Here is a 72089-nt window from a genome sequence, read left to right on the forward strand (position 1 = left end):
CTGCTCAGAAGAAACAAGAGGGATGGGTAATATAAAAGTCTAAATCAATATTCTAATTTTGGGCATGTACTAAAATCAGCTACCAACCCCATATCAACTCAGTTTCAACAATTGCCCAGTTCATAAAAAGCCTTCTAATTTAGTTTACTTGGGATAATTTTACTTATTTTGCTTTACTGTTGTAAAATATATTGCCGTCGTACTCTTTGTGTAAAAAGCAGAATAAGTTTACCAAATGTTTTCTTAAATTAAACACTTATTAATCTTCCAGATATCACCTTTTGCTGGAACTCAAAAGTTATGAATGGCCCTTGCCACATCAGTGCTTTCTAACTAAACTTCTCTCTACCCTGAATGCAAGAAACTCAATAGTTAGGCAGGAATATCATTGCCCCTATTCAGCCTAAAAAAGTTACAAAAGATGGTCTTCAACCCTCTACAACCCTTGGGATTAAGGATTCTCCTATAAAAGAGAGGGAGGGAAATGTCAGAGGTGTTTGAACCAGAGTAACTCCATCTTGAGTAAGGGCTTGGTAAAATAAGGCTGAGACCTGCAGGAGCGCATTCCCAGTAGGTTAAAAATTCTAAGTCACAGGATGAGATAAGAGGTTGGCACAAGATCCAGGTCATAAACACATTGCTGATAAAACAGGTTGTAGTAAAGAAGATGGCCAAAATCCACCAAAACAAAGATGGTGATGAGTGTGACCTCTGGTCATCCTTACTGTTACACTCCCACCAGCGCCATGACAGTTCACGAATGCCATGCCAAGATAAGAAAGTTACCATATATGGTCTAAAAAGGAGAGGCATGAATAATCCACCCCTTGTTTAGCATATCATCAAGAAATGGTTATTTGTTATCCTTGATTATAGGGCAACCAGCAGCCCTTGGGGCTGCCCAGTCTATGGAATAGCCATTCTTTTATTCCTTCACATTCCTAATAAACTTGCTTTCACTTTACTCTATGGATTTGCCTCAAATTCTTTCTTGTGTGAGATCCAAGAACTCTCTTGTGGGCTCTGGATTGGGACCCCTTTCTGGTAACACCTGGAAGCTTAGAAACATGTTCCAGGGAAATGGGAAAACAGTATGCAATGCTATGGCTCCATCATGAAGACCTGGCTTCATGGCTCTGTTTTTGGAGGGGCAGGACTCAGAGAGATGGGCCACCCCCCTTTCTCCTCCTTCATAAGCAAAGTGATTTCAGGGTGGTCCCATTTGCAGGTAAGAGGTGGAGTCAGGTAGGTGAAATGCTGATGTCTAGAATGTGGATTATTCACAGGACCTGTGGCCTCCTGACCTGTAGCCTCGACTGCCTGGCTGAGAGGAGCTGACCCTGCTGAGTGACCCTGACAGTGAGTGGCGGTTCTGAGCACTTCTTTCTCCTTGTTAGCCCCCACACAATGGTTTCTTCCTCCTGCCATTCATGGTTTTTCTTTATTGGAGGTGTGGTGTCTCAGTGTCCTGGGGCATTGCTTAGGCTCAAGGTCAAGGTCAGCCTCTTCCTCCAGCCCTGAGGTTGGGCTCAGAAGGGCCACGCACCTTCCCTTTCTGAGTGCACAGAGCTTTCCAGTGGTGTCTTCTAGGATCTGAAGTTTCAACACTAAACCAGTGACGAAGCTGATTTCCAAATGGCTTTAATGACAGACAATCTGCATACCAATCAACTCGTCTGAGCACATGCAGGCTCAGAACAATGTGGAAAAATATGCAAAAAGGTCTGAGATGTGATGACAATTGCTTCCAGTATACTGACCTTCAGTAAATGAAACAAACGAAGTACAGTTCTCTTTGGATAAGACATTAATGATCATTAAGAATGGGTATGGCTGCATCGTGCAAGTGCTTTGTTAATAATATTCTTTTCATTTTGTGTCTGTCCCATAATTATAATGGAAGTATTGTGCAAATCAGCCAATAAACATGTGCAGTAAAATATTTGGGTTTTATATCATCAGTGTGGTTTTTAAAGTGCATTGTCAAGTGGAGTGGCTTTGCCATATCCTTCCTCTGTCACCTCTGACTTCAGCCTCACAGTTTTAAGATGCCGCATGCCGTATAATCATGATGTTAAATATGAATTACAAATTTCTCTTCAAAGAATTAATATGAGAGTGTGTTCAGTTATTTGCCTTCTACTTTTAAACTTAACTTCCTTGTAAAGCAACCTTTTCTGATTACCTACTCCACCATGACTCATTTTCCACCCTGACTCATTCTGATTACTTACTCTACCCTGACTCATTCTCCACCCTGACTCATTCTCCACCTTGACTCATTTCATAACCATTTTTACCACCAAATCACTCACCCTGTCACTCTCTTTAAATTACTCAATCGGAATTAGTTAACCTATGCGGTCTAACCCTAGCCAATGGAGGAGTGACAAAGCAGTAGGGACCACGTGCCTAAGGAATAAGAACCCCTTTCCCTCCCTTGTCCAGATGTGTACTCACCATTACTCCATCTGTAAGGGTGCACCCTTGCCTTGCTGAGAATTAAAAAGAAAATTTTGTATTCAAGTGCCATTTCTTTTGCGGCACCAAAACTTTACTTATAACAATTTGGGGGCTTGTCCGGGATTACATTCCCCTCCGAGGGTGGTCTCTGGTTCTCTCTTGTGAGGACGTATACCCCGCCCCACTGTGGTGGCCTCAGGGGTGAGAAATCAAGACCCACCCAGTGAGAACAATAACCCGAGCTCTCAGCAACATGGAAAGAAACTGGCCAGCAACCTAGCTTAAAGGATCCTCCATAACAGCCATGCAAGTCTGTGCATGGACCAAGGAAAAGATACCAAGGGAGCCGGTAAAGTATTTCCTTGGTGGTCGGGACCAAGGTAAGAAAGCCATGAGGGGGTGGTGAAGTACTCCTTGGTTGGGGTGGCTTAGAGGTTAAAAAGAGAAGAGACATCCCCATTGTGGGAGGGGATTGAACCTCACAGAAACCTCCAGTAGTAGAAAAGGCAAGTAATTTCTGGTGGGGGAAATTGAACCTCACCCCAAAAGGCAAGAAATTTCCAGTGGGGAAAGTTGAGCCTCCCCCCAAAAGGCGAGAAATTTCCAGTAAGGGAAATTGAACCTTGAACTTTACCCCAAAACCATCAGGATGCTTGAGGGAAATACCCCAAGCAAGACAGGGAGCAAGAGAGATAAAGATGGTAATAAAGATATCCCCCCAGATAGCCCCCTAGGTCTCATGCTAAAATACTGGAAGCATAATGAAAGGACTAAACATAGGAAAAAGCAACAAATGATAAAATGCTGTTTTATCTGGACTCAGGGACTCATCCTCAAACCCTCAATCTTCTGGCCAAAGTTTGGTTTGAATGAAGATGTAACGTGTCAGCTTCTAATCTGATATGTTAATGATAAAAGTTCAGTGTCTCAAGAAAAACTAGGCTATGCCCTTTGTTGGAGGCAAGGACCTGCCCTCCTTTTTCCCTTAAAAACAAATAGGGAAGAACCCAATCTAGCACATCAAAATGAAAAGTCAGAGGAGCCAGCTCTCATGCCTAAAGACTCCAGTGCATGGGATCCCCTAGACTATCTTCCTCCATTCAGTGTCCTCAGTCTTTTCCCTCAGACAGCCATTGCTGCCTCAGATCCCTTTCCAAATTTCCCCTCTACTCATGCTATCCCTCCTCCTTATAACCCTGAATCTTGGGAATTACTGTCCCACCAGCCTGTTCCCTTCCAAATCTAAATTCCCCTCTCTAAAAGGACTCCAGTGTGAGGTAGAACAATGTAAAAAAGATATTCAGAATTTCCCATTTCCCTCTGTACCTAAGAGATCAACCCTGACCCTCTTCCCTTTGAAAGAGATACCATAAGCGGGGGGAGGGCCATTAGCTTTGTAAATACTCCCTTAACCAGTTCAGAAGTCCAGAATTTTTAAAAGGAGCTTAAACCACTACTAGATGACCCTTATGGCGTGGCAGACCAAACCAACCAATACTTAGGACCTCAGTTATACACTTAGGTCGAGTTAATGTCCATCTTGGGCATCCTCTTTTCAGGGGAAGAAAGGACTATGATTTGTAGGGTTGCTATGGTAGTTTAGGAATGTGAGCACCCTCCTGGTGAAAAAACTTTCCTACCGCGCGGACCAGAAATTCCCTGCCTGAGACCCCTGGTGGGACAATAACAATGCAGGTCACCGGGAAAATATGCAGCATCTAAGGGAGATGATAATAAAAGGAATTTGGGAATCAGTACCCCGAACCCAAAATCTTTCTAAAGCATTTGATATACAACAGAAAAAGAATGAAGGGCCTATGAGATTCCTAGACAGACTGAGGGAGCAAATGAGGCAATATGCAGGCCTCAATTTGGGTGATCCGTTTGGGCAAGGAATGTTGAAACTCCAATTTGTCACTAAAAGTTGGCCAGACATTTCAAAAAAGTTACAAAGGATAGACAATTGGGAAGACCGTCTGCTAAATGAGCTCCTCAGGGAAGCTCAGAAAGTATATGTGAAAAGGGATGAAGAAAAACAGAAACAAAAGACAAAACTTACGTTTTCCACCTTCCAACAGATGGCTCCAAACCCAGGTACTTCTAGACAGAGTTTCCAGGGAGCCAGAAACTATAAAGGGTCCGAATCCTCTTTTAAATGACCCCAGCCTCCATCTGGAGGATCAAGGTCCTCATCTGCCAGGCCCCCTAAAGAGTATGGGGGAGCAGGGTTAAAGAATCCCAGAACTAAGAGGAAGGAAGGACGAGATAGGTGCTATAGCTGTGGAAGAACTGGCCACTTCCAGGGAGGATGTCCTGAGCTAAGAAAGGAGAAAGAAGCCCTTCCACTCATGTCTTCTGAGGAAGATAGCGAGGTCAGGGGCTGTCTCTTTTATCTTGAGTCCCACCAGGAGCCCTTGATAAATTTGGAGGTGGGACCTAAATATGAGCTTCTCGCCTTTTTAGTGGATTCAGGGGCTGCTCACTCCTCTGTTTGTTTCCCCCCGTCTAATGTTGTCTCTTCCTCAGAGGAACTTTCAGTTTCCGGGGTAAAAGGGGAAGGATTTAGAGCAAAAATTTTAGAAAGCACAGAAGTTAGATACCAGGATCCCTCAGCTCATATTTAGTTCTTGTTAATCCCTGAAGCAGGAACTAATTTACTGGGCAGGGGTTTAATGTTAATGTTGGGCATAGGTCTACAAGTCAGCCCAAGAGGATTCCTCACTTCATGAAACCTACTCACCACTGCAGATGAAAAGTGTATTAATCCTAATGTCTGGTCCAAAGAAGGAAACTGAGGGATACTCCAAGTCTCTCTGATCCACATCATGCTAAAAACCCCGGGAGAAGTAACAAGAAGGAAGCAATATCCTATTCCCCTAGAAGGTAGGGTGGGGTTGAAGCCTATAATCAAAGACTTTATTAAGGACAGGCTTCTCAAGCCCTGTATGTCCCCATATAACACTCCAATACTGCCAGTCAAGAAAACAGATGGGTCATACCTGCTAGTACAGGACCTTAGAGCTATCAACCAAATAGTCCAGACTACCCACCCCATTGTCCCCAGTCCTTATACCATTCTTAGCAAGATTCCATATAATCATCAATGGTTTACTGTAATAGATTTGAAGGATGCTTTTTGGGTGTGTCCCCTGGCTGAAAATAGCCAAGATATATTTACTTTTGAATAGGAGGATCTCCACTCAGGGCGGAAACAACAATATTGATGGACTGTCTTGCCCCAAGGGTTCACAGACTGCCCTAAACTTTTTGGTCAAATTTTAGACCAAGTACTAGAAAAAAGTTGTCATCCCAGAACAAATATGCCTTCTTCAGTACGTGGATAACATTCTTATACCTGGTGAAGGTACAGAGAAGGTAACTGACTTCTCTACACATATTCTTAACCATCTGCAGTTTGAGGGGCTATGAGTCTCAAAAAGAAAGCTTCAGTATGTAGAACCCAAAGTTAAATATTTAGGCCACTTGATAAGTGTAGACAAGCAAAGAATAGGGCCTAAACGAATCGAGGGAATCGTGTCCCTACCCTTGCCTCAAACTAACAAGAACTCAGGAAATTTTTAGGATTAGTCGGATACTGCCACTTGTGAATTGACTCATATGCACTACACAGTAAACTGTTGTATCAAAAACTTGCCCAGGAGAAGCCTAACCGTCTCCTGTGGACTTCTGAGGAAGTTGATCAAGTCGAGGAGCTGAAGGAAAGGCTCATAACTGCCCCTGTTTTAGCCTTACCCTCCCTAGAAAAGCCATTCCACCTTTGTGTTAATGTGGACAGTAGGGTAGCTTTAGGAGTGCTGACTCAAGAACATGGAGGCTACTGGCAGCCTGTAGCCTTCCTATCAAAGGTCTTAGACCCAGTCACTTGTGGATGGCCTCAATGCATCCAGTCCATCGTGGCTACAGCAATACTAGTCCAGGAAAGCAGAAAGTTGATGTTTGGAGGCAAATTGACAGTAAGCATACCTCACCAAGCTAGAACTATCTTAAACCAGAGAGCAGGGAGATGGCTTACTGACTCAAGAATCTTAAAGTATGAGGCCATTCTGTTAGAAAAGGATGATTTAACATTGACCACTGATAATTCACTCAACCCAGCAGGTTTCCTAACAGGGAATCCAACTCTAGGGAGGGAACACACATGTTTAGATTTAATTGATTACCGTACAAAGGTTAGACCAGATCTAGGAGAAACCCCCTTCCTGATGGCATTTATTCATAGATGGTTCCTCCCGGGTGATTGAGGGAGAAAGACACAATGTGTATTCAGTGATTGATGGAGAAACTCTTGTGGAAATAGAATTGGAAGGCCGGGCGCGGTGGCTCACGCTTGTAATCCCAGCACTTTGGGAGGCTGAGATGGGTGGATCATGAGGTCAGGAGTTCGAGACCAGCCTGGCCAACACAGTGAAACCCCATCTCTACTAAAAAAATACAAAAATTAGTTGTGTGTGGTGGTGGGCGCCTGTAATCCCAGCTATTCAGGAGGCTGAGGCAGGAGAATCACTTGAACCTGGGAGGTGGAGGTTGCAGTGATCCGAGATTGTGCCACTGCACTCTAGCTTGGGTGACAGAGCTAAACTCGATCTCAAAAAAAAAAAAAAAAAAGAAATAGAATCAGGAAAATTGCCCAACAGTTGGTCTGCTCAAATGTGTGAGCTGTTTGCACTCAGTCAACCCTTAAAGTACTTGCAGAACCAGGAAGGAACCATCTATACAGATTCCAGGTATGCCTTTGGAGTGGCCTATACATTTGGGAAAATTTGGACTGAACGAGGTCTTATTAATAGTAAAGGTCAAGACCTCATTCACAAGGAGCTGATCACTCAAGTATTGAATAATCTTCAGTTGCCAGAAAAAATAGCTATTGTCCATGTTCCCGGACACCAGAAAAGCCTTTCTTTTGAAAGTCGAGGAAATAACCTAGCAGATCAGATAGCCAAGCAGGCTGCTGTGTCTTCCGAAATGCGTATTTTTCACTTAACTCCCTGCCTCTCTCCTCTTACCATAATCCCCATTTTCTCTTCCACTGAAAAAGAAAAACTAATAAAAATAGGCGCTAAAAAGAATTCAGAAGGAAAATGGGTACTGCCAGACCAGAGAGAAATGTTGAATAAACCCCTTATGAGGGAATTCTTACCCCAACTACATCAGAGGATCCATTGGGGGCCCCAGGCCATGTGTGATGCAGTTCTCAGAGTTTATGGTTGTATAGGGACTTTGTATGTCTAAGGGACAGAGATGGGGGAGAAATTAAAATGTGGACTGAGTGTTAGCTGCTGTAAGGATTTTTGTTAATTTTGTTAGTGTGATTATGTCATTGTGGATACATAAAAACAGTGCTTTGATCTGTTAGCAAGAAAACATTTTACATAAAGTGATTAGACACCTGGGACAGTGCTAAAATATTCCTGATAACAACAAAAGTGTGTGTGTGTAGAAAAAGCAAGATGGAAAAACGTGCACAATTATTGAAACTGAAGGATGAATATGTGGGTGTTCATGGTATTCTTCCTTGACTTCCTGCAAGTTAGAACATTTCCATAAATTAACAAAAAGTTAAAATATATAATGTATGCATGGAGTTCTGAAATTATAAAGGGCTTCAAAAACAGAAAAACTTCCTAAATTCCTCCATTGCCCAAGGAACAAATGTCTAATGGTAAAAAATTCAGGGAGATAGGGAAGGATGGTGTCTTAGTCTGTTTGTTCTGCTATAACAAAATACCCGAGACTGGGTAATTTAAAAATGACATAAATTTATGTCACATAGTTCTGGAGGTTGGGAAGTCCAAGATCAAGCCACTGGCTTGTTTGGTGTCTTGCAAAGGCTGCTCTAAGCTTCCACGATGGCGCCTTGTTGATGAGTCCTCTGGAGGGGAGGAACCCTGTGTCCTCACATGGTGAAAGGCAAGAGAGCCAAATGCTGCACAAAGCCTCTTTCATAAGGGCCTTAATCCCATTCATGAGGAAGCACCCTTTTGACCAATCACCTCTTAAAACTCTCACCTCTTAATACTATCACTATCAGTTTCAATACCTGAATTTTTGAGGGGACACATTCAAACCACAGCAGAGAAGGACTCAAGGGAGAAAAGACTATCATCTACCTGATTCAGACCCATGGTTTTCTGTTTGCCCAACCATCTACTTGGGACTGTATCTGAATTCATTCTTATTGGTCAGGTCTTCACTTCCTGCCAGCAGCACAGCAGGAGGACAAAGCAGAGGATCCTGTCTTCTTGGCTTACTGCCATGCTCCCTCCAGCTGAGGGAGAAGGACCTTATAGAAGTCTTCAGCTTCCCAGCCTTGGTCTCCAGGACAGTGTGGAATGTCAGGGCCTGTGACATTATGACCAGGAAGGGGGCTGCTGGCATCTTGCCTGGGGTGAGCAGAGTTTCCATCCAGTCTATGACTGGGAAGGAGGGAGGAGGTTGGTAGTGGTCTTAAGGTAACAGATGCCCTCTCTCCCATTGCTTTTTATGGTGACTTCCTCCATCCTGAGGACCCTGAGGACTGAAGGGGTAGATACTAATTAGAACTCTAAGTGCCAGTGGCTAAAAGCCAACAAAATCTGCTCCCATGGAAAGAGGCATAGTGGAAGGATGCTGGAGAGGTCATTGAGTTACAGAGCAAGTGCCAGAACCAACAGATCCAGAGGGTCTAATCACCTCTTAAAGGCCCCTTGAGGAACAGAGCCTTGAAGAACAGAGGCCTATGGCCCCATATCCCCTCCCACTCTGTCCCACCCTCAGAGTTCCACGGTGGTAAAGAACAGGAGACAGATGACCCAGGTTTCAGCATCCTTTCCCCCAAACCTTCTTTCCCAGCATCAGCCCCAATCTCTCCCTGGCAGTGAGACTTTCATCACAAGAGGAGAACATGGCTGCATTTCCATATTATCATCCTCCCAGCTCGATCTCCTAGACTTTCTAGAGCTTTCTCCATCAGCAAATGACAAAACCCCAAAGGAGTCACTTTGGTTGGCTCCCCTGGATCCTATCACACCCCTGGACTGACTCCTATGCCCAGGGCTCACAGTGGGGCACCTGGTTTGAACTGGGCCAGCAGTGGGGTCCCGGGTGAACAGCCCTCAAATCTTAGCTCCATGGTAGAGAGAGACAAAGAAGTGGTCCTGAACTTACAACAGTGCCTCCTGAGACCAGGTCAGGACGCTAAGGATGGCTTGACCATCAGGGATCTTTGACTCTATTTTTTAATTGCTGATATGGGGGTATGAAAAGACTTTCCCGCTTTAAACATTATTTCTCACCTCGAAATTCTTGTTTGATTCAATTTCAGTTAGCTAGGTTTTATGTCTTATTATTATGTTTTCATTTCCCTTAAAATGAGCTCATGGATATTATAATCTGTGACTTCATTGATGCTTGAGAGTTCAGGTCTATTGAGTTTATATTCTAACAACTAAATGATTGGGAATGATACACTTGACTCAGGCTGTGTTTTCCTCAGAATTTCTTAAACATAGTATTTTATTTTTTGGAGTGGTTTTAGGTTAACAGAAAAATTGATCAATATATTGTGTTTTGTTCATCTTTGGGCTTTTTGTAACATGTCAATTTTTCCATCCCATGCAGAGTTGAGAGGACTTTCCTCTGTCTTTTGTATTGTGTTTCCTCTGTGTTGTTGTTTTGGTTGGCCTTTTGCCTGGTATTCTTTTTCTTTGATTGCTATTGTTTTAATAAGTTTGTGCTATTCCGTGTATTTCTTTTCACCTTGCTTGTATTTGGGCAGGTCTCTCAGATGTTATTATGATAAACAGTGAATGACTATTTGATCCCCTTCCAATCTTCTTTAAGTCATATTTGTTTTCTCCTCACATTCCCATACCCTGTTCTAAGCAAGAGTTTGAGGACTGGGTTGTGTAGGCTGCCTCATTTTCTATGGCCTAAAGAAATGGAGTTGAGGAAAGAGGGTGGAACAAAGAAGGTTCTGTAATAATGTCACATATTTTTGAATTTCTAAGTTCGTAGAACAAATCTCTGCTCCCGAAAAATGTGATAAGAAAAAATAGAGGGTTTCAAACCACTGGGAAGAGATGAGATCATTAGACTCTTCATCTTTATGTAACCAGACTCTTCAGTTAAACATCATTTTCAAAGCACATTTGCACTTGTTTTTTCTTACAAAAATATCCGTAGATCCTTAATTTGGCACTATAAATGTGACCAATTGTTTTAAAAACAGAAGTGATGCTGGCTATTATAATGTAAACTGTTTTCTAAATGAAGAACTTAAAGGAATGTAATTAGAGAAGCATAAACAGTGGTTAATATGCTGCTTCTTGAAAAGACATATTACAACTTACAATCTTTCTTTATAAGTGTATGTTGTTACTGTTTAATCAGGCATGTGAATGTATTCAGCTGTTAAGCAATCCTATTAGCTGGGAAATTGCATTATTATTTGCTGGTCTGTTTATGTTATATTGTTGTTGGCACTCTAAGTTTCTCTTTTTTCTCCAAGCTTCTCTTACTCTGGTCTCTGTAATCTGTATAATTGTCTTTTTTTTTTTTTTTTTTTTTTGAGACGGAGTCTTGCTCTGTTGCCCGGGCTGGAGTGCAGTGGCTGGATCTCAGCTCACTGCAAGCTCCACCTCCCGGGTTTACACCATTCTCCTGCCTCAGCCTCCCGAGTAGCTGGGACTACAGGCACCCGCCACCACACCTGGCTATTTTTTTGTATTTTTTTAGTAGAGACGGGGTTTCACCGTGTTAGCCAGGATGGTCTCGATCTCCTGACCTCGTGATCCGCCTGTCTTGGCCTCCCAAAGTGCTAGGATTACAGGCTTGAGCCACCACGCCTGGCCTAATTGTCTTTTTTAAGTTTTATCTTTAGAAAATATTGAATACAGATACTGGGAGTGATTAACTGTGTCAGAATCTCAAAGTTCTAGTGCTTTTCAGATTAATCGTAGAGATATTATGCTGCTGTTTTAAAAGACAGAAGGACCTAGATCTATCATGGAGAGCCACAGTAGGGTTGTGGCCAATGGTCCTTCCTGCCCAGGAGAATCCACAAATGCTATCTAGGAAGACCTGCTATTGACCAGACCAAGGCCACTTCAGTGCATGACATCTTCTTGGACTCATCAACCTTGACCTCAGTGGTCAGAGATCTCTCTACTAGTAATTCTAAGTGTTGGCGACAAAAGTGAAGAGGGCAAAATTGGGAATGCTCTCCATTCTGGGGAAGCAACAGTGGAAGATTTGCCTGAGTAAGAAAATCTCCTAAAAGCTTTCTGTGTCCATCTAAACATTCATACATTCATACACTAAACATTCCTAGATTCATACATACTTCATTCCTTTGTTCATTCATTTATTTTCCTTGTCTTCTCATAGAATATGTTTTCTGAGATCAGGTTACCATGTTGCTGTTACAGGAAATCAGATTAATTTTAAATTTCTATATGCAATAAAATAAAAGCCTTTGACATCTCCCTTTTATTCTCAATAAGTTTAGAAGCTCAGTGATACGGTTTGGCTGTGTCCCCACCAAAATCTCATATTGAATTCCCACGCGTTGTGGGAGGGACTCAGTGGGAGGTAATTGAATTATGGGGGCAGGTCTTTCCCATGCTGTTCTTGTGGTAGTGAATAAGTCTCTTGAGATCTGATGGTTTTATGAGGGGGAGTTTCCCTGCATGAGCTCTCTCTCCTTTTGCCTGTCACCAGCCATGTAAGACAGGACTTGCTCCTCCTTGCCTTCCACCATGATTGTGAGGCCTCCCCAGCCACGTGGAACTGTGAGTTCATTAAACCTCTTTTTCTGTATAAATTACCAAGTCTCTGGTATGTCTTTATTGGCAGTGTGAAAATGAACTCATACACTCAGTATTAAAACAAGTTACATGAAGTTGCAGAACTCTTCAAGAAAGCCGTGACTTACCCAGACAAATCAGTACTGGTATGTTAAGTGAACTCAGTTTGATTTTTCTGGGCTTTGTTTTGTATTGGCCTCTTCTTGTTAAATACAAATAAGAAATTCAATAAAAATGTTAACAAATAGTTTTGACAAAACCGAATATAATACACAAAACATATTGTGATGCAGCTTAAAATTTAAAAAGAAAAAAGAGATTTAAGTACTAATTAAGTACTAAGAGAATAATCATCAGAGCTAGATACAAAACATCTAATATCTTTCGAGAAACATTACTTATGTTACCCAATTCTTCCTTATACATCTTACTGGCTAATTGAGAAAGCAATGCATTAAAATCGCATTGAAATGAATTAATATGGTAACTGGAGGCAACGAGAGGTAACTGAGACGTAATTGCAAATGCAGAATTTTTTTCAATTTGAAATTGAACATTTAACAACCAATTTGGAATTTTCTATTTTTGAAAATCCGGTAGGTCTTGGAGTGAATAGACCAAATGACTCCATTTTAATAGGTCTCATCATTAATCTCTGCTTAAAAAATTTGCTTCTTTGCCTTTGTGTACCTGAGACTGAAACGCAGGCTGTTCTGGAGTCTCCAGGTAGTCCAGGAGTTCAATGCAAACTTGTCTTACACAAAGAAGTCTGTAAAAATAATCGGGTTGCTATGGTTTGAATGTCCTCTCCAAAACTCATGTTACAGTTTAATTGTCATTGTGATGGTATTAAGAGATGGGACCTCTAAGAGTTAATTAGGCTCTGCCTTCATGAATAAGTTAATGCCATTATCAAAGGAGTAAGTCTGTTATCGCGAGAATTCAGCCCCTTTCTCTCTCTGTCTTGCACCCTGCCTCACCATGTGATGCCTTCTGCCGTGTTAGGATGTAGCAAGAAGGCCCTCACCGCCTATGGCCCCACAGTCTTGGACCTTCCAGCCTGCAGGACCTTGACAGAAACAAATCTCTCTTCTGTATAAATTACCTAGTCCATAGTGTTCTATTATAGCAGCAAAAACAGACTAAGACACTGGCCTTTTACTTTTGATTTTCTTTCTATTGATTTTTACCAGGTACATCTAATTTCAGCTCTTGGAGATGGCTGACATGGTCATTGAACTGAAGCTTTGCGGTGAAGAAACTATTAAGCAAATGGGGAGGAAGACCCATACAACTTCACTTTAGTGAGGAGCAAAGAACTAATTTTATTCCAAAATCAAACTCATGCCAAAAACAGGCCAGTGCAGTCATTTAGGGATAAAGAACCTGGAGTTTCAGGTATGAGGGGAAAGGTGTTGAAGAGTCCAGAACATGCTGCTCCACAAAAAACCCTCTTTGGCATAAGGATTGTTTTGAGCTGAGGGCAACTGAGAATCAACAGATGCAGGAAAAATTCTCTACCCTTTCTTTTGTGCCTAAAAGCAATGCATAAACTTATCTTTGTGAAAATGACATGAATTTTTCCCTCTCCTGAACCAGGATGAAGAAAGCTACCCTTGTCACCACAGATGGAGAGCCAGCACCAAGATGAGTCAGTATAAAAAGACCTTACTAAAATAACCCTTACTTTCATTAGTTCCCTGATATATTTGCTAATCACTTTCCCACAAGTTATCACCCCTAGAAGCCTAAAACCCCTCTCCTTTGTCTAGTCTCTTATTTGAAATGCATTGCCTTTTGTTAAAATGGTATGTAATCTCTTAAGTCTAACTGCTTCTTTTTTTTTTATTTTTTACTTCTTTTTTTGTGAAGCCCTTGTGCACACAAAATTCAAAAGATTAATACTATTTCTATGCCTTTTCTCCTGTTAATCTGACTTTTGCCAGTTATGTTCACAGGTTCCAGCCACTGAACAAAAGAGGGTGGAGAAAATGTTTTCCGACCCTACAATGCACACTGTATCTGTGTTTGTGTAGCATACACCTCTGTATGACAATTTCCCTTGTTGTTTGCCACAGGACACATGAGCTGCCACTCTGAATCGGGAAATAGAACTTTACTCACTTTTGTGGAGCAACTGGGGAATGAAACAACCTTGCATGCCCCTCTGAGGAGTACGCCGTGAGAGCTCAGAGGCTACTATTATTGGCTGAGCATTGATGTCAAAATCTTGATTGATGTCCAAATGCTTCTAGTCTCATCCTAGACCCGCGAGGTGTGATCTCCATAGGTCTGTTCCCATCCCCTTCCCCTCCATCACGCCCATTTTCTGCACGCTGGGCAGTGTGCTCTGCTTTATTGATCACCTTAACCCAGCTGTGTGTACTCTTCCACTTGTCCTGAACACAGCACACCCAGGTAGCCTTCTTCTTCAGTGATGTCTGGGTCGTGTGTTGGTATTGTGCACACTCTCGTTTTGACTATTTGAACTCTTGTAACACATTGTTTAACACATGTGAAAACGTAAGACAAACTTTCAGGTTTCGGTTATTTAACGATAAACCACTATATAAATGTTCATATCTATTCAATATAATAGTAAGATAAGCACTTCAAATTCTCATTTAAATATCTTAGTCTTGCTTCATCTGTAAAGTCATAACTTTATTAGTTAAAATGCTTGATCGGATAATTTCAGAATTTCACAAAGGTATCAAAAATTGTATAAAGATTTTCTAAATACTCTTCACTTACATTCCCGAAATATTCCTACATTAGCATTTTCTCTCTCTCTCCTCTCCTCTCTTCTCCGTCCTCTCTCTCTCAAGGTTCTACAATTACTGAACCTGACACTTAGGATCTGAGTTTAGGTAGAGCTTTGGAAAGTTCAAGATCCCTCATCATTTTATCTGGAAATGTCTTTTGCTCAGTTGACAACTTTGACTTCAACTGCTATGTTTGCCTCACTAGTTTCACTTGTGGGATTTTTCAAAAATGCATCATGATTGATAGAGTTAAAATTAATCTTTCTTGACATAAAGCATATTGTGTTCTTTGCCATGGGCCTGCTATGTTTAGTATTGCAATGCCAGTGGGTTTATACCACCTACCAGTTTATCTTGTTATAACTCATCTGACTGCTTTATCTCTGTGAAGTAGCTGTTTAGAGCTTAGGTTCTGAAGTCAGATGATTTGAGTCTGACTCTTGGCTTTAGTTCCTGAATCCTGGACAAATACCTTCACCTCCCTGGGCCTTCCCTTCCGCATCTTCCAGATGTGCATATGGTAGTGCTTATCTCACAGGATTTTGTGTATGTGTGAAGATTGAGTCAGACAAATAGGAAGTGTTCAGTATGTTGTCCATTGTAACATTAATCTAAAAAGAACATTGGATAAAATTTGAGTACCTTCTGTTTCTAAAATGTCTATAGCCTTTCTCTTATTTATTTGCAATTTTCTGCTCTTTGAGTTTCTGATAGGCTCTACATTTCTAAGCTTTTATTTAGTCTTGATTAATTTTAGTGAATTTTTTCTTCAATTTACTCAAAATAATGTATTTACCGTAGGAAGTTAGTAGTTAAAGATAATTGTATGTTTGATCTTTACATAATTAAAACTTGAGAATTTTATCTTTTCAGTTCCTATGTAGGTTAGTTGTTCCTCAATATGGCTAATGTGGGTGGTATCTTGGATTGAAATATCTTATTTCCTCAAGTGTACAATCCATTTTAAATAGCAATTTGTGTGGTTGGTAACCATTCACTTGATAGAAACGTTAGGTCTGAATCTGTCTCTCCAAAATTCATGTGTTGGAACTTAATTTCCAGTGGGGTAGTGTATTAACTCATTTTCATACTGCTATAAGGAAATACCCAAGACTGGGTAATTTATAAAGAAAATGAAGTTTAATGGACTCACAGTTCCACATAGCTGGGGAGGCCTCACAATCATTGTGGAATGTGAAGGAGGAGCAAAGGCACATTCTTACATGGTGGCAGGCAAGTGAGCATGTGGAGGGGAACTGCCCTTTATAAACCATCAGATCTGAAGGCCCCTTAGGGGCCTTGCAGGAGTTTTAATGTGGACTGATGTAGGCATGAGGATTCTCAGAGCCCCATGGTATGTTTGCCGTGCAGTGAAACTTGAGGACCACAGCCTACCCAACCTCTGATTCTCTGCAGCACCCCCAGGGTCAGGTGGGGACCTGCAAAGTTTGTTCTAAAATTGAGGTGATGAGAGGGGGCTGAGTTCAGAGTGCTATCTCCTTCCACTCCACCTCCACACACTCATCTCCCCTCCACACTCACACTCCTCTGTGCAGTAGTGCAGGCTCCAAGAAATTCCCTTGGAAAGAACTCTGCTTAACTTTGCTCTATCTAGTGTTTCCAAACTTAATATCAAATCAGTGCTGTGGTAATATGTGGGCTTATTTTATTAACACATTAAATAAGGATTAGTGGCTATTTCAAAACACCTGCAACAGCTTAACATGTGAAATATGTGGTTTCTGTTGGTGACAGATATGGGTACCGTAGTTTGTTAGTTGCATTTATAATTAAAGGAAGAGCTAAATTGCAAATAAAAATTACCAAAAATAAACATGAGTTTACTTTTTATCCCAAATTCACAGACCCCCTCCCAATCCCACCTTCCTGCCCCCTGCCACACTCTCTGTCCATGGGCCCTGGTTAAGGGAAGCCCAAGTGGGAACAGTACCCAGGGCTTTTCTTTGACCTGGGCTTTTGCAAACACAAGAGATGCATGAATTGGGCATAGTGCTGGTGTGAGAGCTGCACCTTTTGTAGTGACCTGAAACCTGAATTCACCTCGACCTCCAGTTCCTCCTGCCTGGGAGTTGGCGAATGCCCGTTGGATCCACTGGAAGGGATGCATCTCCCTCTTGGCTGTCTCTGTCTGGAGCTGTTCCTTAGGGACTTCCTTGCATTGGGCTCCTGCCAGTCTCAGGGACTTCTCGGTATCTCTGTTGACGGCCCATCAGAGCTCACTCCACTTGTGAAGGCTTTCTCCTGTCGTCCTTCCGGAAGCTCTTTGAATACCGACCATGGCTGAGCACTGCACTGCCTCCCTGCCCAGTTCCCTTTGGGCGTGGCTGATTTTCAACCTCAACATGAAAGAGAAACTTTCAGATGGCATCTGGGCTTTGCTATTTCTGGTGTGGTGTCAGTAAAAGCTGCCTCGGTCTAGCATCTGCAATTTTACTTTTCAATATAAAAAAAGATATGAACTGTTAGTGCAATAGTGCAGAGAATGATATCCAACTTTTATTTTATGTATATATTTTATTTGTGTCTCATAATGGGGTTCAGGACACAATAACCCAAAGCATGGCACTTTGACATCTGAGAAAACAGCAGAAGCAGAAAGGTCTCTCTCATCTTCCTCTGCCCTTCTACCCTGAAGCGGGTCATGAGACCCTCATTTAAGAAGTACATACCCGGCCGGGCGCGGTGGCTCAAGCCTGTAATCCCAGCACTTTGGGAGGCCGAGACGGGCGGATCACGAGGTCAGGAGATCGAAACCATCCCAACATGGGCTAACATGGTGAAACCCCATCTCCACTAAAAAATACAAAAAAAAAAACTAGCCGGGCGAGGTGGCGGGCGCCTGTAGTCCCAGCTACTCGGGAGGCTGAGGCAGGAGAATGGCGTGAACCTGGGAGGCGGAGCTTGCAGTGAGCTGAGATCCGGCCACTGCACTCCAGCCTGGGCGACAGAGCGAGACTCCGTCTCAAAAAAAAAAAAAAAAAAAAAAAAAAAAAAAAAAAAAAAAAAAAAGTACATACCCTACAACCAAAGAAAAGAAACACTCTTATCTCTGAAGACACAGAGACACAGAGAATAATCTGAACACACTGGTCTTGCTAAGCCATCCCATGCCTCCCAGGTTACTACCGTTAGATCACGCTCCCTTTGTCCAGCCGTACTTCCCCAAGACTGTCCACTCTTCATCAAACCTACCATAAAAAACACGTTTCCCTGTTTCTTTGGGTCTTTATTTCTGAAGACTCTCCCATGTCACTTACAAATTATATTAAATATGCTTGCATGCTTTCTTCTTGTTAATCTGTCTTATAAGAGCCTCAGGCATAAACCTAGCAAAGAGTGAGAAAATATATATATATTTTTATTCCCTACATTTGTATTTACGTTGAAATGCAAAGAGGCAAAAATAGAGGGCTATACGAATTCAGCATTATTCTAAATTATTAATTTGGAAAGTACTTTCAAAATCTGGGGGAAAAATTCTAATTACTTTTGGAAGAAAAGGCAGTATTATGTAAGAAAACCACATTTTCTCTCATGTATTACTAAACTAACTACAGAAGTCATATCCTTATGCCTTTTTGTAGCTAACATTGTTTCTGAACCCTACGAACTGACTGAAGCAAACAGATCAAATCAATTCAGTGTTAAGTAAATAGGAGGGTGGTGAGATTTTAAGACAAAGTTACCAGAGCAAGAAAGGATCAGGGCTTCAAACAGGGGTAAAAAAAGTAGGGGAAAGGTAGAATTAAGCACTCTTGCTTTCAAGTTAGAAAATGTTCACATTTGTCTCTAGTGTTTACTTAACTGCTCTCATACCCTAAAAAATTGACATCCTTGAATTTGAAGATCAGTGAACTATAAATAACGCATTTACTGCTTTTTGGAGTATCTCTGTGGATTCATTCAGCACTCTCACTATTTATTCATTCATCTATTTATGTATTTATTTAGCTATGGAGTCTCACTCTGTCGCCCAGGCTGGAGTGCAGTGGCACGATCTTGGCTCATTGCAATCTCCACCTCCCGTGTTCAAGCGATTCTCTTGCCTCAGCCTCCCGAGTAGCTGAGACTATGGGTGCGTGCCACCACGCCCAGCTAATTTTTGTATTTTTGGTAGAGACGGGGTTTCACCATATTGGCCAGGCTGGTCTGGAACTCCTGACCTCGTGATCCGCCCGCTTCGGCCTCCTAAACTGCTTGGATTACAGGTGTGAGCCACTGAGCCCGGCCACTCTTGCTATTTTATTTCTTCTACTGTTTTGCTAAGAATTTTAAAAATTTAAATGTTTACCATATAAAATATCTTACTGCCTTGGCATTTTTATACCATACATCTTAGAATATTATAATTTGTAAGTTTATCTTGTAAATTATCCTTTGTTATACAGAGAATCTGACCAACTCACCCATTCCCCTGATCCAGTTGCCATTTTATTTTCTCTAGGAGATTTCTCTTTGAAGAAATCTCTTGGTAGCTGCCTGTATGATTGGCAAATTGAAGTTGGAATTTTTTATGGTCTGTATTAATGGATCTGATTCTTAGAAATTAATTCCCTTCCTAAGAAAAGTACCCTCTTCATTTCTGCTTTTTGCGAGGGGTTGTTGGCATTTGTTCAACAGTTAATGGGAAATTATTACATAATTATATTTAACTTTTTTCTCAGTTCTTTCTGTGTTTGATATAATGATGAAAAAGAAACTTGAATGGAAAACGCATCAATAAAATAAAAGCATATTGCAATTATATTCTGACCTTGGCTTTTCCCTCTATAACTATATATTTCTCACAGGTTAATTATAGTCTAAAGCATATGAAGCTCCTCATGTGCTGCTGGAGTGACTGTGTGTTGCCTTGCCCTTAGATGAAGCAATGATTTCATAACCTCTGACGATGCCTGAATGGTCTGAGGTTCTAATGGTTTACATTTTCTTATTGTTCATATGGACAAAAATATGGCTGCATTCCAACTGTCAAGATACGTTTGTGTGTTGCCTGTAAAACTAGCTCTTCTGTTTAAAGAGCAGATAAAAAGCATATATGCAATTAGTCTAACCTGTTCAGTGGCAAATTACGGAGCAATGATTGTGGTAGGATAATCTTTCAGATTATTTATTCTGAGTTTAAAAATGTTTTGGCTTCTAACAGAAATATTTTAATTATATGCTAAAGTGGTGATAACCTCATTACAGTGGTTTGTTTATTCCTCAAAGCATTTATTAGTTTACTTCTTCAAAATTTAAAAGTGACTATAGACCTAGGAAGTAAACATTTTTGAAAAGATCAATTAATGATTTAATAATTTGAATTGTTCTCTAAAGATTAGACATGGCAATTGAAAATAAATGTAGAAATCTCTTCCCTATGGTCATCAAAATTTTGACATGTATTCATATGCCTACTTATAAAGGAGCTTGACAGCACATAATTGATACCATCTAGCCTTTATTTACAGAAATCAAACATAAGACCTTGATATCATTAACATGCCCTGTGTGTGTGCACATACTCACATATACATACACTCATATATACACACCCACACATATAACACACATACACGCACATACATATACATACAGACACATAAACACACGTATACTCTTCACAACCTTTCTAGGTGAATCCCCCAATCTAAAATGGCCTCCCTCCATACACTCTCTTCGTTTGTATTATCTCTAGCTTGCCTTTGCTGTTTTTCATTGCCCAGGAGTGCCAAATGCATCCAATTTCATCTTCATTTGTTTATGAGCTTGTCTATCTCCCCACTGGAACAGTGCCCAGGGGGATAGTGGCTGTTTCTGAATTGTTCACTGCTGTATCCTCAGTACCTAGATCAATGCATGGCTCATGATAGGTGCTAAGAATTTGTTCAGTGAATAAGTGACTGTTCCCATTTGGACTTAGGCTTGTGCAGGGGAAAAAACAGACTGCTTTTCCTCTGCTCTTACCCCACAATCAACACAGAAGACTTCTATGGCCAAATGTGTGCGTTTTTCCCCCCATATACCAAGCAATCAATCTGTTCCACAGCAGATGCCAGCTGGGAGTCCTCCAGCCCAGTCAGTGCTGAGTCTACCGGAGATAGCGTCAGACGCCACGGAGAGAAGGCTCAGTCCCGCAAGACTGCCCCCACTTCCGGTGCCAATTGCAAGCCCCAGGTTGTTTCACCTGTCTTCTGACTGACCGGCTATACATCAGGGATCCCACGGCCTCCTCTTTGGGTTAATTTGCTAGAGCTGCTCATGGAACTCAGGAAAACTCTTATGTTTGCTAGTTTATTACGAAGGACGTTACAAAGACTACAGATGAAGAGGTGCACAGGACAGGGCGTGGGAGGGACGTGCCACCCTCTAGGCACACCCCCATGTGTTCAGCTGTTTAGGAAAATCTCTCAAACCCTGTTCTTCCTCCTCTCACATCTCAGCAGCCATCAACACAGAAGGCTTCTGTGACCTAATGTGGCAGGGTTGGTTTCCTCACGTGGTAAGCCGTGGACGCCAGCTGGGTGCCCTCTAATTCAGTTCTAATACCATCTGCTTGGAGGTAACCTTAGGTCTCACAGGTTGAGGCTCAGTCCCCAAGACGGCCCACCTCAGACACCAGTGGCAAGTCCAGGCTCTGAAACTTCTGACTGACTGGCTATAAATTGGGGATCCCAGAACCCTCTTTGGGTTCAGTTTGTTGGAGTGGCACACAGAACTGAGGAAAACACCAACTTGTGTTTACCAGTTTATTGTAAAGGATATTACAAGGATACATCCATCAAGGATACAGATAATGAGATGCAGACTGAGGAATCGGGGAGGACACAGAGCTTCCATGCCCTCCATGGGCATCACACTCCAGGACTCTCCCCAGGCTCAGCCATCTAGAAGCTCTCTGAACCCTGTCCTCGTGGGTTTTTATGGCAGCTTCATTATGTAGGCATGATTGATTAAACTATTGGCCATTGATGATCAACATAACCTCCAGCTTCTTCCCCTCCCTGGAGATTACGAGGTGGGACTGAAAGTCCTAGCCCTGTAACTATGCCTTTGTCTTTCTGGTGGCCAACCATACCCTGAAGCTATCGGTAAACATCAGCAAACAAAAAGACAGCGCTCTGAAGTTTCCAAGGATTTTAGGAGTTGTATGCCAGGAAAACTGGCAAAGACCAAATATATATATTTCATAATATCATAGCTTCCTTCTCCGAATTTCTGTAAGGCTTTAGCTTCACATGTGAAAATAAGTAATTCAAAATCTAAGCTACTGAAACTTTGAAATATTTTGAGCCTTAAGGAAATGTGATTATGGGATCTGAGTCATGCAAACAGGCAGCTGTAATGTAGGCAGCTGTAATCTTTATTTCTCTGATTATAGATTAGCCTTCTTCCTTACCTACAGTGTTTTGTAAAATGCTGCAAATGACTAAAGAGTGACAAGAAAGACCCCGTCCCTCTTCACTACAGATCTTTGTTATAGATTAACATCCTTCTTACCTTTCTCATACAAAGACTTTGGCTATTACATTGCTTAAAATAAAATGTTAAATATACATTTTTAAATTGGAAACAAAAACTAGCTGTAAAGAAAAGAAAATGTGTCACATGGAGAAAAAAGCAAACTGTACTGATTAAATTTTTGCAACTAATAAACCAGCCTTGCACAGAAAATGTTATAATCCTACTAAACTTCTTTGTTTTCTGCCTAATGAGAAATAAAAACTAAAGTCCTAAGCCTCCCATGTGACTAAACAGACCCCCTCTTAGCCAAGAGGACCCTGGAGAAATCTTTAAAAAAAAACAGCTCTCAGCCATGATAGTATAGGAGGTCAGATGGGCCTCATGATGGACCCTCCTTTGCTAACTGCCATTAGACTTTCTTTTCCTAAGGTTTAAACAAAAACCAGCCCTCTTGAAAGACTCACTTGACTGCTGATTTCAACCAACCACCTGACACTACCCCGGTCTGGTGGACAGAACTGATCAACACTCCTTCCTGATAAGAGACCACCAACCATGGAGTGGTTCTGATCAGTTTAAAGAGGTTGCACAATGAGGGCCTTCAGGTCGTCTGCTTTACCTTTTGATGTATAGGATCTAATTATAATAATACATTTAAGTGATAAGTCTCTACCCCAAAGTGAACATGGGACACATGTTACTTATATGTTACTCTACTACACATGCCTATGCCTCCCCTTTGTAAATATTCAGAGCTCCTCTTATAACCTGTAGAATATGTATACCTAGTCAATCTGTTCAACATAAGATCCTGTATTATCCTTCCCTCCCTTGAAGTGTCTGCTTCCTGCTTCTGAAAGAGGCTATGCTTCCCAGCCTACAGGATGCCCAGCCTACAGGCTGCAACCCTTTATGAGAAATAAAGCTCTCCTTTCCAAATTTATGAACCTCACGATTCTTCAAATAACACTATATATAAAAGCAAAACAACTTTCAAGTTCTAAGTGCTGACCCCATTTCTCTGGTGTCTTTGTCTTCCAGATGGTCATTCCCAGCTTTTCACCTGAATAAGCTTTTTAAACTGGATTCTGATCATTTCTATTATTTCAGGCTGACACACATAATTCATCACCTCCTTCATCTTACTGCATTTATTCATTCATTTACCATGTCTTCCGGTGAGCTCCCTGAGAACAGGTTCTGTGGTAGGTAAATTTGTGTTCCCTCTGGCACTCAACTCAGAAACTTGACACTGAAAGGTGCTTAAACATATTACTGAAGGAATGCTATTCAAGTCCTGTTTCCTAAGAACATTTCAGTAAAGTCGATTCTGTACAAATGTACATCTACAGACATGTATAGATATTTGCTTGATTATAGCTAGGAGCCAGTATTTTCATTGAAGATTTGTTCTTATAGCACATGTTCTCATAAAACCAAGTCTGGACACGATCAGTGTCTGTCCTTGTTACAGTTGGAGAAAACTCTTTGCTGCCACAATTTCCTAAATGCTGGTCTTGTTGCACAAGCATGAAAGGATTTCCTTTGCCACATCCTCACTTCGCACTTCTCAGAGTCAGGTTCTCTGTGTCCCAGGTGCTTAAATCATTTTAGGCTAAAGGAAAATGATAATGAAGACAAACATTCTCCCTTTCATTCACTGCCTCTCTCTTTTGGTGGTTTCTATCTTAACGGATTGATATGGTTTGGCTCTGTGTCCCCACTCAAATCTCATGTTGAATTATAATTCCCAATGCTGGGGGAAGGACATAGTGGGAGGTGATTCGATCATGGGGGCGAATTTCCCCCATGCTGTTCTCATGATAGTGAGTGAGTTCACACCAGATCTGATGGTTAAAATTGTGTGGCACATCCCCATTCACTGTCTGTCCCTCTCTCCTGCCACAATGTAAAGCGATGGTTTCAATTAAGTGGAATGAAATAATATTTACTAACTACTTCCCCTTCGCCTTTTGCGATGATCGTAAGTTTCCTGAGGCCTCCCAGTCATGCTTCCTGTTAGGCCTGTGGAACTGTGGGTCAATTAAACCTCTTTTCTTCATGAATTACCCAGGCTCAGTAGTTCTTTATAGCTGTGTGAGAACAGACTAACACATAGATCTTAATCCTGGAGATAGACTTTTCCGCATTGTCTTTTTTGGGACAGCACTGGAATAAAAATTTTCAGATTTACATGAGCCAAGAGAAGACAGCAATGCTCTGAATTGTCTTTGGGGAAACAATGGGGAAGACAAAGTCTGTGGAACCCTGTAGCTCACCCCATAAGCTGCTGGCCTGCTGTAAAGACATGGAGGGTGTTAACTGGTTATATGACAAAATACATTTTGATAAATTTGATAGAATTTTATGTCTTGTGCTGTTTTCTAGGATGCACATGGGGAAGACGGACATTTTTGTAATTTTAAGTCCTGTAGGATGATGCACCGTGTAGCTAAAAGTGGTGGTTGTTGTGGTCCCATGTTATGGTCCTAGGTTTCCAGGTGGTAATTTAAGCATAGAGTAACATAATGGTGCCAGTCATTCATTTTATGTTGTGTGCTTTTTCCACTCTTATACCACAAAGGCAATGTTAAATAATTACAGAGAATTGATTATGAGGCCAAGAAAATGAAAGCCTACTTTTGAGTGATGCTTTAATACAACTTTAGAGTTAAATGTGAAGGAAACAGGTAGACTTATAGATTCATTCAGAGCACAAGGCCCTGTTACTCCTAAAATCACTGAGTTAATGATCTCAACTTGGGAAGATGGATTTGCTGTTAAAGGTCATGCAAAGAGTGAGGCTAGTGAATATTAGTGATTCTAGAAAAGTGATTCTCAAATATTTCATTAAGTTGCAGCTAACAAAATTGTTAAGGAGAGACCTGAGTAGACAGACTCCTGAATGTCAGGAAGGCAGCTGCAGCCTCATGCCCAACAGTGTTGAACCTTAAGGTCATGTCTGGGAATGTAGACCTGTCCAATGTTCTCGATTTGTCTTTCAGTGAGAGCTCTAGGACTAAATCCTCTTTCATGAGTCATGTGAAAGATGAAATGTGTGGCACTGAGTTCTGCATTCAGAATAAAAAGAATAGAATGTTCTAACATCTGTTACTTTGCTTATTCTTGTGGAACTTAAGAACAACGTGAAAAAGCTATTTGTTAGTTTCAAATAAAATGTATTCATCACTAATTTATCCTTGTAAAAGGGTGTCTGTGCCTAATGCAGGTGCACTGGCCGTGTGAACTCCGGGGTCCTAGCAGCTCTCGCACCCTGCACACCCTCCGTAGTGGGTGTTTACTAAGGACCTGTTGGTCTGGAAAGACAAACCCAACTCAAAGGGGATTAAGGGTGGAGGGAATACCTTTGTGGGTCGTTCTTTTCTGCAACAATATTTCACTCCTTTTGCTTCTTTTCAGGGTATGGTGCAGCAGTTTTTGGTGTTACTGAAGAGCAGCTCTGACTCAGTCTTCGGTTTCTTAGCTTCAGGCTAGACTCTAACGAGCATTAGAAGGCCAGGGAGCCCAGGCTCCGCGTGTCTCTGGGTACCAGGGGGTGGCGCAGCTCCCACACGTGAAGCTCGCGGTCCTCGCAGGGAGCTGCAGATGATGTTCCTTGCACCGCTAGACACGAAATTCCCATCGACGCCGTCCAGGACCTGCACGCTGCGGGTGTCCTGCCCTTCTGCCCACGAGTGCGCCATGTTTCAGCGGAGCGGCGTGCGGGAGAAGCCACGCGTGTTTCTCACGTCGGAGCCGAATGCATTTGTAAATCACTAAGTCAAGTAGGCTGGCTGCCCTGTTCACATTTGTCTCTGAAAGTCTTCATCGCTAAAAGATACCACAATTTGCTGAGGCTTCTGAATCTTAAGTGCTCCATGTTATAACTTATATTTGTCACTTTAAAATAACAGTTTGTTTAGCAAAAATTAGGGCAAGGGTATATTTATAAAGTGATAATGTCATTGCTATTATTTAGTATCCTCTTCAGAAACCTTTTTTTGCAATATTATTAAATTAAACTGAAATACATAGAAAATATAGGGAGCATTTTATTATCTTGGTATTCAAGGTTGTAAAGTGTGAAAATTTTTGTATCTTACATATATCTATTCTTTTCTCTCTCCTTTCAAGGTTTACACTTACACATTTAATTTACTATTCTAGATAACTTCTAAAATAGCACAGAACGGGAGTAGGAATGTTGTGGAACAAAAACATCCTTAAACTTAAATTTCTTGACACCACCAGCTGAAGCAGTGTGGCAACAGGAATGACTGGAAAGTTAACAAATTATTTTATTTTTAAAATTTTGATGAGCATTAGAAAGAAATCGATTTGGATAATGAAGGTTTCTTTTTTCTTCAACTAATGTCTCCTTGTAAATATTTATATACTATTGACCAGATGTTGGGGAGAACTGTGTCTGTAAAAAGTCAGGTCATATCAGTTTGTCTTTATTATGCTGTAGAAGTGAAAACTTAGAAAATTGAAAGCAATTATCTTTCAGAGCACTGGCTGTTTTTTGAATAGTCTATTAAGTGACAGTTCATTTGCCAGAGGTGTGGGGATTGACAGGATTTGATTTAATGTAGTACAGCATATGAATTATTTAATCATAATTAGAAACCAAGAAATTAGATTTTGTGCGACTTTCGGTGTAGAAACAAAGGCAATGCCACCACTCAGGCCTCAGGAGCGGTGCTTCAGTTATCTGAATCCGCCTCTGACTCCTTTAGGTGTGGATTCCCTTTAAAACTAAGGGGCTATCAGGAATCCTGGCCATGCAGAAATGATTCCACGGCAAAGGCCAGAAATTCTTAGGATAAAAACAATTTAACGTTAGTTTTAAAATTCATAAAATCAGAAATTTGAAACAGGTTTCTCCACTGCAAGTTTTCCTAGAAATTATGGCTTATTGTGTGTCTCCAAGAGAGAAGTTCCAAGGTTATTGCCCGTGCAGCCAGTTTTTATTTTATTCTACTCAGAGACTTGTTCCAGGGATTCATCCTCGGTAGAAACCAACCTACCAAAGGCCTCCCCCCGATTTTAGGGATTACGACTCCATTGGAGTGTAGGAGTCACCAAGACCTAGGTCAGATTTGTGGACTATGGAAGGTTTCCGGGAGGTGCGGCCCTGGGGGGTGCCTGCGGGTCTGGAGGGTGGGAGCTGGGAAGGGGTGAGGCCTCTGAGGAGCTGCGTGGGACCCACTCCCCGTCATTGTGGATGCACAGTCAGGCCCCTTAGGGAGACAGGGCCCCAACAGCCAGCATCAGCCAAGCATGGATGACTTGGGGGACTGCACACTGGGGTTGTGCATAAAGGAGAGCTCCTTTCAGGGGTGGGCGCGCCAGGCCAGGGGGTGCCGCGTCTTCATCCAGAAAACGAGTCTGCAGGGGCCCTGCTGCAGGGATGCAGGTGCGCCTGGTTGGCAGGATCCCAGGCCGGTCTCCAGTAGACCCAGGGGCAGGAGTGCAGGTGTCCTTCCTTCTGGCTTCCACCGTGGGAAGCAGCAGAGCCCGCCTGCTGGAGATAGGGGCCGCCAGCAGTCCAGCCCCCTGCACCCGCAGCGCAGGCTCCCGGCGAGGAGGACCAAGCCGGGCCCGGAAGCTTGCAGGGCTGCCCGGCCAGCGCCGCCCCGTCTCTTTTCCTGTGCAGGCCCTGGCCTGCTTTTAAAGCACCTCCTCTTTCTCCGTGGTGGCCTCTGGCCCCCGCCCCCTCAACGGTACAGGCCACACACCCGGGCCTGCAAATGTCCTCCTGCAAGAGCTTGCTCCGGTCCTGGGCTCTTCTGGCTCTGAGGCCACCCCCGCTCCCCCATCCCTGCTGTGCTCTGAGGTGCCAGCCAGAGCCACTCAGGGTCCTCGGTCCGGTTTCCCGTGGGCCCAGGAGTAGGGCCTTGCGGCTACCACCCTCCCCTCCCTGTCTCCATCTTAGAAACTGAAGCCTGGGAGCCCCCTGGGCCACCTGAGTCTGGGAGGTGCTAGCCAATCCCGGGGACAGACCCCAGCCCCTTCCTAGTGAGGGCACTCTGGTCAGTCTTGGGGCAGAGAAGTTTGCTTTTTAACATAAAATATATCCTTTGTCCCTAGAATGACAGGCTACCTTCCTGCCTTATTCTATGAAGATGTAGCTCTTTTATTAGCAGAGCTTATTTTGAAAATAGAATAACAATAAATATATAAGCAGTTGGAGAGTAAAATCATTACAGTATTCAAGTCTAAATATATTACAAATGCCAAGTTTTATTGGAAAATTGCATATAAAATTCTTATATACATTTTAGTAAGCCTCCATCTTAGTATCTAAAATTTCATCCCACTTTAATTACCAGAAGGCCATGTATTTGACTTTTAGAATCAGTTACATTTTCTTTTAAAATAAGTTCTGCTGTGGTTTGTATGTATCCCCCAAAGCTCATGTGTTGGAAACTTAATCCCCAATGCAACAGTGTTGAGAGGTGGGGCCTAATAAGAGGTGATTAGATCTGAGGGCTCTAATGTCTTATGGAGTGAGTGGGTTACTTATTGAGAGGTTGGATTTGTTATGGAAGTGAGTTTGGCTCCTCTTATGCTCTCTCAAACACTCCCTTGCCCTTGCAGCTTCCACTATGGGATGACACAACAAGAATGTTCTCACAAGATGCCAGCACCTTGATCTCGGACATCCCAGCCTCCACAACCTTAAGAAATAATCTTCTTTTCTTTATAAATTATCTACTCTGTGGCATTCTCTTATAACAACACAAAATGGACCAAGACAGGTTCCCTTTCTTCTCTGTTGTAAAAAGAAAACTTACTATATTAGTAAGAATGTCTCATGACAAAAACATTATGTTTTTCATTTTTTAGTTTTTAAAATGTATTGTAAATCATAAATAAAAATTGTATATATTTTTATTTATACAATAAATAAAAATGTAGGGGGAGGGACGGCCATCAATACTGCTGTGGTTGCCTGCTGTCTAAGCTGTCTGAGCTCCCATGATCATGGAGGCTGACGAGCCCAAGGTCTGCAGTCGACAACCGGGAGACCCAGGAGAGCCCCTCGCGGTGTAAGTTCCAGGCCAAGCCGTCAGGCTTGAGACCCCGAAAGGGCCGATGTTTCAGTTGGAGTCCAATGGCAGGACAAGACCGATGTTCAGCCGGAGGCAGTGAGGGAGAGGCGTTCCCACTGACCTGGCATGGGCGAGGGGCAGCCTTTTTGTCTCATTCAGGCCTGAACTGGTTGGGTGAGGCCACCTGCACTGTGGAGGGCCATGTGCTTTGCCCAGTCCACGGATTCAAATGTTAGTCTCTTCCAGAAACACCTTCACGGACACACCCAGAGTCATGTTTGACTAAATACGGGTAGCCTGCGGCCCAGTCAAGATAGCACACAGAATGCAGCACCACCCTCGCCCTCAGGTTTCTATTCTGAAATACGGGTGAACACACTCATAGCGGCAACAGCAGGGAGACGCATCCAGGCATGCCTGTGGTTTCGGCAAGGAGAAAGGGAGTTTTGTCCTCAAATGGTGGTTTTACCTTTTTGATCTCTGGGCACTTGTAACACTCTTAGAACTTAACAAAGACCTCAGCTTCTGTTTATGTAGGTCATAGCCATATTTATTACATTCAACACAGAGGTTGAGAACTTTTAAAAAATATTTATTGTTTCATTGGAAGACAGCAATAATAAACACATTGCATGTTAACGTAAATGAAATCTCAGTATTATTGCAAAATCAATTTTGACCGCGTAGACTCTCTGAGATCTGTTTCAGAATATTTAGGATCATCATGAAGGACAAAAATTGGAAAGATTTTTATTTGCCTGATTTTATGATATCTGAATCTGAAAATAAAAGCCTTGAAATGTGTAAAATCTCAGTGAGGGCCACTGAATTTGGATGGGCTTGTCCTGTGGTGACTGTTTCTGACCTTTCCCTACAATATGTAGGGTCATCTTCCCTTCTCAGTCACCCTCGATGTCTGAGTGGGCTCCTCAGCCTTTACTCTCCCCAGGTGACATCCGAGCACCCCGCCTGCCTTCCCCAGGAATCCTGCTAGGTGGGTTTGGCCACAATCCCCCGTGGCCCTGAGATTTCTGCTTACTCATTTTCCATCCACTGACCCCACCCTACTCCTTGGCTACAAATTCCCAGTGCTTGCTTGTGCTGTCATCAGGGCTGAGCTCATCTCCCTCCACTGGGAGACCCACGGCAGCAGTCCCTGAACCTGCTGCCACTGCCCCTTGAGTAAATTCTGCTTTCCCCTTTCAGCAAGTGTCATTGGATCATTTTTCTCTTTCACCGTAGCTTTAGCTGAGTAATTGGAAGTTTCAAGCCTTCAAAAACACAAGGAATGCCTGCTGTACCCTTCTTGCAGGGGTGTGTAGAATCAGGTGGGATAATGTGCATCAAAATGTATTTAAGTATTGTGGAAGTAAATGGAGACCACCCAGATGAGAAAAGCAGAGCATATCATTAGGGGCTTGCTGTAGCAAGGGCATCGGCCGCCATCTCAAGAGTTTGACAGGTACTGGAAGGCAGGCAGGGGAGTGGGAGGGACTTATGATGAAGACAGGGGGAAGCTCCTGCAGGCACGCCCTTAATGTGGCTGCTGGTCTGAGGACGCCGCAGGCTGTGGCTGAATGAGCCATGCCGTGTGAGGGAGGTGAGGGAGTGTGTTTGGCTCTCTATTCTTGCTCCTGAGTTGGAAGTAGGGACACAGATTAGGGAAATTATTAATCACGTCTGGGCCATCAGGCCGATTGTTACAGAATTATTGTTTCCAATCTGATTTCCTGCAAGTTTGACCTGCATGAGTCGGCTGCTGGGGCTGGGCTTTGTGTCTCTACCCAGGGCTGGCTTCCGGGGCAGTAGGTGCAGGCTGTGTCCAAGCTCTGTTTTTATGTCTGCCCTCGCCACCGTCCATGTGTGCACTTAGTTTCTCCATATGTATTAAAGTAATAATAATAATTCCTAATATGTGACTAAACTGATTTATGGCATCACTGTTCAGTATTTCTAAAAATACAGTATTTTAAAACAAAATTCCAACATATTACTTGAACTAAGGAGACACATTCCCAGAAACTGCCTTCAGAAAGCAACAGCTGCTCCTATTTAAAGATTTCCCTGAAATCAACTGCCCGGAAAGCTGAGCTGGTTTAACTATGAGGTCCTCCGGGCTCTGGCTCAGTGCAGCGGGTGGGAGCAGGAACAGGTGGCTGGACTCAGTGCCCAGGCCACTCTCTGCCCGGTGCCTGATTCTTCTGTCAGAAGTCACAGAATTGGGAAGGACCCCAAAAAGGGGCTTGTCCAGCCCTCTCCTTGGAAGAGTATGTCTACATTGTTCGTTAAGCAGTTCCGCTGAGACCACAATCATCTTACTTGGCAGCTGATCGTGGATTCTAACTTCCAGAAAAGTCAAGTGGGAGGAGAAATTATACGAGGGGCCAAAGGCAGCCATGGGAACAAGGCAAGGAGTCTGTCTGTGGGACTGACGGCTGCACACGAGGACCTTGCGGCTGTTCTGGAGCCTTCACTGGCTGAGGCTGAGTCAGAGGTGACTGTACTGTCAGCGGGAGACTTCCCACCGGGCCTGGATTGGCCGACCTCGCAGTAATACACACTCAAAAGCCCTTGGCTACACACTCTCATTCCTGTCCTCTCTTTAAGACTTCCTTTTCTTAGCAGGAGGCGCGGCAAAGGGATTTTGTTATTTTTAGTAGGTTTATGGGATATGTATTAGTCTGTTCTCATACCGCTAAAAAGAGCTACATGAGACGGGGTACTATATGAAGAAAATGCGTTTAATCACCTCAAAGTTCCATAGGCAGTACAGGAAGCATGGCTGGGAGGCCTCAGGAAACTTACAATTGTGGTAGAATACACATAGGAAGGAAGCAGGTCTTTGCATGGTGGGGCAGGAGACAGAGAGAGAGAGAGAGCAAAAGGGGATGCGCTACACACTTTCAAACCACCAGATCTCGTGAAAACTCACTATCCTGAGAGCAGCACGGGGAAAACCGCCTCCATGATCTAATCACCTCCCACCAGGCCCCTCCCCCAACACCGAGGATTACAATTCAGTGTGAGATTTGAGTGGGGACACAGAGCCAAACCATATCAGGGTACAAGTGCATGCATCCTTGTATAGTGGTGAAGTCAGGGCATTTAGAGCATCCATTACTAGAATGACATATGTTGTACCCATCCAAATATTATTTTTAATACACTTTAGGAAATCTCAAACATATAAAAAAATTGTCACTTACACTACAATAAAATGCTTTCCCCCACCCCAATCATTTGAGAATAAGTTGAGGTCACGATGTTCCATCCCCCCCAAATGGCCTCAGTGTACATTTTTTATGCATTTTTTATGAGGGGTTTCTCCCACACAGTTACAAAATGCCTATCCAAGTCAGGAAAATAACATTGTTACATTATACATTATGTAATAATAAATTTCAGAACCATTACCACTATCTTATCCTTAGGCCCAGTTTGGCATTAATCCTTAGCCCCAAGTTTAGCATGATGATGTATATACTGATTAATAGAATCAAATAAATAGCCTTTCCATATGTCTATGATAACTAAATGTAAGATGTAATTTAGAACATTTCTCACATATGAGAGGACTTTAAAAAGTTTATGAAAAAATGGATTTAAGAGATAAAAGTTTAAAATATGATTTTATTTCTCAACATGAATTCCATCAAGTTCCAGACACTTCTGTAAGCAATGGTACCATCATTTAGTCCATCCCTAAAGAACTAAGTGTCCTGGGAATTTAACCATGTCAGTGCAGTCTTTTTTACATTATTAACTGGAAAAAAAAGGGTGCCCTTTACAGATTTTTTAAATATTAGGAAGTAAAGAAGTCAGAATGAGCTTAATCAGGACTGTAAGGTGAATGGTTAAAGATTTACCATTAAAACTCTAGCAAAATCACCCTTACTTGATGAGAAGAATGAGCAGGAGCATTGTTGTGGTGGAGGAGGACTGGTTGGTGAAGCTTTCTCAGGTGTCTCTCTGTTAAAGCTCTGGCTAACTCTTTAAAAGCACTCTCATAAGAAGCAGATGTTATCGTTCTCTGGCCCTTCAAGAAGTCAACAAACACTATGCCGTGAGCATCCCAAAACACTGTTGCCACGACCTTTGCTCTTGGCTGGTCTGCTTGTGCTCTGACGGGGACACTTCTACCCTTGGTAGCCATTTATTTGATTGTGCTTTGTCTTCAGGATGGTATGGGGGAAAGCTGTGTTTCAGCTCCTGTGGCAATTCTTTGAAGAAATGCTTCTGGATGTTGATCCCATTTCTTTAAAATTCCCATTGAAAGCTCTGCTCTCGTCTGCAGCTAATCTGGGAACAATAGTTTCGGCACCTGTGGAGTGGAACGTTTGCTCAACGTTATTTTTTCAGTCAGAATTGTGGAGCTGAACCCATTCAGATTTCTATAGTGTTGGCTGTTGTTTCTGCTGTTAATCATTGGTCCTGTTTAATTATTACATGAACAAAAACAATTTTTTTCCTTAAAAATTGACTGCAGAGGGCTTCATCTTCAGAATTATCTCATTACTTCTTACAACAAGTTATCCATTCGTAAACTGCTGATTTCTTTGGGAATAGCATCTCCATAAATCTTTTCATAAAGCATCAATGATTTCACCATTCTTCCACCCAAATATTTGAGATTGGGTACAATGGTTCACACCTGTAATCCCAACACTTTGGGAGGCCAAGGCAGGAGGATTACCTAAGACCATTTTGAGATCATCCTAGGCAACATAGCAAGACCTCACCTCTACAAAGAATAAAATTAAAAATAGCTGGGTGTGATGGGACACACCTGTTGTTCCAGCTACTGGGGAGGCTGAGGTGGGAGGATTACTTGAACCCAGTGGTTTGAGGTTACAGTGAGCTATGATCACGTTATTGCACTCCAGCCTGGGTAAAAGAGTAAGACCCTGTCTCTAAAAAAACCAAAAAATTTAAAAAGTTGTTTGTTCTTGTTTCTGTCTTAGCAGAATTCATGTTGCTCTGACGGGAGCTCTTTTCAAACTGATGTTTTGTCCTTCTTAGTGACTCAAACTATATCCTGTCCAGACATGTTATAACAAGTCAGTATGAGTTTATTTTAGTGCAAAAAATTGAATTCATGTATAGTTTTTTTTCACAATATGCATTTTTCATGAACTTTTTGAAGACCCCTCACAATGGCAAAACTATACTAGGGATATAACTCTAACACACTGAATGGAAAATAAATAAAAGATGTCCAGTTTTAAGAAAATGTAATAAAGTTGGATATTTCCTCTTAGCTATTCAGAAATGGCCCCAAAGCTGAAAGAATAAGAAACAGAAATGCTTACTGTATTACACAAAATACGAATACATTTGAAGCCCTAATGCTCTGAACAGGAGAAAGAGCTGCTGTAGGCAGTAAATTCCCCTTGTAATGGATGAAGTTGTGGAGGGAAGATACACTGTTTAGTTAAAAAAATAAAAATAAAAACGGACAGTGCAGAATGACTTCTATAAAATCGTTAAATTTATGTGTTAAAGGAACAACACACAAAATCATAAAATGACACTACATGGTTTGACTACACCAGGTACAGTCATGTATTACAGAGCAATGTTTTGGTCAATGGTGGACCACAAACATGGCAATGGTCCCATAAGTTTATAATGAGGCTGGAACATTCCCATTGCCTAGTATTTACCATACTGCACATTTTATTATTATCTTGGAGCATACTCCTTCTCCTTATTAAAAAAAAAGTTAACTGTCGAGCTGCCTCATGTGGGTCCTTCAGGAGGTATCCAGAAGAAGGCATTGTTCTCAGAGGAGATGACAGCTCCATGCGTGTCACTGCCCCTGAAGACCTTGCAGTGGGACAGACCTGGAGATGGGAGACAGTGACAGTGATGATCCTGACCTGTGTAGGCCTGGGCTAATGTGTGTGTTTGTGTCAAATTTTTAGCAAAAAAAAAAAAAAAAAAAAAAATGAAAAATAGAAAAAGGCTTATGGAATAAGGATTTAGAGAAAGAATATTTTTGTACAGCTGCACAATGTGTTTGTGTTTGAAGCTAAGTATTCTCACAATAGTCAAGTTAAAACATTAAGTTTTTAAAGTAAAAAAAGTTACAGTAAGCAAAGGTTAATCTACCATTGAAGAAAGAAAAGTATTTTAAATAATTTTAGTGTAGCCTAAGTGTACAGTGTTTACGAAGTCTACAGGAGTATACGGTATGTCTTAGAACTTCACATTCACTCACGTGTCACCCGGAGCAACTTCTAGTCCTGCAAGCTCCATTCATGGTAAGTGCCTGATACAGGTGCGCCATTTTTAATCTTTTAGACTGTATTTTTACTGTACCTTCTCTATGCTTAGATACACAAATACTTACTATTGTGTTACAATTGCCTACTATATTCAGTACAGTCACATGCTGTACAAGTTTGTAGTCTAGGAGGAATAGGCTGTAACATCTAGCCTGGGGGTGTGGTAGCCTGTACCATCTAGGTTTGTGTAGGCATACTCTATGATGTACAAGACAAAATCGACTAACAATGCATTTCTCAGAATGTATTACCACATGACTGTGTTTTCTATGAGAATACAGCATATAACTGCATAAAAGATCTGAAAAGTCCACACCACTTGGTAAGAGGGTACCTGTGGGAAGCAGAAGCAGGCACTGGGAAGACACAAGTATTCAAGGAGAACTTTAGCTTTATCTAGTATGTTTTGGTTTTTTTTGAATTACCTTAAAATGCACTTGCAGTGCTTCTGTCATTGAAAAGCTAATTTAATAACAATCTCTCCTTTTGTCAAGCAGTAGAGATCAAAACAGGACAAATTCTTGTCCTTTCATGTATCTCCAACTGACATCAACTTGTAGCAACAGCATTGAAGATGGTCTGAATGGGAACTATTACAACTCTGGGAGAAATAGAAGATAATCTTCTTATCACTGGGGAAATAGTTCCTACAGCCACACCAGCGCACGATCAACTCAGGACTTCAATGAAGGTGAGATGCAGACTGGATCCAAAGGAATTTTGATAAAAATTTGAAACACATGGTGTTCTGGGGACACCGGCACACACTTTCTCAAATGAGGACTTCCATCATTAAAATGAAACTGGAACTACAATCTCTACTCATTCCCATTCCTATCAGCTCTGTTTTTCTTTATTATTGCTATGTCATGTGTGTTTAAAATAGAGGTTTCCTTAGCCCTAGCTGCTAACCAACCTGCTGCGATCTGACTTCTGCCTTTGGAATTGCTCCTGCCACATCCATCAAAGGCATGGCAGTTGCCAAACTTGAGAGCCATTTTTCAGACCTTTTAAGTATTCTCTTAGACGTTGGTTCTGCTGAGAGTTCCTCCTGAACTCTCCTCCCTTGCTCTATGAGGCTAGCATCTCTGGCTCTCTTCTTATTTCTCTATGAATTCCTTGGCCTCTTTTACCTGCTTTTCTTTTATTCTGCCTGTTTCTTAAGTATTGATGTCCATCCAGCTCAGTTCTGGGTCCCTGTGTGAGTTGCCAAAATGGCCCGAATTCTGCCTCTACCCACCCCACCCAAAGCCCTCACAGTGTGACTTTGTAGGGTGGAGTCTGTTTCCTCATTCCTAGAATCAGGGCTGGTGCAGAGGAACTGATGCTGTACTAGGTCTGCACCAAGGCCTTGCATGCATCATCTCTGTCTTAGAGTCTGCCTAGCAGCAATGGAGCAAGCCTGAGCTTATTGGCGAGCTGTGCAATTGCAGGGTCAGATGCTATTTGATCTTGCAATCCATGTCCCAACCAATTGCCAGCAGCCCTAGAAATACAGTTACCTAGTTGACCAGCAGCTGAACCTAGACCTTTGAGAGAGCCCAACCAGGACCCATAAAACCATCCAGCCAAGTCCAGCCCAAACAGCTGACCCACAGATTTATGTGCCAAATCAATGCTTGTTTATTATGTAGCAAAAAGCCAACTGTTACCTCCTCTTCTCAATTTTGGGGGACCTCCTTACTCACAGGCATGACTTCAGCTTCTATGACCTAATGATTCTAACACAGTGCCAACAAATGTTTTGATGGGGTGAAGACCCATGACAGGCTGTTTCCAAATCCTCCCGTGCTCTGCTGGAGGCTGCACACCTACATTCAGTCTTGTGTCTTTGTCCCACATCGCCACGATGGGCCTTGAGCAGTCCCTGCCGCTGGCTGCCCAGCTCTGTGGAACTCCCTGGGTGTGTGGGCACAGCATGGCTGCAGGGCTCACTGCCCTCAGCTGTTGGGACTGCCCTCCTGGGTCGCCACTCTCTCCAGAGAGTGCCTGCCATCCCCACGCTCCAGCCACGGTTATAGGGCAGAACTCACTGTCTTCGTGGGCAAAGCCTCCGTGGACTTGCTGCTTTGTGCCATCAAATTGCAGCAGTGTGGCTGGAGCAGTTGGTGGCCCTGATGCCCGGCGCACAGAGAACACATCTGGGATGTGCTGAAGGATGCTGCCTACAGGGTTCTCAGCCTGCCCGTGGAGACTGTCTTCCTAGCCTGGCACCCATGCCATCGTTGGATCAAGAATGTCATTGGGCACCATCCCCTCTGGACAGATGCTCTCCAGCCCAGGCAGCCAGGAGGACACTGATAAGCTCGTGGCATTTGGGATGACACTGATAGACATGGCATAAAGGCTGACTTTAACCTCTTCTTCCTCTTTGTCATGGGGTAGAAAAATGAGCAGCTCCAACACCCAGCTGGACCAATTTTAGGTCTTAACCGTAGCCACTAAAGGAGGCCTAAAGCCCTCCCAAATGTGGTCGTTGTAACAATTGAGACCGTTTTGTAGATGCTGCTCCTAAATCCTTTATCTCTTTCCTCCTTTTCTCTCCCCATTGGCAAATGACAACTATGGCCACAAGAGAAAGCCCAATTCATTTAAGTAAAGTAATTGATTTTGACATCTGAAAACTAACAGCTATTAGAAATTTTAGAATAAATTACTGAGTAGACCAAATGAATTTAAATCAATCACCTAAGTTTTAATGTTTAAAAGGGCTTTAATTTTATATATCCAGTTGCGCCTTGATTATTCAGCTTTGAAGTTCCATGCATCAAAGTTTTAATCTCAGAATGAACACTAGACTCTCTGGGCTTCCCCTGCAGACCGGCATGTGCTTAGGGAACGCAGGTGATCCAGGAGGCAGCCAGTCCTTAAGTCATCCAAGGCTCCCCAGCTGCCATGCCAGCCGCTGTCATAGTTCCCGTGCGGGGATCGCCCTCTGCGTCGTCACAGACAACTTTTGTGGAGAGCTCCTGTGTGCTGGCCAGTTCTCTATGCCTCTGTGTCTTCCTCACAGTGGGCTACACTGGGTCTAAATCTCAACTTTCTTGCAAAGAAGTCACACTTCTCAAATACAGGCTATGTTAAGCGAATGATCATTTGGGCAGCCATGTTTACTGGAAATGCTCTTGCTATCCCAGGCTCATTCTTGGTGTCTTAAGATAGATTTATTCATCATTAACAGCTGTTTCACCAATGAGTGTCTGTTTGCTGAATGACAAATCCTGCAGTCACATGACTTCCTGCTGGATAACGCCAGGCACTGGTGCGTTTGGAAGGTGAAGTGGCTCTTTCTGTAGGCCCAGCTCTGGCCTTTCCCTTGTAGCCAGTGAGCTGTGGTGGTAGAGACACCTGTTCCCAGGAAGCAGCTCACTCCTGTCCTACAACCTTGAGGCGGGCAGGCACTACCGCCAGCTGTCCTAGTCCTGATGTGAGTCAGTGACCTAGAATCCAGAGTCTTCCCAACAGCCAGTGGAAACATCCTGTCACATGTGGTCTTTATTTCAGAACTTGGGCTTGCAGTGCCATCCTGCGCCCTGAGACACCTTTGCTGTGGTCGAATCTGTGGAAGCACACCAGCTTACCCAAGTACCTCAGTCGATTGCTCAGCAACTCTTACCTGTGATCAGAGCCGATGGGGCGAGCGACTTATTCTTGGGGAGAATTAGCTCCTGGAAGGTCTGGCTTGGGGCTGGTGCCGCATCCCATGGCCTTAGCTTGAGGATGGAGGAAGGGGCCGGCTGGGGAGTGTGGAGGGATGGGGAGCTGTCCCCAAGCTTCACACCACTACTCACCACTGGGCAATCTAGTGAACTTCCATGGATCTGACCACAGTTATGGGGTCTCAGGGCACAGGACTCTGCACCGAAAGCCCAAGGTTTGAAATGAAAATAACATGTACCCTACTCCTCCAGGGGAATGTGTGTAGAACAACCTGGGACCAGCCAGAGAAACATGGTGGGTGGGTTCCTGGCTTGGTGCCCCTTCCCCACTCCTCTCCCAGTAATCCAGTCCTGTGAGGACGCCCCACACTCCTGACCACCCCAGGCTTGTACCTTCGAAGACCTAGCCTGACCCTCGTCTGAGTCGTCGGGCCTTGCTGGAGAGATCGGGGCTGAGCAAGCGCAGGCCTGCTGGGGCCTCTGGATCCTCTCACTGGGATGATGGCCAGGCTGCCTCCTACAGGAACTGCTGGTGTCTCTTCCATGACCAGAGACCACTGCTGGGGATGCCCAAGCCTCCCCGTCACATCTCCCCAACTTCTGGTGCAAACTCTCTGAGAGATACATGCAGGACAGTGCTTGGACCCAGGCCCACACTAGCTTCCTACCCGTCGCTGCACCCCAGATCAGCTCATCCACTGAGCCGCAGGTGGGGTAACTTTGCCCCAGCCCAGGGGGGTCCCTGACAGGGAGAGTGACTGCATGTGTGTGAAGAGTGGCAGGTCCCGCAGACCGAGGACATCCTCTTGCAGGAAGAATGGCCTAGAGTTGGGGGAGGTAACAGCGTTCCCCCAGTACCTCCTCAAGCTGTCGTGTCCGCCTTACAAGCTCTGGGGGCGTTGAATACTCCTCGAGCCCCATGTGCATGATTACATAGAAGCTCAGAATGTGCCCTTATTTGGAAATAGGGTCTTATACGTGTGCTCAGCTAAGGATCTTGAGATTAAACCATCTTAGACGTAGGATGGGCCCTAGTCTAATGACTGTTGTTCCCATAAGAAGAGGGGATGACACCACAGGAGGAGGCCATGAAGGCAGAGGCTGAAATTGGAGGGAAACAGCCACGGACCAGGGAACTCCTGGGGACAGCAGACCCCAGCAGAGGCCAGGAAGGACCATCCCTGGAGCCCATGGAGGGAGTGCAGCCATGCTATACCTTCACACAGACTCCGACCTTCAGAACCCTGAGAAAAAACTGCTTTGTTACAGCAGCTCTGGGACGGTAAAACACAAGCCAAGGCAGAAACAAGGGGGAGAAGATAGAGAGAAATGAAGAGAGAGATAGAAACAGAGAGAGAAAGAGAGGAGAGAGAAACGAAGAGAGAAGAGAAAGAGAAAAACAGACAGAGAGAGAGAGAGAAGAGAGGAAGGAGAGGGGGTGGGAGAGGGAGAGACAGAAAGATACAGAGACAGACACAGAGAGAGAGAGGAGAGAGAGAGACAGAGAGAGAGGTGAAGAAGGAGAGAATAACAGAGAAGAGAGACAGACAGAGAGAGAGAGAGAGAGAGAGAGAGAGAGGAAATAGGGAGAGAGAGAGAGAAGAAAGGATGGCAGAGGAGAGAGAAGAGGAGGAGAGGGTCCTCTCCCCTGGCAGTGCGTGTACAGGGCAGCGGGCGGCTGGAATCGGGAGGTGCTCCTGCTCGCAGTCACCTCCGTGTGCCAGGGTCCTCACTAAGGTATCTGCAAGGGGCACTGTGCTCCCTAATCGTGTCCAACAATCTGTTCCATGGAACCGCTTTGCCTCTGAATAGTGAGTCACAATACTGAGTCACAATTTATATTAAAGTTATGACATTTGATTTCACAGTATTTGGAAGTCAATAGACTCCTCCTTGGAGGTGATTGAGGATTTCCCCACCATAAGCCTCTAGCTCCAATACTACGCTCATCGCATCCTAGAGGTGACTTTATAGGTGGGAAAAGAGAAGAGAACAACGGGGAAGAACGGCTTTTTCTGGAAGCAGTCCCCGAGCTTGCGCAACCTCCTGTTGCCCTGAGCCAGGAGGAGACGGGCCCCGCCACATGGGGCGGGCTGAACAAGGGCTCCTGCCACTGCCAGAGGAGCCCACCAGAGAGGGCAGCTCTCAGGGTCCATGGATGGATTTCAGGGCATTTAAAGTAATTTTTAAACTGTTGTTTTTATTAATATCAAGTGGCATTTTAATATGACTGAAACCATTAGTGAAAAGGTACCATGCTTCTAATTGATCACAAAATCACTTGTGTGGGCCGTTTCATGTCTTAATTCTTCTCCCGGACAAGCTTGTCGTGGTCTGTTCCTCTTTGTCTCTCCCACTTAACTTCAACAAAGGAACCTGAGGTGGTCTTCTCCCCGGAAGTCCTCTCTGTACCCCCAACTCCTGGCTAGACTCAGCCTTGGAGTGGAAAAAAATATCTGTTAAATTGGACTGAATAAACATCAAAACTCAGACATAAGTCATAATTAAAAAAAAAAAATGCCAGGTGTGGTAGCTCATGCCTATAATCCCAGCACTTTGGGAGGCTGAGGTGGGAGGATCACTAGAGCCCGGGAGTTGGAGGCTGTAGTGAGCTATGATCATGCCACTGCACTCCAGCCTGGACAACAGAGTGAGATCTCACTCAAAAAATTAATTAATCAATTAATTAAATTAAAAACAATCTAGTAAAACAGTGAAGAATCAGTTTCAGAATGTAAAAGGATTATGGTAAAAAGTATTAAGAGACTAAGTGGTTCTAAGCATACATGTAAAAGTAGACTCCATAAAGGACCAAAGAGACATTGAAGGAAAATTTTAATTGCCTAAATTACGTTTATAAACAAACACACACTGGAGGAGTAATGACAGATGACAGTATAACAACACAGGAAGAATGCTTACAGAGCAATAAAAGACAAATATATTAGTAGGAAAATGAGGAAAGGACAGGAACAGCTAATACACAAAAAGCATAGAAAATAAACATCCTATAAGCCTATGGAAAACATTATTTCTCACAAATAATCAAACAAATGAAATGAAAATAGTGTATCTTCCCCAATTGAGGTAGCAAATATCAGACAATGACTTGCATGTTGTTGACGAGAGGGCAATTCATGCCCAGGGAATGTGTACCTCACATGACCTTTCAGAGAACAGTTTGGCAGTATCTCCAAAGTCTAGCTCATGACATCCACTTCTAGGAACTTATCCTAAGGAGTTACAAAGATGTTTACTCAGATTTGTCTATTGTTATCTCATTAAGATTATTCAAGTATGTGAGAAGTTGAAAACAACCTATATATTCATCCATAAAATATGTCAAACATAAACGATGGTACCTCCGTAAGACGAAGACTGTAACAATTTTAGAAAATCTATATTTTAATCCTTATAAACAGATATTTATTTGTATGGAAATATTAATCATATGAGTAATGAAAGGCAGATTACAAAACTGTGTACAGCATGATTCTATTTTTAGGTAGAAATTCTGTACACCTATGCAAAGTATTAACAATCGTCTTATCTGTGTAGGTAGGCTTATGAATGCTTTCATTTTCTACTTGGACTTTACTGTATTTTTCACTTTTTAACTTATAAATAGATAAACACTATTACTTACAAATAGTTCAGAACTATTATTAAAAATTAAGCTGTGATAGTGTAGTTGTAAATGAAATAGTAAATAAAGTTACTATATTTTAATGAAATTTAAGGAGGTGACTGAACTAATATTGAAAATATCCAAAAACACTTTTGTTGACACACTAATGAGCACGTATGTTTTGCAAAGCAGCTTCGTAGGGTATGCAGTGGTCAGATTCGACTCCCACATTCTCCAGAATGAACAGTGCCCTGGCTTGAAAACTCCCCCTGCCATTCTTTCACCTCTCCGCAGAAGACACGATTATCAGGTGATTTAGAGCTCTGCCAATTTGGGTAGTTTTGAATAAAGATTATTCTCTTTGCTTACATTATTCAGATGATTGATTAACTTCAAATTCTAACATAATTATCTCTCGACTACTTAATTTTCTAGAATGGGATCTCTCAACGGATGACCTTTCAGCTGGAGAATTCTGTCGTGGGGCCGTCCTGTGCCCTGGCGGGTGCTCAGCAGCCTCGCTGGCCTCTATTCGATGCCAGGAGCCCTTCTGCACTCATTGTGGCAACCAAAGATGCTTGCAGACATTGCCAAAGGTGTCTGGAGGGGCAAAATCCCCCCAGTTAAGAACCACTGCTCTAAAAGAAGCATTGTTTTTCACAATTAGGGAAGCAGACTTGTCCATTTCTTCACCTAATTTGTACTCCATTTTCAAAATCACTCCTAATTTTGTAATACTTTTATGTTTAGACATGTAATACATGAAATATTACATCAGTAGAATCAGATGGAGAGGTCCATGACCTCTTTGATAGAATATTATTAAGAAATAAGTTTCAGCCTGCAATTATAAAATGGGGTAAAATTATTCATTCATGGTATTCAAAATGAATTTTTTTTTTCTTGGTAAAAAGTATTCCAACTAAATTTTAAAATGATGACCTGGGTTTTTTGTTGTTTGTTTGTTTGTTTTTGTTTCTGTTTTTTTGAGATGGAGTCTCGCTCTGTCACCCAGGCTGGAGTGTGGTGGCACAATCTTGGCTCACTGCAACCTCTGCCTCCCAGGTTCAAGGTATTCTCCTGCCTCAGCCTCCTGAGTAGCTGGGACTACAGGCGTATGCCACCATGCCAGGCTAATTTTTTTTGTATTTTTTTTTTTTCAGTAGAGATGGGGTTTCACTCTGTTGGCCAGGCTGGCCTTGAACTCCTGACCTCAGGTGGACAACTTGGGTTTTTATACAGCCCAGAGGAACATCTCCTATTCTTGGTCTGAACATGAACTGCAGCTGAAACAGTGTTCCTTTTCTCCAGGTGAAAGAATGGTTGAAAGAAGACCTGAGAGTTGAGTAATGAGGCTCTGACGGGCAGCTAAGGACATTTCTGGCGGTGAGCACAAAAATGCCCAAGGCAGGAGTCGGAGAAACATCCTTAAGAGATACCAGATTATTCTTTTCTGTCAAGGTAACCCCGCTGTGGTTTTATTCCTGTCCACCCGATAACTTCGCAGCAGTCAGTGCATGTGGAAAGGCCCTGCTGCACCCTTGGTTCCCGCCTGGGAACACGCTCCTTTGTGGTGTGACGGTTTACTCTGGGTTTTGTTTTAATCGTTATCTTACTCTATTTGTGTCTCTCTCTGACTTGTAGGTTTTCACATGTGCTGACTTAAAGGAAGACAACAGGCTGTAGACAAGGGGTTGCAGGCTCCAGTGCTCTAAGGCCCAGTGAGGTTGGGAAGTGAGGGGAGCAGCCGAGGCAGTTGGGAGGGCTTGTGGGGGCAGCTATGGGGACTGTGGAATTCGTGCACAAGTGTGCATCCCATATCGACAGATGGCCCTATTTTTAAAGACAAGTCAGAAATTCATATTTTATGTGAACTTTTCCTATTTTTAAATGTGGCTAACCAATTTAAAAGAGATTTAAAACATTCTGCAGCTCAAACACATTTCTGCAAGCCAGGCACAGCCCCCACACCGGGTCAGAGGACCATCTGTTCATTAGGAAGCCTGCGTGGAACCTGTTTCCACACCTGGTAATAACCCTTCAGATGGAAACACTTTGCATTTAGATGTGGTGAGCATCTTGCCAAACCCCACTTCTGAAAATTCTGTAAACTCTTCCCACCTCCCTAAAGATGCCTGGTGTGGAGCTCACCAGCCTGTTCGGCAGACGAGATAATTAACTCGAGGAAGGCTCTGCGCTCAGGTCTCCTGGGCTGAAAGAGCACTGTGGATGGAAAGCCCAGGGGCTCTGGGACTGGAGGGATCAGGGCGGATTTTTTGCAGGTGCATGCTAGGGTTCTTTATCTTCGTGTGATAGGAAATGGAAGAAGAAACGGAGGGCAGCTCTAATAACAGGCAGGAAGCCAAGGAAATGCTGCGGCTCAGATGGGATTTTTGCAGGTCTCACTCCTCTCCTTATCTCTTTGCATTTGGAATTCCCAGAGACACTTTGCAAGGACTAGCATTGATATATTGGTCGGGTGATTATTGATATTCATATGCAAACCTGGAGATCTTCAGAGAAGGAAACGAGTACATAAAATCATCCACAGCTTGGAGCTCGGATGCGGATCAGCGCCAGACCTTGGCTGAGATGCACGGAACTGCGTTTAGGCTGCGTTGGTGGTGAAGTGCCTCCATCTCCCGGCAAAACGCAGCTTCACTCTTTACGCTGAGGTAATTTTTGACTGAAATGTGTGGTCTTAACCAATTCTATTCGGTTTCATGTAACTTACCTTTGTCCATAAATGGTGGTAGCAAAGCTCCCCAAAGATGAATTTATAAAAGCTTCTGAATATCTGACCTATTACATTTAGAAATAGAGTCACATTCTAAGACACTGGGGACTAAGGACTTCAACATGTGAATTGGAGGGGATGCAATTCAACCCATAATGACGGTATAATTATTATTGGCACAGAAGAGAAACCTAATCCTTGCCCCATTGATCAGTTGCTCCAAAAAACTTTTGGAGCAGTGACAATTTGTAATTTTTTAAAACTTCCCTAGCAACGCATCACAAAACACTCCTGCAGGGCAGTTTGACCTATCAACAAAACTAATTAAAATTATCTGTGTTTTAGAAAATTAGCAGTGCTTATTTGAGATACCTTGGAGACAGGATCACTCCAGCTCACCATGGAAATCCCACTGGATATCACTGGCGTGGAAACAGCTTAATGTTTCTGAGCAAGAAAACAGACATGAACATTAGGTTTACACAGATTCCTTGAGGCTGCACCTTTGGAGAGACTTGTATCTATCTAGGTCTAGAGAGAGTTAACATAGAAATGAGCTGAGACAGCCACGGGGCCCCTGTGATCTGGACAGTGCTGTGACTCCCATCTAGACAGCCCTAGGCAATGGTGTCCATACAGAGGAGAGACCCAAGGCTTGGGTCATCCATGAGGGACTGGCCTTTCTCGTTTGGATCAAAAGCTGTAAGCACTGCTGTATCTAGGAGATGTTCAGGCTGAGGCTGATCTCCTGGGCCTCTCCCTGCACCCACAGCTGTCTGGTTGCACACTCTACAGATTCAGGTATTTGACCTCCAGAAATGAATGTGCAAGACAGTGGTGGAGAATGTGGGCTGACTCCTCACATCTGTTTACCCACATAGAGCCACATAAGCCAGTGGTTTTGGGCCCTGTGTATGTGCGTGTGTGTGTGTTTGAGAACTTATGTATTCCTATGAACTTTTATTTCAAGATAATGAAAGAAAGATGATTCCTTCTCATTACCAACCTGTTGACAATCCCTGACATTTTACCCTACGTAATTGCTTCTTTGCTAATTCTCCCTATCTTCCTAGAAAGGACAGTTCATTCACTCATTTTTCAAGTATTTATTGAGGTTTTCTGTATGCAAAGCATTATGACAGAAACTATGGATGTGAAAAGGGTGATTAAGTCATAGACTCTGCTTTTAATGAATTGATAATCTCCTAAAGGAAGTTACCCAAAAGACTATGAATACAAGCCAAAATGTACACCTGCAGAAAAAGGTATGTTCTGCAGTTGTGTAAGATTCTATAAATATCAATTAGATTGAGGTAGCAGATAGCATTGTCCAGATCTCCCATGTCCTCACTGATTGTTCACCTAATTGATCAACCAATTACTGTGAAAGAGATGTGAAAATCTCCAACTCTAAGTGCGAGTTCATCTATTTCTTCCTTTACTTTTTTTAATGTTTGCTTCATGTATTTGGAAAGTCTTCTTAAGCATCTGCACATTTATGACGGTCATGTCTTCTTGATAAGTGACTTTCACTGCTACGAAATATCTCTATGTCTGACACTACTCATCGTCTTGTGGTCTATTATCTGAGCCACTGCAGATTTCTAACACCATCCGCAGGGTAGATCTTTTAATGTCTTGTCACTATCAACCTAGTCATGTTACTGTACGGGCAATGTATGTATTGCAGACAGTGTGGACTTAGATTGGGCGTTGGAAGCACCACTGTGGGAATTTGGAAAATTGAAATTGGAGACCCTTTGATGAAAAGGCAGCATTTCAAGTCACTGGAATAGATGGGCTTGTGGTGGGTTGGAGAGTGCAGGAAGAGAAGTATTATAGGAAGGGCCCTGGGGAGGTCCCAATATGTAAGGAACGAGCAAATGCAAGGAATGCCACTGAAATCAGGGAGGCAAGAACTTCAAGAAGAAAGAAGCGGCTGATGGTGTAAAATACACACAAGAGTTTTGGTAGAATGAGGACTGGGGAAAAGTCAGGTTTGACACAGCTCATTGTTCCTGGTCTATTATCTGAGCCACTCCGATTTCTAACAGCATCCATATGGTCTCTCTTTTAATATCTTTTAATTGTTCTACTAAGCTCCTTCTGCATTTTGTCGTGATTGCTATAAAGTTAGCAATATCAGTTTGTAAATTCCTACTGTCTACCTAGTTATGATTGTGCCACTTTATGTAAAATATAAAACAACTTTGTCATCACGTATTTTTATTTATTTCTGGCAGTCATCCTCTGGCCATGAGATAAGTCAGCCTTGGATGACATTAACCTCACAAGCAGAGGGAGAAATAGGTCCATCAGGGTCTACAGTAACCTAATGGAACTGCTGAACCAACCTGAACTAAGTCTAGACATCTTTTTTTTTTTGGACAGGGTCTCTCTCTGAGACTACAGGCACACGCCACCATACCCTGCTGAGTTTTGTATTTTTTGTAGAGATGGGCTTTCACCATGTTGCCCAAGCTGGTCTCAGACTCCTGGGCTCTAGCGATCTGCTCACCTTGGCCACCCAAAGTGCTGGGATTACAGGCATGAGCTGCCCCATCCAGCCAGTTTAGACTTCTTGTTGGTAAGATAATAAATATCTTATTGCTTAAACCACTTATAGTCAGGGTTTTTCACGAATTGCAGCCAAAGCTGCTGTAACTGACAGAAGCAGCCTCTTCTTCAGTGCGGAGTCACTCAGTACTGAGAATACTAGACGCGCTAACTCAGACACAGCAGAGTGACCGGAGGGGCACATCACAGGGAAAGGGTTGGGAAGGCAGGGCACGGAGGGGCAGGCCACCGTGCTCACAGCGACCCCCCTTCTACCTAGGACTCTTAGCACTTTGTTCATAACGTTTAAGCATAACAGTGTTTTTTCGGAGTATAAGATGCTCTTTTTCACCCTTTTAGCTCTAAGTAGTTCAAGAGAAAATAGGCATACTTTTGCCCTGTAACCCTTTGCTTCACAAGATTTTGGAAGACAGCGGGGTATAAACAAGCCTTCTCCTATTTAGTCTTTGTCCTAAAAGCCACAGGTGGACCAGGCACGGTGGCTCATGCCTGTAACCCCAGCACTTTGGGAGGCCAAGGTGGGCAGATCACTTGAGTCCAGGAGTTTGAGACCAGCCTGGCCAACATGGCAAAACCCTGTCTCTACTAAAAAATACAAAAATTAGCTGGGCATGGTGGTGGGTGCCTGTAATCCCAGCTACTTGGGAGGCTGAGGCAGGAGAATTTCTTGAACCTGGGAGGCAGAGGTTGCAGTGAGCTGAGATTGTGCCACTACACTCCAGCCTGGGCAACAAGGCAAGACTCCGTCTAAAAAAAAAAAAAGCCACAGGTGGATGATTTTGACTTATTTCTTCTGATGCTGAGCTCATCTGCTGCCTTGTCTGTGAGCATGTGGTCTGTAAGGTAAATAAATACACCATCTTGTCTTATATCTCACCACCCTTCACCAGCCCATGTTAAAAGCAAGGCATACTCCCTCCTCTTCCTCACTTGTCAGTCATGCCTCAACTCCATGATGTGTGACTTCTAATGCATCATGGAATAGAAACCACACTCTTTAAGAGCACTAATCACTTCTCGATTTGCCAATCCAATTGGCTTCTCTTCCCAGTCCTCATTCTGCTTAAACCCTTCTCCATATTGTACACCATCAGCCTCTCCTTTCTTCTCAACATTCTCTCCTCCCTGATTTCCATGACATTCCCTGCAGTTGCCCATCTCTTAAATGTTGGGACCTCCCCTGGGTCCTTCCTATAATAGTTTTCTTTCTGCACTCCCCACGTCCCATAAGCCCATCTATCCCAATGACTTGAAATATGAATACCACCTTTTCATCAAGGGGTCTCTCATTTCAATTTTCCAAATTCCCATCGTGGAGTTTTTCAACTCCCAATCAAACATCTTCATTTGTTTACCCTGAGAGACTTCAAGCATAATGTGTCCCAAGCTGAACGTTTGTCTAGGAAAACATTATCTACTCCCTCTCTTGCTCTCCCTCCCAAATCTGTTTTTCCTCCCCAATTCCCTCTCCTCTTACCTACTTGTCCAAACTCGAAATTCATAACTATAAATTTCTACTCTCTTTATTCCCCAAATCCACCTGCTCACTGAGGCCTTTTGATTGTGTTTATGATATTGTCCCACACTTTGCATCCTTGGTTGTGGGGCACACGGGGACCTGGGCTGGGCTCGGGGAGAGGAGAGTTAAGCCCCGGAGGTTGGGGCAGCGGCACAGCTGTCTCTCTCCACAGAGAGACTCGGTCCCTAAGATGAGAAGGAATCACATCTGTGCCCAATCCAGGTGGAATTTGTCATCTGAGGCTGCCTTTCCACCAAGAGGCTCAGAAGCGGCCTGGGTCTCTGTCACCTGAGGGTGTGGCTGAACACTGAACATCCTGGCGATCAGTCCCTGTTTGCCTGGACACCTAAATGGCTGAATCCATTCAGAGTCCAGGTTCACAGGGGAAGTGAGGCTGTGGCTGGGACCCATCCAGCCCAGTGTTAGGCACCCAGCAAACAGGAGGAGGGGCTGGCACCAGCGGGGTTCATCAGGCTCTAGCATCAGTGCCCTTTCCTCTAAAGAAAGGTCATGTGGAACTCACCCTCAGCAGATGAGACAGGCCCTGAGGATGAAATGGGTGTGGAGCACGCGCCCCCTCAGGAATCTGACCTGCTCTGACACAGAACAGGTGGTCAGTGAATGCATGCTAAAGGCACAACTGAGGGCGGTGTCCTACCCTGCCAATGTGCCTGCAGCCAAACAGTCTCTCCTCTAGTTTCCAGACCTTTCCAGTAAAATATACATGAGCCTCCACGGACGCGCACAGTGGTGAAAATGTTCTGTTACATGACTGCACAGTCAGCAGTGTTCATGACTGTATACATCTGTTGAAACTCATCAATTTATGTTCTTAAAGTTGGTATGTGTATGTAAATGATATATCAGTCAAATTGATCCCCCCCAGAATAAAAAAGCCTGGTGTTTATGACATTTGGAAGCTGAAAAGAAGTAAACATTATAACACTTTTAATTAGCAACAGTAAAAACACGGAAAAAAAAGGCTTAGCGGCTATAAACAAATATGTCTGAGTTGTCATGAAGTGTGGGATTCACACCCTATCTCCCTTCCTTCCACTCCATGTTCAAATGACAGTATTGAACGTATTGAAAGTATTGTCACCTAAATCTTGAGCAAGTCCGCCCCCTTTGGCATCTCCACTGTGGCCTCCCTGTGGGGACACGACCCCCTGCGTGGCCTCACTTGGTCCCTCTGTGTTGCGCTGCTCTCCAGTGCACCGTCCCATGCCATGAGTGTGCAGCATCTGGAGGATGTGCGTGTCTCTGGAGCTTCTGTGCTCATCATGGATGACAGCACAGACTCCATGTCATGTGAAGACCCACGTTCAGCCTCTTTCTGCTCTCCAGGCCCATTCTCTGCACACGCCCTCCCCTGGGGAAAGCCCTGAGGCTCTGGGGCCAGATGGCTGGGCAGTGAAAAGAACCTTGTGGGCTCTTTTCCTCATCTTCAAAACAGGTACCATGGTAACAAGTGACAGCAGCAACAACAAGAAGAAGAAAAACACATCAGGGTTTCGAGAGGGCCACGTGAATTGATATGAGCATGTTCAATTTACAATAGTGTCAGTATCTTCTGTGAGTTCAATATTGTGGGCCAGTGTTGTTTCTTACGATTTCTTGCCTCACAGTTTAAACTTCAGCAATTATAGAAATACTTGTTTGCTCCAGCACACACATACATGCACACATACACACCATGCACATACACACCTCACACACACCACACACACATATACACATACGCCACATACACATGAACACACATACACCACATATACACACATACACAGCATGCACACACACACACCCCACACACATACACACATATACACATCATGCACATAGACACACATGCACATATACCACATACGTGTGTACACATGCACCATATATACACATATATGCAGCATGCACATGCACATACACACATACACATCATGTGCATAGACACATGCACCACATACACGTGTACACATGCACTACGTATACACACATACACAGCACACACATGAACATACACCATGAACATGCACACACATATACACATCATGTGCATAGACACACGCCCATACACCACATACACGTGTACACATGCACCTCATATACACACATATGCAGCATGCACACACACATACCCCCAGCCTCACCTCTGCTCCTCTGTCCCCTGGCCAGATACTGCCCCCTTGGCTGCCTGAGTCCTGGCTGCCCACAGCTCAGGACTCCTTCACAAGATGCTCCTCTGTCTCTCTCCGAGCTGAGTTAGGGACCCCTTTGCGCTCCGGGAATAACGTGAGTCTTCTCTGCACGGCCCCTGCACACTGGATAAAATGATGCGTGTTGATGGAATCCTGGCACTTGGACAGGGGCGTGCATGCAAGTCCTGGAGAGGCAGGGGCACAGATTGGGTCCTCTGCAGGGGGCCCCCTCCATGAACAAACGTGGGCTCTGTTACACTCCCGGGGCCCCCCAGCACTCCCTGCATCTACATCTGCAGCCAGGCCAGCCCCAGTAGGGCCTGTGAGGAGGGGCCATGCCAAAGGGACCACGTGACTCTTCCTATCTGCACCATGGGAGCGCGGAGCCCATGTGGGGGTGGACAGTGAGGGCGTGGGGTGATGGTGGGCCAGGCTGAACCCATGGGTGTGTGCTCACTATGTGGCGATTGCAGACTCCGCATTCTAGTTTAAGCCAGAAAGGGCTAAGGGGCTTGCTTGGCTAAAACATGGGCCTAGGGGTGCCCCATCCTAAATGAAGTCAGCATGTGACCTGCCTTGGGATGCTCTGGAAGAAGCTGCAGCTCACAGCAGTGAGGGGAGAGGATGCTGTGAAAGAAGCTGCAGCTCACAGCAGTGAGAGGAGAGTGGACTGGCAGAGAGGATTGCCATGCAAGACCTGCTTATCCTGGGAGAGTCTGGAAACCCTACGTGACTGTGAGAGCAAACCTGGGAGGGGATCTGCACCCTTGAAGAACCCTTCTCTGCAGGCCAGGCCTCACAGTCAGAGCCACAGCCACCGCTGGAAAGCTAAAGGCAGCGAGAGTCATCAGAACCTGGTGTCAGGGTGAGGTGGTGCCCGCAGGCACAGCAGAGGCCAAGCAGCAGCCAGAAGAGGGTGGCTCCCAGGGCCCCTTGGCCTTGGCTGGTGATGGTGGTGTTCCTAGGAGGGAAATGGAGGGAAGCCTACTCAATTCCTTCTTGACCTGCATAAACGGAGGAGTTCTAGGCCAAGTGAATGAAAGGTAATCTGAATCATAAAAACAGAGTGTTGCTGCCCCTAAATCAATTCCGACTTGAGCCAGCTGACAGACCCAGAGGCCTCGAAAGAAGAAGCCTGAGGAAGTACCCCGCTTTGCTGCCCAGAGTTTATACGGTTACTCTTTCTCCCAGACTCCCCCAAAGGGACAGCTTTCACCCACGTCGCTGTGCATGGGAAAGGAAATAATCAGAACTTTCCAGGACTATTGGACGCTGGTTCTGAACTGATTCTGACTCCAGAAGACTTGAAATGTCTGTGGCCCCCAATCAGAGTAGGGGCTTATGGAGGTCAGGTGGTCAGTGGAGTCTTACCTCAAGTCTGTCTCCCAGTGGGCCCAGTAGGTCCCCATCTTGTGGCTCCTTCCCCTGGTCTGGGGAGCATCAGTGAAACAGACACACTCAGCAGCCAACAGAACCCCTTCTTACCCCTGGCTGTTCCCAGTATAACATAGTACACAAACTATGCCTCAAAAGCACTGTGGAATAGAAGAGGAATCTAAAGAGTAATGATACTATTGAACATGGTGTGAGCACCAGGGGTCTGCTCACTGGGTTTGTATTTGTAGCTGGTGGTGTGGTTCTGACCACTGGCCATGGCTCTGGCCTGTCCTGCTGTCCTGCTCTTGCTCAAAGGGACCACGTGCAACAGGGGCACCTCCTGGGCCTCTGCAGACTTGGTTCCGGTGGGACAGCTGTCCCGTCATAAGCTGCAGCTGTCGCAGCTGCTCTCACTCCCACATCCCTGGCACATGACCCTTCCATTCATGTTTTAGGATTCTTCGCTAAGACCCCGAATAGCCCCTGGTCAACTTAGGTCACCTTAGAACAGTTGATGCACTTTCTTCCTCAAGTATGTGTTGAGAGAAGATTCGGAGACATGACTTCATTGGTGCTTCTGTTTTCTCTATTTACTGGATCTTTTTGTTTTGATGTGGGGGTGTCACCCCATATTTTTAGAACAAAGTCCACACGACAATGACTCACCCCTTTTAAGCTCCCCTTGTGGCAGCATAGGGATCAGCCATCTTTCACTTCATCTCACTGCCTTAAGAGTAAGCAGAAATTTGAAACTGAAAGATGGTGAGTATAACAGTTTATTTGCTATTTCCTTCTTGGTCCATAAAATGGAAACCAGTGCATTGAATCTCTTCACTTGTCCAATCACCTGTATTTATGCAGCTTCATTTCATATTAAATATGAAATAAATGATCCAAGATGCCCCCATATGATTCTATAGTCAAATTCAGAAGTTGTCTTGCTGACTCTTGCATTACAATAAACTGAAGACCAGGAAGTAGTGAATTGCCTCAGATTACATAAAGTATGACATAATATTATTAAGGCACTTAGTTTAAACGAGAAATAAGAAAAGTGAGAACTGAAAAGGGAAGTGCAAGGCACAATGGGAGTAAAACATGGGCCAGTGAGGGCACAGCCAGGCCACCTCGCCCACCCTCTAGTCCACAGCCCCACAGGCTGGGCCACCTCACCCACGGTCTTGTCCACAGCTCTGGCTCCACACCTGGCATGCAGTAGATCCTCAATCAGGACTCGTTAAATTATCACTTAGTAAACAGACAGCAGAGCACAAGCCCAGCCACCACTTTGGTTTCTTTTGTTCATGAATTGACTGTACATCAAATAGAAAATAAAATCTGTTATCTATCTACAAGAAAATACGAATTCATTGTCAAAAGCTGGTTGTAAACATTGAAATGAGGTGAGAAAATGCAAAGTATGGCATGATGAATCTAAGCTCTGTGTCTGTATCTTCTCTACTTTGTTATTTAAAATATGAGTTTCACCATTTTGGGAGGCCAAGGTGGGTGGATCACCTGAGGTTGGGAGTTCAAGACCAGCCTGACCAACATGGAAAAACCCTATCTCTACTAAAAATACAAAAAACAATTAGCTGGGTGTGGTGGCAGGCACCTGTAATCCCAGCTCTTCAGGAGGCTTAGGCAGGAGAATCGCTTGAACCTGGGAAGCGGAGGTTGCAGTGAGCCAAGATTGCACCATTGCATTCCAGCCTGGGCAACAAGAGCAAAACTCTGTTCCAAAAGAAAAAAAAGAGTTTCTGAAAAGTCTTCAGCTTTCTCTCTTAGGAATATGATTTGTGCTTCACAATACGTACAGTTAGGGAGATCCAGGTAAACATGCTGATGCTGGAATGAGAGTGAGCCTCAGAAAAGTGGAGTCCTGTGGTTCTCACTCTTCATCAGAAACAGAGGACAGTGTATTTATTTTTAAAATCATTAAGTTCCTAATAAAATTGAGAGGACTGAGGGTCTTTTTATTTCCCTTTAGATAAAATTAATTTTAAGATTCTTTCTAGAGTGGCAAAGTGATTGTAGGGGAACAGACTGGCTCCCATGTGAGTCAGGGAGGACAGTAGACAAGTGACCAGGCAGTGCCCTGGGGGAAGTCAGGATGCAGAGAGTCACTCCCTGAAAGCCTGGAAAGAGGATCTAGGGCAGATCTCCTGTGGGCTAGCTCTGCTACCGTGGGCTAGGCTCCGGCACTGTGAGCTAGCTCTGGCATCTTGCCACCTCAGCTTGCTCCATGCACACTCTCGAACTGCAGAAGGCACGGCTAGCCTGGTGGGAGAGATGGCGTGTTAGTGGAAGGCGTCTACATGAAGACTAGTAGTGATAAGTCCACATGCAGCAATGTCCAGTCCATGAAAAGGATATACATGTCCATCCGTGAGCACATCCTTCTCAAAACATTTTCAGCAGAAGTAGAAATGATGTAGCTGTAGGGACATCCTTCACAATATCAGCTCCTAGAGGCATCATGGAGAAATGTCATTAAATGCCACCTACAGAAATATGATGGAAAACAGCTATGGGTCTGTGAGCAAATCGACCAGCCCCATGTAAACTTAAGCCTAAATATTCCAGGGAAAGCAACTGCAGAAAATCCTTTCAAAAGAAAGAAGGCTTCACCACACAGCCCTGGGGTTTGTCTACCCTCTTCGCCTCCCTCTTGGGGAACTCTCACCAGTGAGGGCCCTGCCGCATGTGGAGGACCTGGGACTTGAATGGCCTCATTCCTTAAGCTGTGTTCTCTTCTCAGGTTTCCCATTCCACTTGGTCTCTGTGAGTGTTTTTGTTTGTTTGTTTGTTTGTTTTGTCAGATGGAGTCTCGCTCTGTCGGCCAGGCTGGAGTGTAGTGGCGTGATCTTGGCTCACTGCAACCACCACCTCCCAGGTTCAAGCAATTCTACCACTCAGCTTCCTGAGTAGCTAGGACTACAGGCGTGCACCACCACGTCTGGCTAATTTTTGTATTTTTAGTAGTAATGGGATTTCTCCATGTTGGCCAGGCTGGTCTTGAACTACTGACCTCAGGTGATCCGCCTGCCTCAGCCTCCCAAAGTTCTGGGATTACAGGCATGAGCCACCATGCCCGGCCCTCTGTGAGTAGTTTCACTCATGCGTGGCCTCAAGAGTCATCTCTCTGCAACTGACTCCCAGCCCCATGTGCCCCTGGGCACAACACTGCAGCATCCCGGTGTTTGCGAGTTTAATGACTGCAGGTGCATAATGTGAGTAGAATAATGCTGCCCAGTCTAGTCCACAGTCAAGTTCAGATGGCCTCGCTGCCATGACGTGGGCTTCCAGAGCAAAGGGGTCCATGTGGAATTACTGGGTGCCAGGCCAGCCATGGGCAAGGATGGCACGATGTTTGGAGCCAGCCACCACACCCATTTCTAAAGCAGGGCTGCATCAGAATTCTCACCAATTTTGATAAAGTTGGCAATTTTAAGTACAACTCTATGGAACAAGCAGAGTTGCAGTTTGTCTCGGTCTCTGCACCTGACTTCAGCTCGTGGGTTGCTGCATCTTGGTTGACACAGCTGCCCCTGACACTTCTGCAGAGGCTGTGAGGACCCGGAGCTTCTCCACATCTTCTTGTGACATCAAGCTGCCCAAGGGGACGAGGCTGGGCTGCCTGGTTCTTTGACCCAAAGAGCACTGGTGATGAAGGGACCATGAGAGAAACTGAACTCGCTTTGGTCCTGTCCCCGGGAGATAGAGGCGGAAGGGCGGGATGACAGGGGTGCGCATGCACGTGTGTGCGTGTGTGTGCAGATGTGTGCGTTTTGTGCGCACCTGTTCATGTGTGTGGAGTAGGGGTGGTAGGGTGCAAAGAGGTTGAGGTTGTGGGAAAAGCAAAGGACACTCAGGGGAGAGGTTTTGGAGCTGGGGAAGGGTGTGGAGCTGGGGCGGGGCCACACCAGCACTGATCTCTAACTGCACATTTGACCAGACCTGCCCTTGGCGGGCCGCCAGCCATCCAGTTCAGAATTGGGGTGTGCAGTGGCAAAGGGGGGGGATTCCTGAGCAATTTAATTGTGCCTGGGGTGCCCTCTGGTGGCTCACCTTTTATTCTGACTCCAAGTTCCAGGAACTTGGAAACTCACTCACTTAGAAAACTGGGGCAATTTGGGGGGACTTGGACATTTGTTGTGGCTATGAATGAAGGCTATGAATGAATGAAGCCTCTAACAAGATCCTACTCACTGGAAACACAACCTACAGAGGAAGCAAACAGATTTCTGTCAGCAACGATGGGAACTGGGGAAGCAAAGTGTGTTCAGTTTGCTAAACATTCCTCGGCCAGCCTGGGTTATAAAACAAGGTCGCAGTCCTTTTGTTATTAAAGTAAGGGTGACCCTGAGCCCTCATCGCTCGATTTTGGAAATGTCTGACTTTCGTCCTCAGGGTCTATCTTCTGCAATATGTCCAGACATCTCAGGCCAAAAAATCAGTCTCCTGGATAAAAACCAGGAAACGTCATCACCCATCAGAGGCCTCATTCTCACGGTCATCGCTCTGTCAGGTCGTCTGTCCTGCTGTGCAGGAGACCATAAAGACCAGGCACCTCTCTGCCCACTCAGGCCATGAGCAAGGTCACCACAGAGCCCTCCGAGAGCAAGGGAGGCTGTCTCCTAACAGCTTCCATGATGCCAGGGCTCACAGTGGCCCAGCTCTTCTTCATGTATCTATGCAGTTCATGTGTGTGTGCACACATGCATGCATGTGCAAACACATGCACCCACTCACACACATGCATGTATGCACACACAGGCATATGCACTCACTCACACACATGCATGCATGCACACATAGACATATGCACCCACTCACATGCATGTATGCACACACAGGCATATGCACACATATTCACACACACCCCTACATCTCTCTTGCCCACAAGAAGAAATTAGGGGAAGAGCATAGAGAGAATTTTTGAGAATTTCTGACAGAGAGGGGTTGCATCTCTTCCCTGTCTACCCCTTTTGCCTTCAGGAGGTCTCTGCCTGGTGAGAAGCCAGGAGGGTGGGGACTGTAGCGCAGCTGGCAGACAGCTGGTCAGTGCTGCTGGAGCACTTGTTTTGAAAATGTAAGTTTTTCTCAGGACATTTGACGAACTAGAAAACATTTTGAGCATAATGCAAGATTTGCATTTGTTTCTGTGTGATTTCATCCACCAGAAGCACTAGGTGAAAGTGGGAATACAAAACACACACGTGCTTGGACCTCAAGTGTTCGCCAGCCCCCTTAGCCCACTGCAGGTGTTATGAGCCACCCCACCCTGTCTGTGTTACAACTGACAGGGTCAGGACACACTACCCACACACTGGGGCGCCTTGCACACTGGACATTTCAAGTTGGATGTTTTCAGGTGGCAGATGCAGGAAGGATTTTCTGACCTTCCCCGGAAGCAGATCGTGAGACTCTCATGTAGAGGGGCCTCCCTATGTCTGGAGGGACACTAAGGGAAATCTGGAGGAATATGCTTTGCTTTCCACAGTTTGCTACACTCAGCACAGACTTTTTTAGTCCCATCACATTTTCCCATGACTTCCCACTCTTCACCAAAGCTAGGATCTTCAGTTACCTATGAAGGCTCATGAATCATGTAAAACTTACATGAAACCAGTGTTTCTGCTTTTCTCTTGGCGATCTGTCTTTTGTTACAGGGGCCCAGCTGATGAACCTAAGGTGGTTAGAAGAAACAGGTATTTTTCTTCCCCTACACAGCTTTCCATGTGATAGCCGGTAACTGCCCCCATACTTCACAATGGTCACAGGCAGCCACTCCAACCGGCCACTTCCACAGGAAAATGTCAGGGCTTTTCATGGTAAAGTGGTATTTTTTCTCTAGTTCTTATGTATTTCTTAACCATTTAATGTGTTTAAAGCTGTTCATGGTTTTTATTGGGCTCATTTTATTCCATTTATTTATTTATTACATGAATAAGTGTTTTTTTTAGTGGTGATTTCTTAGATTTCGGTGCAGCCATCACCCAAGCAGTGTGCACTGTACCCAATGTGTAGTCTTTTATCCCTTACTCTCTTCCTACCTCTTCCCCTAAGCCCCCAAAGTCCATTGTATCATTCCTAGGCCTTTGCATCCTCAGAGCTTCGTTCTCACTTACGAGTGAGAACATACGATGTTTGGTTTTTTATTCCTGAGTTACTTCACTTAGAATAATGGTCTCCAATACCATCCAGGTTGCTGCAAATGCCATTATTTCGTTCCTTTCTATGGCTGAGGAGTATTCCATGTTATACATATACCATATTTTCTATATCCACTCGTTGATTGATGGGCATTTCGGCTGGTTCCATATTTTTGCAATTATGAATTGTGCTGCTATAAACATGCATGTGCAAGTATCTTTTTTGTATAATGACTTCTTTTCCTCTGGGGAGATACGCAGGAGTAGGATTGCTGGATCAAATGGTATATCTACTTTTAGTTCCTTAAGGAATCTCCACACTGTTTTCCATAGTGGTTTTGCTAGTTTACATTCCCACCAATGGTGTATAAGTGTTCCCTTTTATATCCACACCAGCATCTATTTTAAAAAATTTTTTTATTATATCAATTCTTGCAGGAGTAAGATAGTGTCACATTGTGGTTTTTATTTGCATTTCTCTGATAATTAGTGATGTTGAGCATTTTTTCACATATTTGCTGGTCATTTTTATATCTTCTTTTGAGAATTGTCTATTCACATCCTTAGCCCACTTTTTGATGGGATTGTTTGTTTTTTCTTGCTAATTTGTTTGAGTTCCTTGTAGATTATGGATATTAGTCCCTGTCAGAAATATAGATTGTAAAGATATTTTTCCACTCTGGGGGTTGTTTGTTTAAATCTGCTGATTATTTCTTTTTATGTGCAGAAGCTTTTTAGTTTAATTAAGTCCCATCTATTTATCTTTGCTTTTGTTGCATTTGCTTTTTGGTACTTTGACATAAAGTCTTTGCCTAAGTCAATGTCTAGAAGAGTTTTTTCAATGTTATCTTCTAGAATTTTTATGGTTTCAGGTCTTAGATTTAAGTCTTTGATTTATCTTGAGTTGATTTTTTTATAACGTGGGAGATGAGGATCCAGTTTCATTCTCCTACATGTGGCATTATTTCAGCACCATTTGTTGAATAGGGTGTCCTTTCCCTACTTTATGTTTTTGTTTGTTTCGTTGAAGATCAGTTAGCTGTAAGTAGTTGGCTTTATTTCTGTGTTCTCTATTCTGTTCCTTCCATCTATATGCTTATTTTTACCCCAGTACCATGCTGTTTTGGCGACTACACCCTTATAGTATAATTTGAAGTCAGGTAATGTAATGCCTCCAGATTTGTTCTTTTTGCTTAGTCTTGCTTTGGCTGTGTAGGCTCTTTTTTTGGTTCTATATAAATTTTAGGATTGCTTTTTCTAGTTCTGTGAAGAATGGTGGTGGTATTTTGATGGAAATTGCGTTGAGTTTGTAGATTGCTTTTGGTAGTATGGTCATTTTCACAACATTGATTCTACACATCCATGAGCATGGGATGTGTTTCCATTTGTTTGTGTCATCTATGATTGCTTTCAGCGGTGTCTTGTAGTTTTCTTTGTAGAAGTCTTTCAACTCCTTGATTAGGTATATTGCAAAGTATTTTGTTTGTAGCTATTGTAAAAGGGGTTGAGTTCTTGATTTAATTCTCAGCTTGGTTGCTGTTGGTGAATAGCAGAGCTACTGACCTAAAGCTTTACTGGATTCATTTACCAGTTCTAGGGCTTTTTGGATGAGTCTTTAGGGTTTTCTAGGTATACAATCATGTCATCAGCAAACAGTGAGAGTTTGACTTCCGCTTTACTGATTTGGATGCCCTTTATTTCTTTCTCTTGTCTGATTGCTCTGGCTAGGACTTCTAGTACTATGTTGAAGAGAAGTGGTGACAGTGGGCACCCTAGTCTTGTTCCAGTTCTCAGAGGGAATGCCTTCAACTTTTCCCCGTTCAGTATAATGCTGGTTGTGGGTTTGTCACAGATGGCTTTTATTACCTTAAGGTATTTCCCCTCTATGCTATTTTTTCTGAGGGTTTTAATCACAAAGCGATGCTGGATTTTGTCAAATGCTTTTCCTGCATCTATTGAGATGATCATGTGATTTTTGTTTTTAATTGCGTTTATGTGGTGATTGGCATTTGACTTGCATATGTTAAACCATCCCTGCATCCCTGGTAGGAAACTCACTTGATCATGGTGGGTTATCTTTTTGATGTGCTATTGGATTCAGTTAGCTAGTATTTTGTTAAGGGTTTTTGTATCTATGTTCATCAGGGATGTTGGTCTGTAGTTTTCTATTTTTGTTATGTCCTTTTCTGGCTTTGGTATTAGGGTGATACTGGCTTCATAGAATGACTTAGAGAGGATTCCCTCTTTCTTTATCTTTTGGAATAGTGTCAATGGGATTGGTACTAATTCTTCTTTTAATGTCTGATAGAATTCAGCTGTGAATTTGTCTGGTTCTGGATTTTTTTTATTGGTAACTTTTTAATTACCATTTCAATCTCACTGCACATTACTGGGCTATTCAGAGTTTCTATTTCTTCCTGGTTTAATCTGGGAGGGCTGTATATTTCTAGGAGTTTATCCATCTCCTCTAGGTTTTGTAGTTTATGTGCATAAAGGTGTTCATAGTAACCTTGAATGATCTTTTGTATTTCTGTGTTATCACTTGTAACATCTCCCATTTCACTTCTAACTGAGCTTATTTGGATCTTCTCTCTTCTTGATTAATCTCACTAATGGTCTATAAATTTCATTTATCGTTTTAAAGAACTATCTTTTGTTTCATTTATCTTTTGCACTTTTTGGTTTCAATTTCATTTAGATCTGCTCCGATCTTCATTATTTATTTTCTTCTTCTGGGTTTGGGTTTGGTTTATTCTTGTTTCTCTAGTTCCTTGAGGTGTGAACTTTGATTGTATATTTGTGTTCTTTCAGATTTCTTCACATAGGTATTTAATGCTATGAACTTTCATCTTAGTGAAAGACAGGACTAGCTGGATTTCCTAGGCTGACTAAGAATCCCTAAGCCTAGCTGGGAAGGTGACCGCATCCACCTTTAAACACAGGGCTTGCAACTTAGTTCACACCTGACCAATCAGATAGTAAAGAGAGCTCACTAAAATGCTAATTAGGCAAAAACAGGAGGTAAAGAAATAGCCAATCATCTATTGCCTGAGAGCACAGTGGGAGGGACAATGATTGGGATATAAACCCAGGCATTCGAGCCGGCAATGGCTACCCTCTTTGGGTCCCTTTCCTTTGTATAGGAGCTCTGTTTTCACTCTATTAAATCTTGCAACTGCACACTCTTCTGGTCCGTGTTTGTTACGGCTCAAGCTGAGCTTTTGCTCACCGTCCATCACTGCTGTTTGCCATCATCGCAGACCCGCTGCTGACTTGCATCCCTCCAGATCTGGCAGGGTGTCCGCTGTGCTCCTGATCCAGCGAGGTGCCCATTGCCACTCCTGATCGGGCTAAAGGCTTACCATTGTTCCTGCATGGCTAAATGCCCGGGTTCATCCTAATCGAGCTGAACACCAGTCACTGGGTTCCATGGTTCTCTTCCGTGACCCACAGCTTCTAATAGAGCTATAACACTCACCGCATGGCCCAAGATTCCATTCCTTGGAATCCATGAGGCCAAGAACCCCAGATCAGAGAACAAGAGACTTGCCACCATCTTGGAAGTGGCCCACACCATCTTGGAAGCTCTGGGAGCAAGGACCCCCTGGTAACATTAGCACTGCTTTTGCTGTATCCCAGAGGTTTTGATAGGTTGTGTCACTGTTATTGTACAGTTCAAATAATTTTTAAATTTCCTTCTTGATTTCATTGCTGACCCAAAGATCATTCAGGAGATTATTTAATTTCCATGTATTTGCATGGTTTTGAGGGTTCCTTTTGGAGTTGATTTCCAATTTTATTTCACTGTGGTCTGAGAAAGTACTTGATATAATTTCAATTTTCTTAAATTTGCTGATACTTGTTTTGTGGCCTATCATATGGTCTATCTTCGAGAATGTTCTATGTGCTGATGAATAGAAAGTATATACTGCAGTTGTTGGGTAGAATGTTCTGTAAATATCTGTTAAGTTATTTGTTCTAGGCTATAGTTTAAGTCCATTGCTTCTTTGTTGACTTTCTGTCTTGATGACTTGTTTAGTGCTGGCATTGGAGTACTGAAGTCTCCCACTATTATTGTGTTGCTGTCTCATTTCTTAGGTTTAGTAGTAACTATTTAGGAACTCCAGGTGCATGTATTTTTAGGATTGTCATATTTTCCTGTTGGACTAATCCTTTTATCATTATATAATGTCCCTTTGTCTTTTTAATCTGCTGTTGCTTTAAAATTTTGTCTGATATAAGAATAACTACTCTTGCTTGCTTTTGGTGTCCATTTGCATGGAATATCTTTTTCCACCCATTTACCTTACATTTATGTGAATCCTGATGGGTTGGGTGAGTCTGTTGAAGACAGCAGATACTTGGTTGGTGACCTCTTATCCATTCTGCTATTCTGTATCTTTTAAGGGAGAATTTAGGCCATTTACATCCAATGTTAGTATTGAGATGCAAGGTACTATTCTATTCATTATGCTATTTGTTGCCTGAATATCTTATTTTTTTCTTTTTTGCATTGTGTTATTGTTTTATAGGTCCTGTGAGATTTATGCTTTAAGGAGATTCTATTTTGGTGTATTTCAAGGATTTGTTTTGAGATTTAGAGCTCCTTTTAGCAGTTCTTGTAGTGCTGATTTGGTAGTGGTGAATTCTCTCAGCATTTGTTTGTGTGAAAAAGACTGTGTTTTTCCTGAACCTATCAGATTAACAGCAGATTTCTCAGCAGAAATCCTACAAACTACAAGGAATTGGGATTCTATCTTTAGCCTCCTTAAAAAACAATTATCAGCCAAGAATTTTGTATCCAGTGAAACTAAGCTTCATGTGTTTTACTTTCCAGAGTTTTAAAAATATTTTATAATAATGAGTATTGAGAGGGAAAAACACAAATGTGGTTGATCTAAGGGTCTGATGAGGCCCAGTGTCCGCGCTGTGTCTTAGTGGCCAAATCAGGGTGCAGCGTGCATGTCTCCTGTGTGGTGTTTGTGGAGAAAGAGAGAGGGAATCCCTCCTTAGAGGAAGAATAACTGTTTAAACCTTTTTGTGTTTGGGGGATTTTTTTTTGCATGTGAATGTACTAATATAAATTAAATGTGAAAAAGAATGACTAGGAACGTAGCACTTAATCTCCTCTTGGCCACACGTTATTTTCAGACTTGTCACACCATCTCTGGGCACTGGCCATCACCAGCCACAAGAACACCATGTGGCTGTGTCAGTCAGTCAGTTAACGGGCATTTGTCAAGTGTCTGCATATCCAGGCTTACATGCTACTGCACCCTTTATTTATGGAAAAATGCATCACAAATCTCATCTCAGAGAACACAGTCATGAAGCAAGAATGTGTCATGCAGACTTGGAAACCCTGTTCCCATTTGCTAGTAATGCCAAAGTTCTAATCCAAGTGAGGAAGTGTATATCCCAGCTTGTGTGCGGGTCCCTGGATTCTGTTGCGGTCATGTGGGGCCTGACTCAGAGGGGAAGGCCATGGTGTGAGTGCCCTGGGAATATAGCTCACCTCTCAGAGAAGCCAGGTGGGCTCTTAAATTAGAAAGGCTGGCTGGGTTCATCCTTACCCTGGAACCAAATAAAAGTGGCAGCATTCACTCACTGTCCCCAGCCTGCAAGTGGCTGCCCTAGTCTTCTGGTCACTTTAGCATAGAGCTTGCCCCTATAAGGCACCTCCTTGAACTGCATTGACCCCACAGGCCTACCATACCTGCACTTGTGAGGCTGGGTCACAACTAGTCTGAACCCCATGGTTTAGAGCAGGCGGCGGTCACAGCTCCATCTCTCCCCAAGGTTTATAGCAGGCGGTGGTCACTACTCCTTCTCTCCCCGGGGTTTACAGTAGGCTGTGGTCACTGCTCCCTTTCTCCCAGGCTTTAGGGCAGGCGGTGGTCATGCTCCGTCTCTCCCAGGGGCTTAGAGCAGGCAGTGGTCACTGTTTCATCTCTCCCCAAGGGTTACAGCGGGCGGCAATCATGGCTTCATCTCTCCCCAGGCTTTAGAGCAGACGGTGGTCAGAGCTTCATCTCTCCCCGGGGTTTAGAGCAGGTGGTGGTCACTGTTCCATCTCTCCCCAGGGTTTACAGCGGGCGGCAATCATGGCTTCATCTCTCCCCAGGCTTTAGAGCAGGCGGTAGTCATGGCTTCATCTCTCCCCGGGGTTTAGAGTGGGCGGCAATCATAGCTTCATCTCTCCCTGGGGTTTAGAGCAGGCGGTAATCACGGCTTCATCTCTCCCCGGGGTTTAGAGCAGCTGGCGATCATGGCTTCATCTCTCACCAGGATTTAGAGCAGGTGGTGGTCACTGTTCCATCTCTTCTGGGGCTTAGGGCAGGCAGTGGTTCACAGCTCCATCTCTCCCTGGGGTTTAGAGCAGACGGTGGTCACTGCTCCATTCCTCCCCACAGTTTAGAGCAGGCAGTGGTGGTCACTGCCTCGTGGTCCATCTCTCCTTGTTGGTAGGGCTTTGCAGGCTGCAGGCTGCCTGTTGTCTGGTTCAGCAGAAGTGCACCAGGCTTGATGATGCCAAGCATCCCTGTTGAGGGTGAAGCTCTGCCCCATCTCTGCTCACTCTGTTTTCCTAAAGATCAAGTTGCCCTACTTTTATTTCTAATTGAGTCAATTAGAAAATCAACATGTTTTTCTAGTTGTCTGGATGACCAAGTAGGGTACCTAAGAAGCAAATCTATAAGTAATAAGTATCTAAAGTTGTGCTTTATAGATGATCTTTTGAGTGACCTGTTTATTACTCTAAATAATGAATCAGATACTGGTTTCCCCTGTAGAAACATCCATCCTATCCTAAACAAAATGGAACTCCTGACTATATTCCTGGTCTCCTACCCACTTGGGGATGTAACTCAAGTGTGCCAGGCCTCTGAGCCCAAGCTAAGCCATTATATCCCCTGTGACCTGCACATATACATTCACATGGCCTGAAGCAACTGAAGAACCACAAAAGAAGTGAAAATAGTCAGTTGCTACCTTAACTAATGATATCCCACCATTGTGATTTGTTTCTGCCCCACCCTAACCAATCAATTGACCGTGTGACATTCCTTCTCCTGGACAATGAGTCTCAGGAGCTCCCCACTGAGCACCTTGTGACCCTCGCCCCTGCCTGCAAGAGAAAAACCTCTTTTAACTGTAATTTTCCACTACCTATCCAAATCCTATAAAACTGCCCCACTCCATCTCCCTTTGCTGACTCCTTTCTCGGACTCAGTCTGCCTGTATCTAGGTGATTAAAAAGCTTTATTGCTCACACAAACCCTGTTTGGTGGTCTCTTCACATGGACGTGCATAACAAAGTGTGGGTCACTCTAACAATATTTATGTAATCAACTTTTGGTTAAATCCCTTCCTTAAAGATTTGAATCTTGGTCTAGAACATCACTCTGGAATGTCATATTTATTGTATCATGTAAATGTCCGATTTAACATCCTATAACCCCACAGCATGTTGGGTACACATGCGGCACAAGTTACCTCATACTCTGAACAAGAAACGGGTCAGGAAGAATGCCAGCTTTGTCCTTGCAGATTTTTGCAATTATTCCTCGTCCATAATGCGTATGTGTAGGGAAACTGGCAGGATGTAGAAATGAATAAAAAGAGAAAACATCTTTTTTCCTTGCTTTATATGACCAGCAATCAGTGCCACTGATGTAGCAAGTGCCATGTAAACATCAGTTATTTTATTCATGTCAATGATCCTGTGTGCTAGAAATTACCTCATTTTATTTATGGGGTGACAGAGGCGCAGAGAGATTAAATAATGTGCTGGTGTCTTACATCTTTTGCAGGCACCAGAGCCAGGATTTAAACTCACCCAGAGCCTGTGCTTTCCCTGTGTGCCGCAAAGCCCACGCACAGCAGTCCACTCTCCTCCAGGTCCCTCACATCCATTCTTCTGGGCAAGGCCTGAGAGCAGAGGCCCTGAATCCCAGGGCCCAGGCCCCTCAGGGAAGCTTCTGGTGTAAATAAAAAATAAAATGCTAAGCCCCTAACCATCTGAATGAACCCCTCTTCTTGGAATGCCAAGGGCATTCCAAAGTTAATCTGAAAAACAAGTTCAGGCTATGATGGGAAGCAGGGATTGGACATGCCTCAATATACCTTCCTCCCTGTTGGAATTCAGGCACAGTTGACCAGCATTAACATCAACACAGACTTTAAGTCTGATAAGAAGCATTTACAATCTATTCTCTGTGAAGCCTGCTACCTGGAGGCTTCATCTGCATGATAAAACCTTGTGCTCCATAATCTCTTATTATAACCCAGAAAATCCCTTCTATTGATTCCAGGTCTTTAGATAAAAACTCTTTCAACCAATTGCCAATCAGAAATTCTTTGAGTCTATCTGTGACCTGGAAGCCCCTGCTTCAAGTTGTCCCACCTTTCCTGACCCAACCAATGTTCACCTTACAAGTATTGATTGATGTCTTAAGTCTCCCTAAAATGTATAAAACCAAGGTGTAGCCCGACTACCTTGGGTACATGTTCTCATGATCTCCTGGGGCTGTGTCACGAGTCATTTTCCCCTCATATTTGTTAAGAATAAACCTCTTCAAATATTTTACAGAGCTTGATTCTTTTTGTCCACACTGTGCAAAGAGAACAAGACAGGGATGGGAGATTTTGGTTCCATCTGGGTGGCCAAGGCTCCTGGTTTTCTAACCACATGAAGGAGCAAGCTGGCATGGCCCGTCACAGTACCCACATCCTCCTGCCTTCTGGAAGCTGCTCCTTTTCCTTCAGGGCTGAGCAGGGACCCAAACCCCTTTTCTCACTGTCCTGGAGGCTCCAGCTCCTGGTCACATTCCTGTTCTCAGCCTTGAAACATGGAGGGCTCATCTCATCTTCTTAGAAAGTAAAACATGTGGCAGCCTCAGTAAGTCCATGCAGTTTTCTTCAGGGCAGCCTACATGGCAGTCCTGGCATGGTCTCCTCTACCTCAAAGCAGGAAAGAGACTCTCATGGGTAAGAGAAAGCCCATGGCAGAAATGCAAAGGCGGCCACCTAGCTGAGGAGGAGAAAACACTGATTCTTCCAGATGAGTCTGCGGTGGCAGAAAACAAAGCCGGGGTGGCTTCCCTGCTGCAGTGCTTAGTTCTCAGGGGGGATCTGCTTCTCATTGATTTCTAATATTGCCTTCCAGTTACATCATGGAAAACAGGAAGAAAGAGGAAAAACAGGAAAGGAAGAACAAAATGCACTGAAGCAAGAAGAAGAAAGAGTAGAATGAAACATTTAAGCAGAGAGGAAGAGAAAAATAGCAATCACAGAAAGAACCAAGGAGTTTATAAATCAGGCTGCATGAAAATTGTTTATCAAAACACTGTCCAGGACTTTTTGTTAAAAATAAACATAAAGCAATTAGCTAGTCACGGAAAGACAAGTACTGTGGAACTCCACTCTTTGTCAGAGTCGGTGGCTAGGCAGACATGAGCAGGGCAGGAGAGGGCCCACCCCACCAGGAATGTCTGGAGACCATCAGGTGATACTCAGGCGGTGGTTCAACTGTTTCTCTAAAATAGTAATTGGTTGCAGTCCCGCCAGGGAAAGGTGGTCTCCCAATAGCTGGAAAACACCTGAAACTGATCAGCAGCTTTCTATAAGATCTCGGGAGTGGGGCGAGGTGGCTTAGGCATGTGCACTAAGAGGCAAAATGGGGTTTTAACTGGTGCGTGACCTTCCTCCAGAAACACGAGACTGGTAAGGGCAAAATACTTCAAGTGAGCATGTGCACAACTTCAGTAAACACACTGCGCATGCGGCCCCCTCCCAAGCGCTGGCAGGTCACTGCGCATGCGGGCAGCCCACCCCAAGGAACTATCAAGGGAGGGGAAACCGAAACCCTGAACCATGCCAATGTATCAAACCCAGGGTGGGGGGTTGGACCCCGCACTTGGATCTCTCAAGTCACCCACTTCACCGTCTTCCAAGTGTACTTTACTGCCCTTAACTCCTGCTCTAAAGCTTTTTAATCATCTCTCAGTCCTGCTCTCTGTCCCTGCAGAGAATCTCTCTGTTCCTGCAGACCCTACGGATTCCCTGCTGCTAACCGTATTCGCCCCTGGATTAATCAAATTCAGAGAGGCAGAAAGTGGAATGGTGGATGCCAGGGGCTGGGGAGGGCAATGGGGAGTGAGTGGTTATTTAAGGGGGACAGAGTTCGGTTTCGCAAGATGAAAACGTTCTATTGATTCTGCAAAAATGTGAATACACCGAAATGCCTAAAAATGGTTAAAATGGTAATTGTTACGTGTCTTTTACCACAATTTAAAAACGTAAAAAAGAAGACTGTGTAAATAAACGTATAACGCGTTCTTCAGGTCCACAGACAGCGGCGTGGCCTTGGCCTCTGTGCCTACCTTTCCAGGACAGAGCCCCGTTCGGTGTTTCTGGTTCTGTGCTGCGTGGAGAACTTGGCACCCCAGTCCTATCCACTGAAGAGGAGCTCTCCGAAGGCTCCGGGAGAGAACGCTGGGGAGTCAAGGCCAGTCCCAGCACAGCAGCTGGGGCCAGCTTGGAGGCAGGGACTGTTTTATTCGATGGAAAGCGAACGTGGTATCCAAGGGGAAGAGCCCTTGCAGGCATGGGAAGGGAGGCCGCTCTCCCCGGGGCCGGCGGGGTCAGAGGCGGAGCTTCTGCGGGAGCTCAGAGGAGCCCCAGACCCCCCCATTCACCCCGTCCACAGGCTCTGGGGCGGGCGGTCCTCGTGGGAGACCTGTCTACAGTGTTGCCGGTTAAGAAGTCAGGGCTAGGGGACAGGCCCGACGCGGTGGCTCACGCCTGTAATCCCAGCACTTCGGGAGGCTGAGGCGGGCGAATAACGAGGTCAGAAGATCGAGACCATCCTGGCTAACATGGTGAAACCCCGTCTCTACTAAAAATACAAAAAATTAGCCGGGCGTGGTGGCGGCGCCTGTAGTCCCAGCTCCTCGGGAGGCTGAGGCAGGAGAATGGCGGGAACCCGGGAGGCGGAGCTTGCAGTGAGCCGAGATCGCGCCACTGCCCTCCAGCCTGGGCGACAGAGCGAGACTCCGTCTCAAATAAAGAAAAAAAAAAAAAGTCAAGGACAGAGGAAAAAGCAAACTGTGCCTTTAAACCAGGGCGACCTTCATCCCCACACGAAGGACGCCGCCTCGGTCCCCTTGGGTGAAAGCTGCCGCTGCTAAGCGCCCGGGTGAGATCCGGGTTCACGGGCTGACCCAGCGTTAGGAGGCGCCGGGCTGATCGCTACCCGCAAAGCTGCTGAGGTCGGAGCCCGGACACTGGGAACGCAGCGCGGAACCTAACCGCCGGCCGGGAACAAAGCGGTGCGCAGGGGACCCAGGTTCACAGCGCAGGTGCGCGGCTCCCCGGCGGCTCTGCCGTCCTAACCCACGCGGTCCCGGGCAGCTGCTTTGCGCCGAGTCCCGGAGACGTGGCTGCGGGTCCGGACGGCGCTGCCGCCCGTGAGAGGCAGTGGGACATGCCCTCCAGGGCGGTGAACAGGAGGACTCTGATCCCATGAGAACCCAGAGAGTTCCATGTCCGAGGAGGTACCCGGAATGTTCTGAAACCTGCAGTTATGACAGCTCCGTATCATGTACTAGACGAAATTATTACAGCTCCAACCTCTTTTTTACATTTTCTATTAAGTTTTAATACCGGTTTCTCGCGCCTATGAGCAAAAAGACAAGTGTTACAGCTAGCAATCATTTGTGCAATTTCATTGATTGGTTCCACCGCTGCTCTTGCTGCTGGTGACCAATAGGGGGTGTTAATTGTTAGTTATAATCGATACTCTCTGCCCATTGACGACAGCAAATCCTAAAAGGTCAAGTTTCAACTCAATTCTTAAAACGAAGATTTAACTAACTCCTTGAATCTTATAGGACTTTTATCACTCTCAGTGCTTCCAGTTATACTGGTTTTAGTCTCAAAACTAGTTGACCTAAATGTCTACAAATAAACTTTAAAGGATATGGATGTCGTTTTCAGCCAACTTTTAACTGGAAGTATAGCATATATATATAGAAAAGTTCACAAGTCATAAATGTTCAGCTGGATATATTTTTTACAAAGGCTCACACATCCATGGGGCCAGGCCTCCGGATAGGACATAGAATCTCACCAGGGGACTCCCTCACACACTTCCCAGCTCTTATCCCACCTCAGACAGTAGCCATCTTCCGACTTGTTCCAGCGTAGATGAACCTTGCCTGTTCTAAGCTTTATATAAATGAATTATATAATGTATCTGGATTCTTTTGCTCAGTGTTTGCTCGTCAGACTGTCCCTATTCTGAGTGCAGCCATATTATGGGGGTGTAGTGTGTGCGTACTGCCCTGCAATGCAGCACTCCACTGTATGCATACACCAGGAGGGTCATCTCCAAAC

At 44.1% G+C, this 72089-nt stretch overlaps 1 long non-coding RNA gene across 1 annotated transcript; it reads left to right on the top strand.

Annotated features, from left to right (window-relative positions):
• Positions 1-2751: 2751 nt before the first annotated feature.
• On the top strand, positions 2752-26539 carry LOC112611159. The gene is made up of 2 exons (XR_003116555.1): positions 2752-2843; positions 25919-26539. It is a non-coding gene; the product is annotated as an uncharacterized LOC112611159 (long non-coding RNA).
• Positions 26540-72089: the final 45550 nt, after the last annotated feature.

The sequence above is a fragment of the Theropithecus gelada genome, chromosome 17 (genome assembly GCF_003255815.1).
Source record: "Theropithecus gelada isolate Dixy chromosome 17, Tgel_1.0, whole genome shotgun sequence".
In the NCBI taxonomy this organism is placed as follows: Eukaryota; Metazoa; Chordata; class Mammalia; order Primates; family Cercopithecidae; genus Theropithecus; species Theropithecus gelada.